The sequence below is a fragment of the Lactuca serriola genome, chromosome 5 (genome assembly GCF_051521515.1).
Source record: "Lactuca serriola cultivar US96UC23 chromosome 5, Lser_US96UC23_V15, whole genome shotgun sequence".
Lineage (NCBI taxonomy): Eukaryota > Viridiplantae > Streptophyta > Magnoliopsida > Asterales > Asteraceae > Lactuca > Lactuca serriola.
The window spans coordinates 179,699,193-179,771,281 of record NC_136412.1 but is presented as its reverse complement, the minus strand read 5'-3'; the positions used below and the strand labels follow the sequence as shown (position 1 = coordinate 179,771,281).

The window sequence follows — 72,089 nt, the reverse complement described above, 5'->3', positions numbered from 1 at the left end:
GTTGTGATGATGATACGCAATCCTACTACGGGTGTCATGTAGGTCTCTGGCCATGGCTTCCATGTTTTGTCTCTCCAAATAAGGCATCCCTATGACTGGGGGTCGAGGGTGACTGGGCTTGGGACGCTCGTTCCTTGGTTCAGGAGGGGCTGACACCGGTTCTGGACGCTCTAACTTCAACACTTCTCTCGGCATTGGTGCGCTCTTTCTTGCTGTCCTCCTGAGGTGTAGTCCATAAAGGGTCCTGTTGAAAAATGTTTTTGTATGTAACCTTGTATGTGACCATCACTGAAATAAGATGAACTATTTTTGTATTATCTAACAAATATTATCAGTTATTTCAGGCTGCATGAATGCGTGATCAAAACGGAAAATATGAAAACACGCGACTGACAGAAAACACATAGACGAGAAGAATTAGCCTTGTAACTAAACAGTTCAACAATATATATATATATATATATATATATATATATATATATATATACATGTATAATATATATATACATGTATAATATATATATATATATGTATGTATGTATATATGTATTATATATAGATATGTTGTGTTGAGTACTCAAAACAAAGGAAAAGTCAACAAATCATGGAAATCAGAAGCTAAATGAAGACCCACGTTTTTGCCTCCTACTCTACCACAACTTGCAGCCAACTCTTTTACTTAAACTCAAGTGCATGAAGATATTTCTTACTCATATATGTATACGTGAGTTTGTGTGTAAAAGTGTGTCTGTTCATTTTGTTAAATCTTGTAACACTTCTTACAAACACTCCCAAGAACATCACCAATCTTCATTATCTTCAAGAACAAAGACAAATCCCTGGAGAAAATGAAGAACACCAAGATCAAACAACAATGAAGTGAAGAACATCAAGATCATCAACAATGAAATGAAGAACACCATCAACCATCTTCATCTTCTTCATTGAAACTCAAGGTTCTTCATCTTCACCACCTTTGTTCATCACATCATACACCAGAAAACACTTTCCTTACATAAATACACCAAAACACAACCATAAAACAACCCAAAACCTTCTGCATCAAGATCAACCACAAAACCCATCACTATTCATCATCATCTTCATAAAAATTTCATCACCATCACCACCTTATATCAACCTCCTTCCAACCTCTAAACAACCTTGAAAACATCCTCAAAACACTATAACACCATTATCTTAGCCAAAACATCACAAACAAAACTTACCTTTAAATCACAAAATCCCGAAATTGACAGTTGCGTGAACACAGCTCATGTTCAGCATGCCTTATATCAGACACGGCCCATGTACTCTTATGTTTGCCTCTGTACTTCAATACGGCCCGTGTGCAAACAAATCCTAAATCCAACACGGCCCGTGTTCAGCATCAATATCAAGAAAACCCTCCAAAACCTTCCTACACGACCCGTGTCACTTGTGCCTTATTTTACACGACCCGTGTGCATGTTTTTACCCAAAAATACCTCAAATACAAATACATAAACTCATGTATTTTGTACTCTTTTGTAAACAACTTGTTTTACATAAAACCGAGCTTTAATTGAACTTTTTGTTACTTATCCAATGTCGGATTGATCTTTGAACAAATATCGACCAGTCGTTCCAAGAGTCCCAATATCGACCAGTCATTCAAAGAAAAAATATCAACCAGTCGTTCCAAGAGTCCCAATATCGACCAATCATTCCAAGAGAACAAATATCGACCAGTCGTTCCACGAGTCCAGTTCAGTCAATTTATAGACGAACCTACTTGATATATATATTTATATACTTATATATATTTTATTATAGTTTTATGTCATTTAAATACAGTCATTTATATTATTATAGTTTTCATTCATTTATATCTTTCATATTTATACTTATTCCACAATTATTATTCTTTATATATATATATATATATATATATATATATATATATATATATATATCTACATATTATATCTTAAACTTATATATCTGTCACACAGTAACTGGTAACCGAGCCTTTTGTTGTGGTGATCAGATTGTTATATTTCCAATAAATCGGTATCTGAGCTGATATATAAAAGGAATAATTTCTCAACAATTGGTATCAGAGCTTGTGTGATTTACCTTGAAATTTTTGTCGAAAAACTTTTGGTTAGAGCGTTTATAAACCTTCCATAAGCTTTCCTTGCAACTCAAATTTGGAGAATCAACAAGAACAAAAAGCAAATTGGAAAGAGACGTTGAAAGAAAATCAGAAGATTATAATCACGTCTTGAAACAATTAAATCAGACCCTAATTCAGAAAAGGGATTTGGAACTAAAAAATCAGTCAATCATTTCTTCTGAAACAAAAGATGTTTTAGAAATGGAAATCCTTCAGTTGAAACAAGACTTTCAAGAATCAACTGAAAAATACAATGTTTTAAATTAAAAATTGACTAATTCTTTAAAAAATATTCGATTCTCTTGAAACCGAGAATAAAAGACTGATACAGAATATGGCTTCTATCAAAGTTGCTAGAAAACTAAGTGATGATATTTTCACCAAGGCAAACACCTTAGGAACTGGCAAAATTGATATGAATTGCAGACCAGGAATTGGAAGAGAATCCTTTGAAATTGAACAAGCAAAATAGGAAAACATGACGAATTGTGAAAACTCTGAATCCACTCTACCATATATTTTCACATCTGTTAATGAGGAAGATTTAGATGACGAAACAGTTATCAACTGTAGCCCAGATGATACTACTTTCACTGTTTTCAAAAATTCTTTCAAAAGAGTGTTAAATTCTGAAACAGACTCTGCTAGCTCTTTAACTCACCGAATCAAACATACCGACGGAACCACTAAACTCAAAAACCTTTTGAATGGAGAGAATTACTCTTATGAGGATGGTAGTACTTCTGTACCAACTACTTTTCCTACAATGAGTTCATCAATTGTTGGAAAAACTAGTCTGGGACACAAATACTCCAAGAAACAACAAACAAGCAAAGAATCCATTCAAGTCACCAAAACCACATTTATCAAGCCAAATGTTTTTGACAACCAACCAAAGAAACCAGTTCAACCCTACGTCAAACCTTAAAAACAGGTTTCCAAAACAAAAACCTTTTGAAAACCGCTTTCAAGATATTACTTTTAATCATTCAAGGAACTTTCAGAAACCATCACATCAGAAAGCTTCAAACCATCATCATCAAAAAACTTTTCAAAACCGCCCATCACATCCCAGATATGAAGAAAACTTTTCAAATAAACCTTCACATCTAGGATATCATTCACCAAATCACGGATCTTATCAACCCACAGATTTTCAAAAACAAATCACATTTTGGGTAAACTTGATAAACCAAATCAAACCTCAACCATTCCATCCTCATAAACCAAACTCTTACAACAACGCAAGGTTAAATGCTAGAATTCATTAAGCAAAGAACCCAAAATAACAACTAACAAACTAGGACCCATTCAGATTTGGGTACCTAGACTTTCTATCTGATTGCAGATACTTAATGCAGGAGAACCCAATGATGATACATGGTATATTGATAGTGGCTGCTCCAAGCATATGAGAGGAAACCGGAACTACTTACGTTACTTCAAACCTACACAAACCAAAATGATGCAGATCAATTCGAGGTGGAACCACCAACACATACATCCTCTTTGGAACAAACACCAAATCCTCCTTTGAACACCCCATCCCTAAATAGCCAAAAAAAAATCTGATGCATCATTTATGGGGGAATCTTCAAAACTAAGGCTCTCGATAAGTTTCAATACTTCCTAGGTCATCTAGGAATGCTAAATCCATATAACATCCATCCTTAAACTTTTACTTTTTGTTTGTACAAAAGCGTGATTACTTTCATTCAAAAAGAAAATTCAAAAACAATTAAAAATTTCTTACCTTTTAAAAAATACCAAAAACATTCAAATAACCAAAAAAAACTTCCAAAAACATTAAGAAAAACAAATCTTCAAAAATATAATAAAATACTTACCATAATAAGCTTTTATAGAACCTTGTGATTAATCGTCTCTTGACTTAATTTTCAGATGCTTATGCTCGATGAAGATTTTAAGTCATATTGATTCTCAATTGGAGTGAAGGTTCAAATCTCATACTTTTCATAATGTATATAACTTTATTTCTGTTAGAACACTGAAAGTGACCATCTTGAACTTACCTGGAACGGCAGCCAATTCGCTACCGCAATGAAGCCTCTACCGCAGTCATCTGAAGTCTGAAGACAGCAAGTTTTTTGTACTTAGTCTATTTTGTATTTTCTTTATGCTTTCTATTTTCCAGTATGCCTTGCATGGCTACTTCTAGAAGTTATCCTTTGTAATGTTTGTGTCTCTATAAATAGAGCTCACTTATTCTGAATCAAATACGCATCTTCAAGTATCTTTACTACTTATCTCATAAATCTTCTCCTCTCTCATTTCTCACTATCATATCTGATCATAATCTCTCTTCGGAGCAAGTACTTGTGACTTCTTCACTAAGTTTGATCTCACTTACTAACATTGGTTTGAATGCATTCCAAGTTATGAATCAACTTACGTGTATTCTTGATATAACAATTGTTGCCATTTACATTACTTTACTTTCCGCATCTAACTCACTAACTTCTAACTATTAATATTATTGTTGAGCTAACAGATCCTTCGAGATTAACTATTCCGCTATATACTTGTTCTAATCATTTTTTGTTCAAGTGTGTCTCAAAGTTTTTCTCTCATTAATTGGTATCAGAGCTATAGTGGTTGCTTTTTGAAAATCAGAACTCTGGTTTTCAAAGAGCCCTCTATACCACTGAAGCTCATTTGTAAACAAAAATTTCTAATGACACAATCGTTATCACTGAATGTTTCCAACAGTGTTGGTGGTTCCAATCGAGCCCTAATAGTGGTTGCAAATGAGTATCACCACTGGTCTCAAAGGATGGAGAGATATCTCAGACGACTTGGTAGAGATGTCTGGAGATCTGTAGAAGAAGGACCCCATGTTCCAGTCCTTACCCCTGCTCAAACTTATGGAGCCACAGCAAGACTTGGAGGAGGTTAACCAGCCTTGAATCATCCCACAAAAGATGATCTAGACAAAATGGAAAGTGATGCTATTGCCTTTTATGAAATCTCTTGTGGAGTTGCTCCTGACAACTTTGACATCATCATAAATTGCAAATCAGCAAAGGAGATTTGGGATGTTTTCAAAAACTTGTATGACGGTTCAGAGCAGGCTCAAGACAAGAAGCTCACTACAGCACTCAACGAATTCAATAATTTCAAAGCCCACTCCGGTGAAAGTTTGGAAGATTCATTTAGAAGGTTCAACTTGATTGTCAAAAAATTGTCCAATGCGGGTACCATCCGCAGCAATCATGAAACAAATTTGCAGTTTCTTAATGGCTTAGGAAGACACTGGACAACAGCCAAAATGATTGTACAAGGTGACAGGAAGATTCACTCTTTATCTCTCTATAAGCTTTATGGAGAATTGCAAGCTCAAGAGTCCACTGTACTCAAGGACTGCTCAGACTTCGGAGGACCACTCGCATTAGTAGCCCAATCACCTCACACTCAAACCTATCCCACCTCATATGACTCTCCACCGCAGTCATATGAAGCTGACTCAGAATATGACAACGAAGAAGAGTTTCAGAATGCCATTGCTCTTATTAGTCAGAAATTCAATCGCTTACCACCTTCATTTCGCAAAAACCAACAATTCAATCGACCACCCTTCAACCGTAACTTTCATAACAATCACTTTCATTCCACTAAAAACCCTCTCCCTCCACCGTAGTCTCAACAGACTCAGTCAAAAGAAGTACCACCGCAGTCCCAATCAACTGACTCCGGTACCTCTATAGAAGACAAGAGTTATGTCATCATATGTCACAAATGCAACAAGGAAAACCATTTTGCCAAAGATTGCAAGGCAAATGTAGTAAAAGATAGAGCCTTCTATCTTCGAATGGCTCAAGAACTGGAAGATAAAGAAAAGGGAAAGGCCTACGTTGCTCAAGTGAAAATGAATCATCAATTGTGGTCATCAGGAGATGAAGATGAAGAAGTCCTTAGCAAAGGGAAAGGCAAGATCTGTATGGTAGCTACTGCTGATGAAGATGGCTCAACCAATCTAAAAAGGAACCATTGCTATATGGCTAAAAATGGAACTCTCAGCATTGTGGAACAGGTAAAACTCATGATTCGGACTTTAAATTACAACATGCATGATTGTCAACCTTTCATAGACACACTCAATGACACTTGTGCTTTCGTCCTTACATACTACAATAAAGCCCTAGATGAGAAGAACATCGCTTCGCAGGAGATGTTCCATGTTAGAGGACGTTTGGACAATAAGAGACTCAAAATGGAAATGTTAGAGAAGGATTTAATGTTAGAAAAGGATGCTAGAATGCTTAGTGAAACTCAATTAGAAATAACCTTAAATCAAAGAGATCTAGCACAAAATGAAATTGTACGTTTAAATCTTTTAATTAAAAAGCTGTTTAATGAAACTGAGGCCATTAAGAATCTTGTCAATAATGGGAATGTTGATAACACTTTTAACTGGGGTTGGTCCAATGGTTACCCAACCGCAATGGACTCATCACCTCGGTTCACACCGGAACGTCCCTATGTCCTACCAGACCGCAACTTCTTATTTCCAGTCAATAACAAAACATTTCCTGAGGATATCCAAGCCCACTTTGGAAAACTTCATGATTTGAGTAATAATTGTGTTATAGAAGAAATTCTCCCTGAATCTTCTACTCATGTCAACAACACAGATTCTCAGACATCATCCGTAGTTGATGAGGAAATTGTTATTGAAAGTCTTGAAGTCTCTTTAGACTTCCCATTCTTACAGTCCGACCGCAGTATCTCTGACTACAGTCACATACCGCAATCTGTCCCATTACCTAATATGAATTGTCCCAAAGAAATATTCACCAAGACTTACTCTGCCGTAGTCCAAATCACTACTCCACTGATCGAAGTCAAGAGTTCTGTGACCATTGAGCCAATTAATCATGAATTACCAATTGAAAATTTTGAATTTGGTCAATGTTCTCAAAGTCCTAATTTCTCAAGTTCGGATGAATCGAGTCACTATTTTTCAAAATCCTCAAAAGATTCTAGGAAACCGCAATTAAATATCACAGACTGCGGTTCTCCTAAGACCGAAGCAAAAAGAGTTTTTAAAGAAGAATTTTGTTCTCATGGCAAGCAACGAGAAATTTGCTCAAAAGTCAAGAAATCTGTGAAATGTCCTAAATCAAAAAGTCATGAGAAGTTTATTTTTTCAAATTATCATTTCAAGAAAACTAATTCCAATAAAACAAAAAAAGGAGTTCACTGTTTCTGACAATACTCAAAAAATATCTAATAATGAGGATAAGTCTTTTCGTTCAAATGGATTTCAAATCTATTCTATCAATGACCAAAAATGGAAAGCTATCTTACCTATTCTAACCATTTCAGTGTCAAAGTCCCAAAAATGGAAAGGAATTTTGCCAACTCTGGCACCCAAAAGGTCATTTCAAACGTTTAAGAAATCACATCACAAAAGGTCAACACGTGTCTTCACACCTGCCAGACCTGTACAAAACACCTTTTCAAAACACACAAACAAAAAGGTCAAATCTGACAATCCTCGGAATGGACAAAAACATACTTTTTCTTCAAAACCTCAAACCAGGTCAAATGCCAGAAAAAATGACAAAAAGTTCTCTTGTCAATGTCAATGTAAAAGATTCAAAGAATTTCCAACACCCAGGATTTCAGGGTCAATCCTAATAATTACTCACAATCTCACAAAACTCCAAAGATCTTCAAACACCCAGGACTAGGTTTGAAAGTTGACTTAAAACCTGTCCCTGCCACATCGCATCATGCATCGATTAACACATCGTATGTGACCTCGGGCTCCAAACTCACTTGGGTGCCCAAATTAACCACTTAACTTTTGTAGGCATTGTGCAAGGAGGATCAAGAAGAAGAATGGTTGATCGACAGTGCCTGCTCCTTGCACATGACCGGAAGGTTAGAATACCTTCGAGATTTCAGGCCTATATGCAATGGTGGAAATGTCACCTTTGGAAACAATGCAAATGGCATCATACGAGGCTACGGTGTTCTCACCACGAGGAACTTTACCATTCAGAAGGTTGCTTATGTAGAAAGTCTTAAACACAATCTCATCAGTGTTGGCCAACTATGTAAAGTAGGCCATCGAGTGGAATTTGATGATCAATTATGTTACATAATGACGGGTGACCGAAGCACTTGCTTAATTAAGTCTCGCTCCGAAGGCACAATGTATCCTCTGGATATTTCTATCATCATTGGTAAACCACAGCTGTGTTTTCTTTCTAAATCTGTATCCGAAGTCAACTGGCTATGGCACCGCAAGCTAGCTCATCTCAACTTCAGATACATCAACAATCTAGTCACTGGAGAACTAGTCCGCAGTCTCCCGATTCTCAAATTCAACAACGATACTCTTTGTCCAGCTTGTGAATGTGGAAAACAAGTCAAAGCAAGTCACCCTCTGATAATGGATTCGTCTATTTCAAAGCCTCTGGAACTATTACACATTGATCTCTGTGGTCCTTCAACAGTATCCAATCTCCACCACAAAAAATACATAGTGGTTATTGTTGATGATTTCACTCGCTTCACATGGGTCTTCTTCCTCAGACTCAAATCAGAGACACCGCAGATCTTTATCAACTTCATCAAAGAAATAGAACTTCAGATCAAGCTTCCAGTCAGACGCATCCGCGGTGATAATGGAACTGAGTTCACTAATCATCTTCTCAACAGTTTCTTGGTGTCCAAGGGTATTTCTCACATCTTCTCAGCACCCTACACTCCGGAACAAAATGGTGTCGTCGAACGAAGAAACTGCACATTAGTAGAAGCAGTCAGATCCATGTTTAACTTTGCCCATCTTCCTCTCTACTTCTGGGCTGAAGCTGTAGCAACTGCGTGCTTTGTCCAGAACCGAAGCATTGTGTGCAAACGTCTCAACAAAACACCATACGAAGGTCTTAACAACCGTAAGCCGAATGTTCGTTTCTTTCATATCTTTGGGTGTAGATGTTTCGTGATCAACAACAGAGATCAGCTTAATAAATTTGCGCCAAAGTATGATGAAGGCATCTTCCTTGGTTATTCCACTAACAAGGTTGCTTATCGAGTGCTTATCAGATGTACAAGGTTGATCATTGAAAGCTTCGATGTGAAATTCGATGATTCTCACATCCGCGATGCCCCTTCATCCACTGAAACCACCGTAATCATGGAATGTGACATTCCTACATCTTCTGGCCCCTTAAATTTAGTAGAAGTCAATTATGATAATCTCTTTGAACCTGTTGAAACGGAAAAACTATCAGAAGTTCTCGTGTCTCCCACAGCTCAACAACAACATGCTGACATCTCTGGACCATCTCCATCCGAAGCAGTATCTCTCAATACTTCCACCTCTCTAGTTGAGGGGGAAAGCTCTACTCCAGATCTAGCCGCAACCATCGAGGTTCCAGTACTTGATGTTGTCCAAGTTCCTGCCCGCAGAGAAACATTACCATCAAACGTATCTTTGGATTCGGATGATGAACTCATAAAGAATATTGATACTAGAACCGATCCAAGAATTCTCACTCTCCCATCCGCAGTCCAGGGGGAACCCTCTCAGGTTCTAGATAGACTCCCTTCAACAATCTAGGGGGAACCTATCAAAGAAAATGTCTCTCTCACTCCAACAAGTCAGGATGACTCAGCAGGCTGTTCTCAAATCCAGGGGGAACTTCCTTCCTCACTCGAAGCAACCTCTGATATTGAAAACATTCCTTCTACCGCAGCTGTTGATCATCTGATGCCTCGCCTACATGTATAGACGAAGGATCACCCACCAGGTCAAATTATTGGGAATCCATCCGCAGGTATACAAACTCGATCTGCCAAAGATTTATCTGATCATTGTCACTATGCAGCATTTATGTCCGCAGTCGAGCCTCGATCTATCAAAGAAGCCTTATTGGAACCATATTGGATTTCTGCAATGCAAGAAGAACTAGAAGAATTTGAAAGAAACAAAGTGTGACAACTTGTTCCCATCTCACAAGGTCATACTATTGTTGGTACAAGATGGGTTTTCAAGAACAAGCTAGATGAATCTGGTGCAATCATCAGGAATAAGGCAAGGCTAGTTGCTAAAGGTTATAGCCAACTGGAAGGTGTTGACTATGATGAGACATACGCTCTGGTAGCTAGAATGGAAGCAATCAGAATATTCTTAGCATATGCCTCTCACAAAAACATCAAAGTGCACCAAATGGACGTTAAGAGTGCTTTTCTCAATGGGGAATTAAAAGAAGAGGTTTATCTTCAACAACCTCCCGAATTTGAAAGTATCGAGTTCCCTGATCATTGTTACAAGCTTCAGAAAGTTGTCTACGATCTGAAACAAGCCCCTAGAGCTTGGTATGAAACTTTCTCTGAATTCTTAGTCTTTTCAGGATACAAAAGAGGAGTGATTGATCCCACAGCAAACGGGAATCACCTTATGCTTGTACAAATATATGTGGATGATATCATTTTCGGGTCATCTGATCAAGGAATGGTGGATGAATTTGCTAAGCTCATGACAAACAAATTTCAAATGAGCATGAATAGAGAGATTAACTTCTTTCTAGGTCTCCAAGTTAAACAAATTCAGCAAGGAATATTCATTCATTAAGAGAAATACACCACTAAACTTCTGAAGAAATACTCAATGGACAACTGTTCTTCTGCTAAGGTCCCTATGGCCTTCGGATATAAGATCTCTGTTGATCCCTCTGGTGAATCTGTGGATCACAAGACTTATAGAGGTATCATTGGTTCGCCGATGTACCTCACCGCAAGCAGACCTGACATTGTCTTCGCAACCGGTGCGTGTGCAAGGTACCAGGTTGATCCAAAAGTGTCACACATGACCGCAGCCAAACAAATTCTTCGGTATCTAAAAGGAGGCAAATCTATGGGTCTATGGTACCCCGCAGGCAATGACTTCAGTCTTTAAGCATTTACTGATGCAGATCATGCTGGATGCAAACTTGATCGAAAAAGTACATCTGGTGGTTGCCAATTTTTAGGAGGAAGACTTGTCAACTGGTCCTCGAGAAAACAAAGTTGTGTATCTTTATCTACCGCAGAAGCAGAATACGTGGCCGCAGCCAGCTGCTCTTCCCAAGTACTTTGGATGAAGACACAATTACTAGACTATGGGTACAAAATGCTGCGGATACCAATTTACTGTGACTCTGAAAGTGTCATAGTAATCTCTCATAATCCTATCCAGCACTCCAAGACAAAACATATTGAGTTACGGTATCATTTCATCAAAGATCATATTCTGAAAGGTAATATTGAACTCATCTTTGTTCCTACTCATGAAGAGATTGCTGATGTTTTTACAAAAGCACTTGACTCTACAAAACTCAATGTATTCCTACAAATGTTGGGAATGATGAATCCAGACCCACAATTCTTTTTGAATTGTTAGCTACCGCAGACCATCCTTGGTCTCCGTTGCGGTTCTAACTGAGAATTACATATGATAGATGGTTTTGGTACCGCAGTCTAGGTACCGCAACCATATGTCATACGTATCGCTCAGGGGTCCTAATGGCCTGTTGTTACTAATTTTTGTTCAAAGTGTTTTCATCTCAGTTCCTCACTACAGTCTTTCCTGTGTTCATCCGCAATGACATCTCCAACCACAATGAAGTTTTTCATCTGTGATCTTTATGATAATTTCTCAACTGTTGTTTTCAACTTAAAAAAAAACTTTGTGTGCTATTTAATGATCCTTCATTAAATAAAATAAAGCATTCTCATTGAAACTATCATCCTCTCTTTAAAAAAAACAAAAAAAAAAACTTTTATCAGACCTATTTTAGGGATGATGAAAAAAAGAGCATATTTCCATCCAACTCATTCTTAATTTGTCCTTTCCTCTCCCAAACACGTCCCATCTCCCAAACATGTCCCATCCGTTACCACTTCCTCTCCCATCACCCCCACGATTATCTGACGTATAAACATGCGTCTGTCTTTACATTAAATGCAAACCCTTTTTGGATATCTCCCAAAATCTTTTTCAACCCGTGTTTAATATCTGTGGCTGAGATTCAATCCATAATTCATAGATTCCCCCCAAAAAAAACCCAATCATCGTTTTATCCTCTTCTTACCTTTTACCTAGTGTAAAACCTTTTTCACCCCCCTTTATAAACCCATCTTCTTCTCCATCAATCCTTTACGCTTTCTGAACATCAATTGTCTCTCTCAACCTTCAAAAAACCTCCATAACTCTCAAGAACTCTATTTCTCTTTTCTCACAATGGTGAAATTCGGTGCATCCAAGAAGCAATCCAAGGCTTCAAGTTCAGACTCTCCATCAATCGCCTCCAGCAATTTCAGAGCTGTATTCGAAGATCATCCTTCATACAATGCTCCCATCAAGCTCATGATCAAGTTCCTCAAGAATCACCCTCTGTTTGGACCTTTTGATTCATTTACAGAAATCGTACCAATTTCCACCTTGTTCAAGTGTGCATTCTCTGCATATCGACCACTCCAAAACCCTCAAGAAGTGCATCTCCATCTTGTGAATGACGCATTGGTAATTCTGACCAAGGAGAAGTTTCTAAGGTCCATCAATCTACTGGTTCATCCGTCGATCAAGTTCTTCTCTTCATCAATGGCGGATATTACTGCTTCACTATACCAAATGGGATACAAGAAAACAATCAAGGGTTTCGGCGAATTCAAGAAAAATCAACTGCCCGCAGTGTGGCAATATGTGTGCCACTTCATCATCCGAAGTCTATCTGGCAGGACCGGAGGAACCGATAATATGGGGCTTAATCTCCTTGAGTTGGTCTGGAGCATATTCACAGGGCATGATGTGAATTATGGGCAAATCCTATGGGATGACTTCCTTCAATACATCCCTAAGGAACATCGCAAGGAAAACCCAACAGAACTCACCTTTGCTAGGTTCTAGTCACTTTGCATCCTGGATCTTCATGTCGATGTGGACATCCCCATGGGCAACGACATCAATCTTTTCACTACAAAAGATCTCAAAAGGTACAATCCTTCATCTGATCAAACTCTTTTTGGACCAATCCGCAGGCTTCCCACCCATATTCTCTCTACTCTTGGTCCTAAGACTGCTGATGTCTCAGACCATATTGAGGCTACGGAGGGTATTGCCCCATACCCTTCTACCCCGCCTCTTCCATCCGCAACCATTATCCCTAAGGGTACCGCAGTCCCCTCTGCCACTACTCTATCCAATCCTTCTCAAAGAAGAAATCAGTTGGCATCCAAAAAGAAACAAAAAACACCACAGAAGGATGCTCCCAAACCAACCGCACCCACCAAGAAACGCAAAACCAAACCCACCACTGTATCTGGCAGTGATTCTGAGGAAGATAGACAACCAATATCAATCCTCAAGAAAAGAAAAACCACCAATACCCCTAGCCAAATGCGTGACCGGACTGATACCTCAGCCTCTCCACAGGCTAAGGTAGTCCTTGGGATTTCCGCAGCTCCATTCAATACCACCATCGAATACCACTCAAGCTCATCATGTGAGCTTGTTTCATCATCATCATCATCTGAACGTGGAGACAGCCCCCCAGTTATATCTCAAGCAGATAAATCTGGACATCGCCCTAAGGTCTCCAGTGCTTCCCGGTTTCATGTCTTTTCTCCCGAGGAGTTAGACTCCATCCTCTTGAACACATCCCAAACACTTCAAACACCAATCCATCCACAGGGCATTTCTTTCGCTCTTGCCAAAACGGAGCCGAGGCCAAACGTGACCACAGGTCACGGAGACCAAGGAAGCTCTGGAAATCCTACTCTGCTTCCATCATTTATAGATGGTTTAGGCATGGTGAGCACACATGTGCAAGGATCCGTGAACCCAAGGGACACCTTGGTGCGCACTCAAAGAATTGACGGAGATGATTCAAGTGATTCTTGGAGTCGGTATCAACCAACTACTGATGCCGAAATCAAGAAATATGCTGCCTTTCGAAGGGCATTCCAAGCCCGAAAGGATCAACAAATCAAACAGCAACAGCAAAAGGAATGAGAACTTCAGATGGTTGCTAAGTATTGGGCTGATGCAATCAACAATGCCTATAATGTAGCAGGAATTCTTCATATTCAAGACTGGATGTCTTAGATGGCCGATTCACTCCTCAAAGCTCAAGCAGCATCCGCGGTCCAACATACACCCAAGTTCCTCCCATTACAGTTCTTGAAACGTCACAAGACGAAGGTCCTGAAATCGCAATCAGCTCAGCTCCTACCTTCGGTCTTGATGATGATGAGGTACAGGAAGTAAACAAACCCTCTCCTTCTGATGACGACCTCATGATGTTCGATGAAGGTGAAGAAGCAAGTGGTTCTCACCACTCCACCTCAAATCCCAAGAAGAAGAAGAAGAACGCAGTCACCAGAAAAGAGTTTCTATCTCTCCAGGAAAAAGTCGATCAAATTCTGGCTGCGATCAAGCCAACTCAACCGCAACAAAAGGCTGTTCCTGGACCTCAATCATTGATTGAAAGGATAGAAAGACTAGAAGCAAGAGAACGATTGGCTGCGGAGCGCATATCTTTAATAGTCGAAATGGGAATCCGATCCCTCGACAACAATCGCAAAGCAGACCACAAAGACTTCATGGAAGCCACTGAACGCCTTATCTCCGAAGTCACTGCAATCAAAAATGATCTTCAAACCGCTATCAAAGATCAAGCCTCTCAGTCTCAAAAGATAATAGATGAAACTCATACCGCTTATGAGTCTACCATCTCCATTCTTCACTCCACCATCAACCGCCTTCAACGATCCTTAACAACCAGCTTCCATGGCCCTGAAATCTTTCAACTCACTAAGGAGATTCATCGCCTGCTGTTCAAATCCTCCTCTCCAACCAATCAACAACTCACAGACGCTATCAAGGCTCAATTTCAGGAGGCTTTCTCCAAAATTGATGGCCTTCAGACATGGCTTGAGGAAGCTCCGGTTTGGACTTCCTCAAGAGGGGGAAGTGAAAAAGATCAAGCCCATCAATCTCATCAATCAGATCACGATCATCAATCTCAGCAATCAATTTCACCAAATCAAACTCCACCCATCATCACTGGAAAAGTTCCCTCACCGCAACCATCATCTCACTCTGCGCCTCACATTCCGAAGAAACCTGAAACTCCCCCACACTTCAAACATCTTGAGGAGCATATGTCATCTCCAAGCTCAACAGATTCTCCCACCACCGCCCAAAGGAAGAAAGACTGGAGGGCAGCCAAACTTGGTGAAGAGATCTGGAGGCTATGCGGATTTGACACAGTCATGGATGAAACTCTTATCAATTCTTGGGTTAATCCCCACCGAAGACTGTTGGATGAAGACTACGTTCCTCATCATACATATGTTAAGCCTCCTACTGATGGTTACTGGGATATCCCCATCTCACCCAATGCCAAATACTTCACTGTGTTTGATCCATTTGATCAAAGCCTTCTAGATGCCAAACGAATGCCTATGGAATTTGAGAGACTTTCTCAATTCTATGCAAAGCATGCTTCTCCCTTTGAGCACATTTGGTCAAATGATCGACCATCCGCAGTGGTGAACTATAGAGCCAGAAAATTTATGAAGGCAAAGTTTTTCCAGTACACTCTGACCCGAAGGGAACAAGATTATGTCCGGAACCAAGCTGATTTTCCTTGCATGAATCCGGAGGAAATTTTTCTCATTGCAAGAGTGTTCCAGGGCAAGGCAGAGAAATATCCGAAGATGCAAATTGCACTTGATAGAGTCAACAGCTTTCTGATGGATACTGTATGCAATTTTGCTAAAATCGATGCAGATATCTATCCTATCATTGTGAAGAAGCATGAGTTACCTCCACTTGATCCAGCACCGATGCCCTCCGAAGGCTTTGAAGAAAGACCCTTAGGTGCATCCAACTTTCCTGAACTCGGTGTCATCTTCAAAAGAAAAACGGTAATGTCAAATATTTCATCCCTACCTTTGCTATTCATCGTCTAACAAAGAAGCAGCTTGACATCTACCGGACCGCAGTTGAAAAGTCAAAATATACCACTCCGGAGGTGAAGTTTGAAATTCTAAGGAGGATTACTTGGTTAGAAAGTGTCAGGAAGTTTTGGTGGATTCTAATCAAGCATCTACGTCTTGATAAGTGATAAAAGTTAAAGAGGTCACTTAGGGGGAAATTGTTAGAACACTGAAAGTGACCCTCTTGAACTTACCTGGAACCGCAGCCAACTCGCTACCGCAATGAAGCCTTTACCGCAGTCATCTGAAGTCTGAAGACAGCAAGTTTTTTGTCCTTAGTCTATTTTGTCTTTTCTTTATGCTTTCTATTTTCCAGTATGCCTTGCATGGCTACTTCTAGAAGTTATCCTTTGTAATGTTTGTGTCTCTATAAATAGAGCTCACTTATTCAGAATCAAATACGCATCTTCAAGTATCTTTACTACTTATCTCAGAAATCTTCTCCTCTCTATAAATTGAGCTAACAGATCCTTCGAGATTAACTATTTCGCTATATACTTGTTCTAATCATTTTTTGTTCAAGTGTGTCTCAAAGTTTTTCTCTCAACAATTTCCTTCAATTTTATTTCATTATTGATGATTTTAAAAAGGGACATAAGGTTAGGAGGTTCAGATGAAAACAAAAACCCATGTGAGAATTTGTGCCTCGTCAATCTATATCACTTTGGAATTCATTTCTTGTGAGCTTACGTGTGTCACTATTGCTTATAAGGTATATCCGATTATACCTTGTCACGGTCTCATTTTTGCTTAGATATCAAAATGACCAGGGACGATACATTCATTTCTTACATACTAGACAAACTGTCTTTTATGCCACCAATCCCTACCTAGATATAAGCCAACCAAAAATGAACTCTTGAGATCCCGTGATCCATCAAAAAGAAAAGACGAAACGAAAAGGATTTCAACAATTACTTATCAAAGAAAAACAAAGATCTATCCACATCCAATCTTCAAAGACGAATCAACAAAAAAAAGGCCAAATCATTCACCGAAGAAATACCAAAGAAAACAAAAATATTCTACATTTGGTATTTTCAAACAAACATTTCAACCAAATGGTTATTTCAAAACAAACATCATCAGATCCTGTGATCTATTTTTAACCATTTTTCACAAAAGAAGATATCTTAATCCCGCAAGACAGATACTCTCAAAAACCCAATTTTCTCAAATGTAGCAAGTTCTCAATGCTAAAACAAAAAATCTTTTTACAAAAATCGATATTGATCAACAAATAGAATATCATCAAAGAAGAAGCTACAACAACATTGGATTTTCCGGGATACTGTAGCCTTCACCACTGAAGATTCTTAGTTGCAAACTACACTATAAAAATTGCTAAACCCCTCTACATGTATTTCCCGACGGAGAGAGAGTGAACGTTAATGGCATGAATGAAGAAACCCGCTGAGTAATGCTGAAACCAGTTTTATGTGATTGATTATCTAATAATGAGACTAAGTGGCCTTTCAAGAAAAGCATAGTTTAACACCTCCAATATGAGTGTGAGTCGTCAGAGAGAGATATCACTCATTTTTTGGTGATCATTAACTTGTTCTGATGCCAGAACAACCAAACACCCAAGTGAAGTGTGAGCTATACATATGTCAACCTGTTAGACCACTTGTCGTCATTAATAATGTTATAAAATCTTAGGAAATTTCTTTAGATACATATATGGATACCCTTTGATAACCGAACCCGAGACTTTGATTCGGAAACAAATTTCTGAAAATCTTTTACATAAGATATGTTAAACCAAGTCACAAACTTTCAAATCAATTACTATGGTTTTATATATATATTATCTATTGACAAATCTTTTATCTCGAATCTTCAAAAGTTCAAAACTGTCAATATGATTATATCATACATGTCCTTATTTCAGCAATGATCACATAGGGGGAAATTGTTGAAAAAAAATATTTGTATGTGACCATCACTGAAATAAGATGAACTGTTTTTGTATTATCGAACAAATATTATCAGTTATTTCAGGTTGCATGAATGTGTGATCAAAACGGAAAATACGAAAACACGCGAATGATAGAAAACGCATAGACGAGAAAAATTAGCCTTGTGACCGAACAGTTCAGCAATATATATATATATATATATATATATATATATATATATATATTTGTGTGTGTGTGTATTATATATATATATATATATATATATATATATATATATATATGTATTATATATAGATATGTTGTGTTGAATAGTAAAAACAAAGGAAAAGTCAACAAAGCATGGAAATGAGAAGCTAAATGAAGACCCACGTTTTTGCCTCCTACTCTACCACAACTTGCAGCCAACTCTTTCACTTAAACTCAAGTGCATGAAGATATTTCTTACTCATATACGTATACGTGAGTTTGTGTGTAAAAGTGTGTGTGTTCATTTTGTTAAATCTTGTAACACTTCTTACAAACACTCCCAAGAACATCACCAATCTTCATCATCTTCAAGAACAAAGACGAATCCCTGGAGAAAATGAAGAACACCAAGATCAAACAACAATGAAGTGAAGAACATCAAGATCTTCAACAATGAAATGAAGAACACCATCAACCATCTTCATCTTCTTCATTGAAACTCAAGGTTCTTCATCTTCACCACCTTTGTTCATCACATCATACACCAGAAAACACTTTCCTTACATAAATACACCAAAACACAACCATGAAACAACCCAAAACCTTCTGCATCAAGATCAACCACAAAACCCATCGCTATTCATCATCATCTTCATAGAAATTTCATCACCATCACCACCTTATATCAACCTCCTTCCAACCTCTAAACAACCTTGAAAACATCCTCAAAACACTATAACACCATTACCTTAGCCAAAACATCACAAACAAAACTTACCTTCAAATCACAAAAATCCTGAAATTGACAGTTGCGTGAACACGGCCCGTGTACTCTTCTGTTTGCCTCTGTACTTCAACACGACCCGTGTTCAAACCAAGCCTAAATCCAACACGGCCCGTGTTCAGCATCATTATCAAGAAAACCCTCCAAAACCCTCCTAAACCTTCCTACATGGCTCGTGTCACTTGTGCCTTATCTGAATTTATGGTACATGAATGATCTTGTGTCTGGCGAAATGGTTAGAGGACTACCACTCCTCAAGTTCGAAAATGATCATTTATGTGTTGCATGTGAGTGTAGAAGGCAATCGAAGAAGATTCATCCCCTCATCATCGAAAAATCAATCTCGGATCCATTGGAACTTCTTCATATTGATCTATGTGGGCCATCAACTGTAGAGAGTCTTCATCACAAGAAATACATTCTTGTGATTGTTGATGATTTTACAAGGTTTACTTGGGTCTTCTTCCTTAGGCTAAAGTCTGAAACAGCCTCCGAACTCATCAACTTCATCAAAGGAATTGAAGTTCTCATCAAACTACATGTTTGGCGTATCTGAAGTGATAATGGTTCGGAATTCACCAATGACACCATTGAAAAATTCCTCACCGAGAAAGGAATTGATCACAACTTCTCTGCTCCTTACACTCCACAATAGAACGCTGTAGTCGAAAGACGCAACAAAACACTAGTAGAAGCTGCTCGATCCATGCTTAACTTTGCAAATTTGCCACTCTACCTCTGGGCCGATGTCGTATCAACTGCTTGCTTTACTCAGAATCGGAGTATCATTAATCGACGCCTCAATATGACACCGTATGAAGCCATGAATGGTCAGAAACTAAGAATTTCTTTTCTTCACGCTTTTTGGATGTTGATGCTTCATCAAGAATATCAGCTTACCAAATTCCAAGATGAATTGGAAGAATTTGATAGAAATGAAATTTGGACTCTCGTTCCTCCTCCTCAGAATCACCCAATTGTAGGTACGAGATGAGTATTTCGGAACAAACTAGACGATGCAGGAGTTACTATTCAAAACAAAGCAAGACTGGTTGCCAAAGAATTCACACAGTTTGAAGGACTTGATTACGACGAGACCTTTGTCCCTGTTGCACGTCTTGAAGCTATCAGAATCTTCCTTACTTATGCTGATCACAAAGACTTCAAAGTTTACCAAATGGATGTTAAGAGTGTTTTTCTAAATGGTGAAGTGGATACTGAAGTATACCTTCAACAACCTCAAACCACTTCTACAAGCTCTGGAAAGTTGTTTATGGCCTCAAGCAAGCTCATCATGCCTAGTACAAGACGCTCACTGATTTTCTCAAGCGCTCCAGATTTCAAAGAGGTATTCTCGATCCTACCCTATCCCATTTACAGTTACCAAAATTGTCCCTATGTTTTAACCAACTAAAAACCATAGACAAAATATTATGTGCCAGTTTGAAGTGATTTGTAAGTACCTTGTTGAGCTAAGCATCATTTATGGCCTTCCAAGCTTGCCACAGGAAACCATAGTAGATTGCAATGAAAATTTTCCTCTTTTTGGGACAATTCCCCCAAGACGCCCCAAAGTTAACGAAATTAGAAATTGTATTGAACCGTTGGAAAAAGATACCGTACCAATTAAAAATCCACTCCAGAGCATTAGAAGTGAGAGGGAATCCTAGAAGAAAATAGTTTGCATCATCCACCCTATTAGAGCACATACAACATGAAGTAGAAGTCAGATTTATGCCTCTCGTAGATAGGGCCACCGCCGATGGGATGTGACCCAAACAAGCACACCACATAATACAAATGCATTTAAGAGGAACCAGGTGAATCCAAACCGTGGAGTTGTAGATTGGAGTGGTCACCTTACAGTAGATTATAGCCCTTCAATCCCGAATGTAAAAAATTTCATCTCCCGGTATCCTAGATCTCCAAGAATCACACCCACTACCTCTCACAAAGTGACTAATCATATCTTCAAGTGTATCCAGATCCAACAATTCAATAGGATTACTTGGCTACCTCCTCCAATCCCACAAAACTTGTCTCCAGCCTATCACTTTGAAACGGAACAAGTCTTCCGCGGTTCCGCCTATCTAAAGCAAAAGAGATAGAAATTTGGAGGCAAGATTTCCGTCCCCCAGCCAAACATCTAACCAGAACAAAGGTTGTGATCCATCTCCCACATGAAAATCGAAAACAGGAGAAAAGTTGATGTTTATATCGCCAAGTACATTTATAGTTTTCACAATATTATTCCACTTTCCTGGTAATGATTTTTTGCCCATGCGACAGCCAGCTTCCGGTAACAACTGTGAATACCTAAGATAACGCGCCTCCATAAGTTATATTTTTCCTTCTCGAATCTTCACATCCATTTAGAAAGGAGAGCTAGATTCAGAGATAAGAGAACCCACCCGAGACCTCCTTTTTCTTTTGGTCTAAGGACAACCTTCCATGCAACCTAACTTATATTGCACTTTTCATCATTTTCGCCCCATAAAAAGCGCCTCCTTAATTTTTCCAAATCCTCAATAATAGATATGGGGGCCTTGAAGAGGGAAAAATAAAAAAGAGGGAGGCTTCACTCGTACCGACGCGACGAATGAATGTAATATTCATATGTGAATATAAACCACCACCACTGCAACCAACATTGGACCTCATTTTTTTTTTGCTGCAAAACCCTCCAGCATATCGGTGCGACCGAGGAATGTTTTATTTATACATGAATATAAAGTTAAGTATATTCTCATGTTTACCACCCCCCCCCCCGCCACCACAACAACCACTGCCACAACCACCGTCACCACCTCCGTCACCAACAGCCATATTCATATATGAAAAATCACTTGAGAAAAGATAGATATTTGTTTATATATGAATATATTAATATACTTACTTATATATGAATATATCTATTAAATATTAATAATTATATGATTATTCACATATAAATATATGTCATCGTCACCAACACCTCCCCCACCGCCAATGTCACCACCGCCGCCGTTGCCACCACCACCTCCGCCACCAACCACCATATTCATATATGAATAATCATGTGTGAATAGACCCAAACATATATATATATATATATATATATATATATATATATATATATATATATATATATATAATTTGTTCCGTCCTCCCGGTACACTGTAGCGCTTAAACGTCAGATTTAAAACATGTGGTCTAGATCTGTTTTTGCGTACTCGATTTTATGATTGTTCTTATTTGAATATTCTCTCTCTCTCTTTATTTATATATATATATATATATATATATATATATATATATATATATATATATATATATATATATATATATATATATATATATATATATATATATAGTCTTGCGAAGCTTTTAAGTTGAAAAAGACATTTACAAAAAATAAATAAATAAATAAAAAGACAAGTTGCAAAATAGTTGTCGTTTTTGTTTACATATAAATATAAAATGAATGGTGTTTATAATAAGATATTAAAGGATATTCTTTTGTATGGCCTTTATATATATATATATATATATATATATATATATATATATATATATATATATATATATATATATATATATATATATATATATATATATATATATAGAGAGAGAGAGAGAGAGAGAGAGAGTTAGGTTATTTTATTTTCACTATCTATTGTGCATGTATGATTGATTCTGAACCAATCATTTTTGTTGTTTTAAGAAAGTAATTAATGCATATTATATGTGGAATATATAATGGGTATTAATTACATTTTCAGCATTTAATATTCATTAATTATTTTCTTAAAACAACTAAAATAATTGGTCCAGAATCAATGATACATGCACACAATAGATAGTGAAAACATTTGAACCTATATATATATATATATATATATATATATATATATATATATATATATATATATATATATATATATATATATATATATATAGAGAGAGAGAGAGAGAGAGGTTATACAAATAAATATCCTTAAAATAACATAGACAATATCATTACATTATATTCATTTGAAAATTTCATAACTTTTTAATATTTAAGCTAATGACAATTATTCAATAGCTTTTTTTAGCTTATATATTATAATTATTCAATAGCATTTTTTAGCTTATATATTATAATTATTAAGTATTCAAACTTCAACTTGTTTTTTAAATACTACAACTCTAATGACTATTTCACTTATGATGAAACTTGAAGCATTTGGAATACTAAGCCTATATAATGTAACTTTTTACTATTTTATTACCATTGCAACACAAACTTTATGATTTAACTTTTTAAACCATATTTATTTGAAATTTCCACAATCTTTCAACATTCAACCAGTTAATCACAATTATTTAATTTGTTTTTTTTTTAATTGATTTCTTATCCTTATTAAGTAATCAAAATTGAACGTATCTTTTAAATACTACAACTCCAAAGACTTTTTCACTTATGATGAAACTTGAAGTATTTTAAGTACACGAAAGCCTATATAACCTAATTTATTACCATTGCAGCACAAACATTTTTTTTTCTTACATTTAGGTGTTACTATGTTTTTATATTTAGTGGAATTAACAAGTTAACTATATAGGAAATATGAATTGTTGTTCAATCAAAACTCACATGCCGACTTTACGTAAATCATTGTTATTTTTATATTTTGTGAGTTAAAATCCATTATCGTTGATGTCAAATTGTCAAGGACCACTAAATTTCCCTCGTAATAAAGATTATGCACAAAAAACAAGCTCATTAGCGTGGACGTGGGGGTGTTGTTCATCACTCATTAAACTTTTTAATAGTTATTAAATTACAATATGTTTCTTTCATGATACTAGAAAGCCAAGAAACACGTTCTAAACAAGTTTGAAAAAATTTAAACAATAATATTATTTGCTTTTTTTTGCTCACCATAGATATGAAATGAAAATAGAAATACTTTTTATGTCTATATAAAAAAGTTGGTTTTTTAGCTTTTAAAGGATCACCTAAAACAAAAAATTTGCCTCGTTAAACAACAAAACCACAAAATAACTTGAAACATGGATCAATGGGGCAACATTCAAATATACCTAAATAAATTAAACTATTATATCACATAGCATATTAGCACAAGGTATATATAACTTTCAATTTACATTAAAAATTACAAATATCAAAAAACTTATAGGTGCATTTTGCATTGTAAAGTCCATGAATATATTACATAAGTCATAAGTGTGCAACATCTAACCTTCTATATCCTCCAACTGAAAGTAATGTGTTTGTAATTTTATTAAAAACACTAATTTTCTAAACTTTTTTTTGAAACGGCCAAGAATTTTATAAATATACTCACGCTAGCAAGAAACTAGACAAGGGTCAAGGAGTTACAGGAGTTACAGTCAAGTACATATCAAGAAATAAAAAAGGGGGATACATTCCAACTCTCCCAACTACAAATTCATTTTTTACCCCTACATTTGAGTCATAGATAAACTAATGACTTAATATTCTCGACCGCTTGAATAGGGAAACATACAGACCTTTGAAATAGTTTGTTGTTCCTTAATTTCCAGAGAACCCATAACATTCCATAACAAATTGCAGTGAGCCTTTTTCTACGCTTTACACAGTTTCCACATTTAGAAGTAAAGTCAATGAACTCACTTACTGTGTTAACTGCCATATCATCAATCCCGCACCAGCTGAGAATTTTTCTCCGAACCATACTCGCAAATGGACAGTTGATGAGTATATGATCCACATCTTCCTACTGATTTACACATAGACCACAGAATATGAAATCAATAGGAATGTTTCTTCTGATAAGTGCCATAGCACAAGGTATACAACCCTGCACTGCTCTCCAAACAAAGCCCAACACCTTTATGGGAATTAACTTACACCAGCTGATCAAATTATGAGAAAAATTATTGGCATGTTTGAGTTCAATTAAATGCCTGAGGATAGGAACACTAAAAATTCCATCAGGGGCAATAGAGCAATATGTATAATCTGATCCAGGATGTAGCTGAACCGATCCAACATCCTGAACAAGGCTCGATAGACAGTTGTGTAACCCACAATTTGATGGGTTAGACTTCCAACACCAACTAGTACCACCAGTTACATTTATTCTTTCCTTCACCACACATCTCTTTTGAGCCTCTAGATCATAAAGAGCATGATATACCTTTTTTAATTCTAATGATCTAATCCAAATATCGTTTCAAAACTGGGTGTTGTCCCCAGATTTGACACATTGTCTAAATATGTCATTGATACTTATGCCCATAAATTCCAAGTCATTTTTTACATCTACTATGTTGTTCCACACACCACTGAGAGATTTCTTGGAGAGATAATCTTTCGGTTTGTTGAACATGTTATGAACTCCACATATAATCTTACTCCACAGAGCTGATGTATTATTCCTTAGTCTCCACCACCATTTAACCAGTAAAGCAATGTTCATAGCCCTAATGGAACCAACACCTAAACCACCCAGTTGTTTAGGGCTAGTGACTTTGTTCCACGAAACCCAGTGTATTTTATTTTTCTCATCACTCCCCCCCCCCCCCCCATAGGAAAGATCTTCTTATCTTTTCAAGCCTCTCAATTACACTTATGGGAGCTTTAAAAAGCGAGAGATAGTACGTGTGAAGATTTCCCAATACAGAAGTGATAAGAGTTAGTCTCCCCCCAAAAGATAATGTTTTTGCCTTCCATCTCGTGAGCTTAGATTGAAACTTGTTAATGACTAGCTGCCAATTCCTCACCAAGTTCATGTTAGCCCCAACGGGTACTCCAAGGTAGGTAAAAGGTAGACAACTAGCCTCACAGCCAAGTATCCTAGCAGCAGATGTAGTTTCACAACTCGATGCCCCAACGCCATATACCTTGGATTTTCTGAAATTTACCTTGATACTGGAGGCCATATGGAAGCAATGTAAGATACGGGCTAAGTTTTTCATATTCGATTTGCACCAATCACCCACAAATAAAGCGTCATCTGCGTAAAACAAATGCGATATTTTTTCTTCGATTCCTAAAATTCTTATCCCTTTGAATGTGTTTTTCTCACCAGCAGTCTTCATAGATACATTTAGTCCCTCTATTGTTATAATGAATAGAAACGGAGATAGAGGGTCTCCTTGCCTCACCCCTTTTGAGAGCTTGAATTCTTTAGTTGGGCTACCGTTGATAATAACTGAGGCACGGGCAGATGACAGGCATCCTCGAATCCACTTTCTCTACCTATTCCCAAATCCCATTTAATTGAGAATTGAGTCAATATACTCCCAGTTGATAGAATCAAACGCTTTGTCGAAATCCACTTTGAAGAGTAACACTTTCCTTTTTGTTTTTTGACCCAAGAACATATTTCATTGACAATAAGGGGTCCATCAAGTATCCTCCTGCCCTCCACGTAGGCTGACTGAACTTCATCTATTACACTACCAATTACTGTCTTTAATCTAGTTGCCAACACTTTGGAAATTATCTTGTATATGCATCCAATCAAGCTAATAGGCATGAAATCAACCAAGGTAGTCGGGTCCTTAGATTTAGGGGCTAACATGATGAATGATGTAACACTATGAATTTCAAAATAATTTTTCGCAAAATATAAAAGCATTTTTCATTTAATTTTCATGAAACATCAAGTTTAAATCCCAATTCACATCATACAAAATCCCAAGATCACGTATCATAAAAATCCCATGCGTGTGTACAGATCAAGCCGGCGCCTTCCCACGGTCATCACTAGTACCTGAAACAAACAACACTAACACTGTAAGCACAAAGCTTAGTGAGTTCCCCAAAATACCACATATAACACATATTAGCCACTTGAGGCTATAACTCTGTGGGTCCGTGCACCCAAACTCTGTGAACCCTCAGGTTCTAACTCTGGGAACCTTCCGGTTCCAACTCTATAAGCATGCACAGCATAAATCACATAGACATCATGCAGTACAGCACATAGCATACACATAACATACACATACTCTGTCACGTAACTCTGATTACCTACTCAAGGTAAAGTATAGTGAGAAGACTCACCTCGTATATCTCGATAACTCGCGAGTCCTGGAATCACTCGTGCTCGATCCTCCGAGCTATAATCCTCCTATAACATCATACATATCTAATTAACACTTTTACCACTAAGGTTGACTACCCCTATCAAGTCAACTCTGGTCAACGGTCAATTTTGACCGGACTCGGCGAGTGCACTAGAGCGACTCTGCGAGTCTATACGTGTTCACTAACTCTCTAGGATTCTCTTTTGACACGTCGAGTACTCCCCTGACTCGACGAGTTCCACCTGGCATGAATCGCGGGGCCACCACAACTCAACTCGCCGAGTCTCAAGAACAACTCGGCGAGTTCCAGCTCGACTCAGTCCACCTGTCAACCCTCTCTAACTCTCTCTGACTCACTGAGTCGACCCTTAACTCGGCAACACCACTCGTTAAGTGGTTAAGGACAAACTTCATGCTACTCGCCGAGTCTGTTCTTCGGACTCGGCGAGTCCATGCCATGCACCAACTCAATCTCACTTCTAAGGTCAGATCCGCTCCAACAACTCATAGATCTGGCCCTCCCAAGCACATTCATCACGTAAAGTTCATGTCTTGGTGCTCATAACACACCCCATGACTCATAAATGGTGTTTTGACCTCAAGCACAAAGACCCCAATCCAAAACCCCCATGGATTCATAAAAAGCTTGGACGAAGGGACACTCTGGACCTCCAAGGGTCCAGATCCAGAACCTAACTCGCTTAAGGGACCAAGGAAGCACTAGATCTAGCCACAAAAGGGCTCAATAAGCCCTAAATCAACATGAACATCAACATAACAGAGAATGGATCGAAGATAATACCTCAAACGTGATGTTCTGGACCTCAAACCTTCAGGAAGTGGCTCCTCCTGTTTCCCCTTGGCTATTGCTTCCTTTCCCTTGCTAGATAACACCTCCAAGGTCAATAATGGCTCCTTGACTTACTCCAAACGCTCAAGCTCACTAGGGTTTCACTCAGGGGACTGGTGAGCACAAATGACAGCCATAAGGCCCTTGAAATAGGTCCCAAACCCAAGAAATTAGGGTTTCATTAAACAGCGCGGACTCACCGAGTCCAGGCGCGAACCCGCGTCCAGAACCGCGATCCTACTTGGCGAGTTTGAGCTCCAACTCGCCGAGTCCCCTCACAAAACACCAAAAATATATTCATAAAAGATACCTGGAAATCCGGGCTGTTACAATGAGGAGTTACAACCTTTGGATAGAGTTCCAGAATTTTCAAATTTTCAAATAGCCCTCATCAAATCATCTCTTATGACATCCCAGTGTCGTTTAATAAACTTGAATGTTAGTCCATCAGGACTCAGTACCTTATCACCACCACAAGCCCATGTGGCCTTTTTGATTTCGTCTATAGTAAAGGGGGCCTCAATACGAATCGCCTCCATTATCGAGATTGTTTTGAAACGAGAATTCACAAGTTTAGGTCTGGAGGTCCATCTTTCCATTAACTTGTTTTGAAAGAAGTTAAACACCTCTTCTTTAATCTCCTCAACTTCAGTACTCCATCTACATCAATCTGAATCTTCCTGTTATAATTGTTAACAAATCCATGGTAGAATGATGTGTTTTCATCCCCATCCGTAGTCCACTTAATACGCGCCTTTTGCTTTAAATCCTCAACAGCAAGCCTTTCAAGTTCAAGGATTCTCTTTAGACAATTGCTCCTATTTTTAAGTTCTTCTTCAGTTAACAACCGATTTTCTGCCTCTTTCTCAAGTTTCACCACAGATGCTTTCAATGTTTCTTTTTCCTTATCTTCCTTATTGTGTTCTAATTTATGCCATTGACGAATAGCTTCTTTTACGTGCTTGAGTTTGGCAGCCATATATGCATCAGTTGGCCCATAACCTCTGAATTCAGGCCATGCATTCACCACCACTTGATCAATGCCATCCACCAATAACCAGGAATTGAAGAATCTAAATGGTTTAGGACCAAAGTCTTTTCTACCCGAAGTGAGTGTAATAGGACAATGGTCAGATAGATGTCTAGGATGAGCAGTTGTTGTAAGTGCACGACAAGAAGACAGGAAATTAGGACATACAAGGAACCTGTCAATTTTGCTTAATTTCGCATCAACCCAACTCATGTAAGTGAATCGTTCTCCACCCATGTTGAAATCTTGCACACCTGCTTCATGAATGAACCGGTTAAAGTCACGAGCGCTAACCTCACAAAATTGGGAATTGAATCTTTCCTCTTTGCACCTCACTACATTAAATTCCCCAAATATGAGCCACTTTCCAGACCAGTTATACATTATTTGCATCAGATCCCTCCATAGTGCTTTCTTCTCCAGTGGTGCTTGAGGACCGTAGATATTTGCTATGATAGTGTGCCCCAGAATGCCAACCCATGAGCCTATAACTATTAAGTAATGTCGGCTCTTGATAACATTTGACGTTCTAAAAAGTCTTGAATTCCATATTGAAACTAAACCACCAGATCGACCAGTGGAGTCCACCCCTTCGAAGCCCATCTCAGAGTCGTCCCAACATCCTTTCACATCAATATTGGAATAATTGGAGATTTGTGTTTCATGTAATCCCATGAAGTTAATAGCGTGTTGCATCTTCAATTTCTTTACCCATTTTACCTTGGCATCGACCCCGATGCCACGAACATTGAGTGACATAAAATTCATTGGTCTTTCTTGTGAACACCAGCTTCGCCAATGACCGCATTGAGGATACTGCAATCACCCTCAAATTGGTATCCGAGTTCTTCCCCAATTTTTATAGTTTAAGCTACTTCATCTTCACACGAGCTCTCTCTTATTTCAACAACAGAAGTTTGTTCGGGATTAGGGCTTTGATTAAGGTTTATGTTGGGCGCATGGATTTCATATGAAGGATTGAAGTGCATCGTAGAATTCAGTGGAATTTGAGACATGGATTGAATCATAGAAGTTTCACCGGTTACATCATGATACCTCTTTCTGTTTTTTGCTAAATTGTCTGAGTGAGGCTCCGTTGACTGCTCATCATGAGAAAAAATATTGGGCTGAGATTTCGGAAAAGGCCCAAAGCAACCCAATGATACCAGTTTACTAACTGGGCCAAGCTCACTAGGCTCCGAGACAGGCAATTTATCTTTTTTAGCATCAAATTTAAAAATTGGGAGAGGAATTAATTGTTCGTTATACTCCATTTCCCCATATTTGTTCTCTGGAATTTCAACCGCCTTTGGGGAACCCTCCACGTTAATTCCAGCATCATTTCCTACAAACTTCGATGACGTCTTTACGTTTCCAGGCGACCGTTGACTTACCAACCGGCGAGACATTCCCGCCTAAATCATTACCGGAACTATCCATTTCCGGCGTTATCTCCCCTTCTTCCATATCCAAATTTTGATTCGGACCGTCCATCCATGTATCGGAGATTCCATCGTCTTCATCATCTTCGTCTTCCACCACTGTTTCATCACCCTCCTCGTCATCTTTGTCTGAATCATCTTCGACTTTATCATAAGGGACAGGGTAAAACAGGGACCAATCGTCGTTATACTCAACAACACCAATACTGAATATTTCAGCGTTAGCACATACAGTAGCTTGATCATTAATCCATTTCTTTTCTGAAGTTAACACTCCAAGCTTACCCATGGAGTAATCTCTTCTGTTTCTAATGTCACTAAAGGGGGATATTACTCTTCCATATTTACTAGCAATCTTTGAAAAGTTATCTTCTCCCCATAACTTATGTGGGAGACCAATAATCTTTAACCAAGCTACTCTTCCATACTAAAATTTGTACTTATCTATTGTGGTTAACCACTTAAACCAATCGCTCCATCTGGTCTGGTCTTCAAGAAACTCTTTCGCCATCTTTGAACTATCAAATTCAAAGGTTAATCTTAACCCCCCCCCCCCCCCCCGGTACTTTGTTTTCTCATATAACACCATTGATGATGGCAAGTTTGCCATATGATCAATGCTATGTGCATCCCCGATTAATAATCTATTGTTTAACCAATTTCCCAATTCAGTCTGAGGATTTAACATGATCATCGGGGGTGAGGGTGGGGGAGGCGGAGCATGAGTAGGGGTAGGATTTGTCCCATGTTTCCCTGAGATTACTTGTGCAAACGATCTACCATCTCTAACCTCGTATGGTTTTTTGGAGGCATGACTCTGCATTGTATCCCTCCTTATTGTTTTGTACTGGGTTCTCTATGGTTTCCTTGGATGTTTTGAGATGTTGATCAGAAGACTTTTCCCATTACATTTGGTCCCTTGTATAAGTTTCTTTTCCAGTACCTGTTCATCTTCCACTACTTTGAATCTGACGAAGGCAAAGTTCATCCTTCGAGAGTCTTTCTTCCCCCCCCCCCCCATATATACATATGTCACCGTGCCATGCCTAGCAACTAGTCTCCACAGTTCCGATTTCGTTGTATCTCCTTGAAATCCATCCACATAGACCGTTGTAATACAGTTTACTTCAATGTGGTTGGTTCTTGTTTGACGTTTTCCGGCACCCTTCCGTCCAGTCTCCTCCTTCGTCCATGATCCGATAGTGAGCCTCGCTCTCGCTCTTACTAATTTTCTAAACATGTGTAACTTTTGAATGAATAAAAAAATAATTGGTTCCTATCCCATGAAGTACCTTCCGAGAGCATATCGGCACAATAAATAACGTTTCATAATTGATATAAAGATTTAAAAATTTTAAAGTTGTAAATAAATTTAAAATAAAATAAGTTAATGATATTATGAAACTATAAATTATGCATAATATTGTTAATGTCATTTGGGTATTTGAGATGTCAAACAAACTAGAAAAATATCTAAAAATTAGTTTTTTAAGTATTTAAAATAATCGAAATAAAAACTTTTCGAATTAATTAACAACTAATGTAGTATCACATGCACTGCATGGGTTAGATGGGTGTTTGTTACCTATCGGTTTTTGTCACAAGGGATTTTGTAGCCAAAGAAACATAAAAGTGGCTTCCATAAAATGTAGCCATGTTATGAATATAATTTCAAAACTGCCCACTACACACACATCAGACATAGTGTTTGAACTTTATTGCCTCTAAAACCTATTGAATCCCAATAATGTCTTTTGTTCATATGGTGTTGCTATACAAAGACATGCCCTTCACTCCTAATATGGTGTCCAAGGAGAACTATTTACGTATATGTGAATTCCATGGAGTCTAAATAAAGCATATAACGACAACTTTATGCATCTTTATTTTCTTCCGTGTTTGGGGCAGATAGTTGTTTCGTCCAAAAGTACATATGGTTCAATTAGTTTAGCCTTGAATCTTTTTCTCTCTATCCTTGGAAAAACAAATGATAATAAGCTCTAAAAGACTAAAACTTAAAACATAAAAGTTCAAAAAATGTCAATTAAACTGTAATTCAAAGCACTTCCATTGTTGAAGAGAAACAAATCTTGTGATTAGTTACTCTTCCATTGATTAGACAACGCTTTCTCTGCTTATTTCACCTCAATAAAACATGTGATTTGGAAAAAATGTGCCACGAGAACACACACACAAAAACAAATTTAAATACCGATCAATAAATAAAACCAAAATGAAATACAGTAAATGTACACCAGCTTTGAAAAAATCAACCGCAAAGCTATTGAAACAACCGACAACAGTCTGTTGAATGTCAAAACCGAGATTATCATGAGTTTTTGTCACAGAAAGTGGTGAAAGACTTTTATATTTAATAACTATAGGAAAAATGAAACATCAAGATTTAATTTACCAGAATTGTAATTACAGGACATCAAGCAATTAATTTCATGACTTGTAGCCAATTCTAAGGAGTTTATCGTTGGGACATGTCCATTTCCATCTATTTTTTGACTTGTACGTTCTGTGTTTTGATAAAAATTTCATAAATGTATTTGTATATAATAAATATGTATATTTTAATTTAATAATTAAATCATACCAGAGATGCAATTATAGGAAGAAGAGCAGTTTGGTGGAATGATAATTTGATGGTTTAGTTGGTTTGCATAGCATGTATATGTCCACTTGTTTATGTCTGGGATCTCTACAACTTAATATGTTCAAATTAAAGCAATAATTTGAGCTAATTTCATTATTGATGAAATGATGATCAAAAGATAATAATTACAATAATATGGAATAACAATTAGTACTAACAGACCACAAAGCTCCATGGATTCGGCCCTTTTCAAAATCTGATTCATGTACTCGTCCTAGTAATCACAAATTCACAACTAAACCCAATCATCATTAAACCTCTTCTTTTATGTGTTGTTAAGCATCCATCAATATCCTACTTCAACAAAAGTGTTGCTTTTAGTCAAATGCTAAAATACCCTTCAACAAAATGAAAGTAAAAATCTTTTGTAGTTAATAAGAATAGTTATTATTGAGTAACATAAGGTTCACATATTAAATTATGCACTTGGCAATGACATGAGGTGTTAATGATCCTAATAATAAATAAAATACTAATACTATAAACTTATCAAAAGGGAAAGTAATATATATATATAGACAAGATTGATAGCCAAATATGCTTAAAAATAAAAAGTCATTGAAATGATAAGAAATCAATTCTTATTTTTGTGTTAAAAGTTCAATTTTATTACATTACAACTATTCTTTTTTCCCCAAAAACAAAAGTACAGGACAACTTAATGGTAATGAACTTGAACTTGGGTAGTACGAAACTTTTTTTTTATATATTTTAGCTTATTAGTAAGTTTTAATAATTATTTTTAATAATCAAATTTGATTGTGTCTTAAAGTCTTTGTCTTTTAGGGCAAACAGGAAATAAATGATAGGTTGGGAGGTGAGGTAAAAAACTTTTATAATTTGCAAATTTTGGCTTTTCAGATTGCTTGTCATATTAAGCTCTTTAAAACACCCTCTGCAGCATAAAAATTGCAACTTGAATGGTTCAATCTATTCTAGAGGGAAAAGAAAATCCATGCTTCATTTTTCTCTTTTGATGCAGGTGAGTTTGTATTTGTTGCATGTGAGTTTGTTTATATTTCTTGGTCAAACCATCGACCTAGATGTTTATATTTTTTTGATGAATATGTATTTGTTGCAAGAAATTTTCTTTTGTATAGTTCTTAGGTAGATTATAAAATAGACAAACAATTGATGTTTCTAATTACAATATATAAAATAAACACTATTCGCTATGAAGCATAAACACAAACAGTTGGCATGCAAGTAATAACTATTCTTTTTAAAGCACAAAGACAAACATTTAGCATGTAGTTTTTAAACAAATAACATTTCCTAAACAAAAGGGCAACATTTTCATGGAAAAAAAAAGGAGAGCATTTAAACATATAAACTTCAAGTTCATTGATCATGAAAACTGGTATATTAAGAAAGAAATTCTTATCTAGGATATGAAATCTGAATTATTGTAGGTTATTGAAGTCATATGAAGAAATTGGTACCTAACAAATGTAATCCTCCACCTTTTAACATGGAATTGAATACAATCCCTCGATACACAAACATTTCTTAACTTTATGTCTAAAGAAGTAGTAAAGCCAATGATGTGTACTACAAATAAACATTACCCAAAATGGAGAGGATTTTACTGAAATAAGACATGAGTATAGCTCTAGACTTCTGAAGAATTTTTTCCCCCAATTTTCATGTCATTGGTAGAAATCTGTACATAGAGGAAAGTGATTTGTCACAAAAAAAAAAAAAAAAAAAAAAAGCACGAAAGGAAATTTATGCAAAAATAGTCTGGTTACAATACCTCACTATCATTTTTAATGCTAACAATGGTGGTATATCTCTATAAAAAAAACACAAGAAATACAAGTTTCTCTTAAGCATTTCATCGGGCAGGTGGTAGACAAACCTTGAAGTAGAAATTATGATAAAAAAATCACCTATAATGTAATTTGTGTATAAGAGCATCACACAAAGATATCACTGAAGCAAAGAACTTTAAAAAGAAATGAGTATTTTGTTTTCAATTAGGAAAAGTCGATTTGAAACGGCATGTGTACCATGGTCATGAAGAGTACAACAGTTATTTCCTAATAGGAAATTGTCGGCTAGTAACTTTGGTACCTGAATTGCGTGTCTTGTTTGATTGCAATTAATTCTTTGATAAAAATGCGACATACCAAAAAAGGGTTTCTTGAGAGAAGCTAGGGTTTTGAGAGGAGCATCATTGTTGAGGTAATTTTTGGTGACATGGGAAGTAGAACAACTGAATATGTGTGGGTATCGGATTCTTAGTGTCGGTCTTCATCAAGGCATTGCGTGCTGCCGCCCTTCTCCTCCAATAATATCCTCGACTGAAGAACAAAATTGAAACGACCTTTAAACAACAGCAAACATTAATAAATGAATCGATTAATCCCAAAATTGAAATCAACAAAGCACAGTGAAGGAGGTAATATTATGTTGAACCGATTGCAGAGGTAGGGTTCATCGTCATCGTTGGAACTTACCGTGTTCCTCTTCAGTAGGCGCAGTAGACGCAAGAACAACGATTGTAGGTTTTCTGGGTTATTCTGGAATGGGTTTTTGAAGAATCAAGCCAAGCATACCCACTGACCCACCGACATCGTCGACATTAATGGACACCTGATTAAGTCCAATACCTAAATCGAACCCTAGCACCCATCGACCAAGGCTTTTGAATCATAAAGACGGTGGGCATATGAAACACAAAGAGGAGATGAGCGGTGGTGAACTAATCTGCAATTCCACCGCAAAAAAATGGGAGCGATGGAAGGACGGTGTTTCTCAAAAGGCTTTTTTGAAAAGAAAAAAATAAAATTTGGCAAGACTAATTTCGAAAGCTAAGTTTTTATACAAAGAATTAACTTTTTGGAAAAATCAGTAAATTTGACTTTTTATAACTTTTTCAAAAAGGATTTTTGGGCAAAAGGATTTTTGGGCTGTAAAAGGCTAAGCCAAACACCCGTAGAATACCGACTAAGGACAAAGCACTACCGTAACAAGTTAAAAGAAAAAAGAAATGAATTTTTTTTATAGATGACATTGTTCATAAAGATACTCCTTTAGTTATATGTTTAATAGTTAAAGAAAATTGGAAAATAAATTAAAATAATTTTATATGGAATTACAAATTATGTTTACCTAAATAAATTGTATTTGTAAAAACCATCGTGATCGAAATTTTAAAATGACCAAATGAGTTATTTTAAAATTGACTTTGTATAAAATTATACATAATTTTGTTTATGTGTAACCCTCGGATATAAACAATTATAATCATACGCTTCAAGATAAATATTTATTTTATACCACGTTGATTTTGAATTTTATTTTGTGATATTATATTCAACAATTATAACAACCACAACGTATTGTTTTCATTATGTCTTATATTAGGACTCAAGATAATAATCATTATGTTTTATGTCAAAATTTTAATTTGACAAAATTGCAAAAATGTTCCTGTGGTTTGCAAATTTATGTGTTTTTGGTTCAAAACGAAACATTGATGCACCACTGGTCCAAAATTGGATCTTTCTATCGTTTTTGGTCCCTATCTACTTGAACAGACCATTATGCCCTTATAGTTTGTTTTTCCATTTATTTATTTATATTAGTGTTTTTAACTAATTGAAAATACAAACACACATACTCTCTCTCTCTCTCTCTCTCTCTCTCTCTCTCTCTCTCTCTCTCTCCCCCCGTCTTTGACTTGTGAAAGTCAAATGGACTTATGAGGAAACATGCTAAAGCACTTTTCTTCCCTGATCAAATTGAAGCCATATACAAGTGAATGAAAGAAAATTAATCAGTTCTTCTTTTCCTCCTCGTAAGCATTCACCACCTCCATCTTCTTGAAATGGTGTTAAATATAGGGCATAACCCTCTAAAGCCTCACGAATCTACAACCCAAATTCATCAGTTCTGAAACACCATCATTTCACCACCCCCTTACCCCACCATAGGACCACCTTGCACCACCCTCTATTGACCCTAATCACCACTAAATACTACCCAACCTTCACGTTTTCTGTTTACCTTTCTTCCTTCACTGTCGAGAACAAGCACCACCAAGTAGTGGTGGTGTTGTTGTTGTTGTAACCATCGAACACCACTAAAAACCACCACCGGTGGTTTTTGACCACTGTGAACCACACCAATAATCCACCACAAACTCCACCTTATATCCCCTATAGTTAGATTAATCAAACACCACCAAAGCACCCTCAAACACCATCAGTCGCCATCCACAGTTCCTCCAACTACCTCCTCTCACCAAGGTTGCCGGAAAAGCGAGAAAGAAGGAAACTCGGAAACCCACTGCCACCATCCTTCATAACTGCTATTGTCAAAATCCTTTCCCTTTCATCTCCAACTCGTCACTTTCGTCGAGCAGAAGCAGGAACGAAGCAGCAAGAGACCGTCGGAGCAGCCTCTTGTTGCACGTCGCCACCAGTTGCCGCTGCAAATTTCTGAATCAAAATCCAAATCCGGATAAATCATATCTAGCTGAGAGGATACGAAGTCGATTTCAAGGATCTGCGATTGACATTCCCCCACCTAATTTGAGCGGTCGATGACGGCGGCTTTAGGGTTCTTCAGTTGACGCTAACGAACCCTCATTCAACCTTCCTTCTTCAAAAAACAATCGTTTATTCTCTCTTCAAAATTTTCAAACAATCTTTGCACAATGTCCCCTTAATCCTAACCCGAGAGAGAGAGAGAGAGAGAGAGAGAGAGAGAGAGAGATGGGTGGGGTAGGGGTGGGGGTGGGTGTGGGGGTAGTAATTTCTTTTTCTTAGTTAAAATAATAATAAGTTAAAATGAAATATTTAAGGGCATATTGGTCATTTTAGGTGAGGTATGGACCAAAACCACATCAAAATACCAACCATAGGGACCAAAAGCACACAAAATATTTGAAATTGGACCACTGATGCACCAACGTTTTGTTTTGGACCAAAAACACATAAATTTGCCAACCATAAGGAGCATTTTTGCAATTTTGTCTTTTAATTTATATAAAAAAATTGATTTTTTAGACATTGATAATAAATTAGTTATTTATAATAACATATATTTATATATACTTTAACAACATAGTTCTATTTTTACACAATGTTAACACATACTAGAACAAAATGAACCTAAGACGATTCTGGTAAAATACTACATTTAACTCTAAAAAGGTAGTGTTATGCCTAAAACAACCCTTTACCAATGGTTGCATCTGGTGAAGTGCATTAGACCTAAGGCAACTCTTTTATTAGAAAATGCAACCGTTTATGAAAAATTTGCATGTGTTATACAAATGCAACCATTTATAATACAACCTTGTTTATATACTAACACAACTTTTGTATACTCTAATGCAACATTTTCTATACTTAAATGCAACCTTTACTAATGACATTGTGGTACAGATAAAATGCCTGTAACATCCCGAAAATTCATAAGTATTGTTCAAGGGCTAAAGTGTAAATTAAGGAGGGGACTCGACGAGTAGGTCTTCCGACTCGCCGACTCGGAGCGGGATTGGTCGCGGGATTAAGTGGCCAACTCGTCGAGTCGGTAGCTAGGACTCGACGAGTTGGTGCTGAAGAGAGAAAACCCTAATCCCGGGGGTTGTGCCCTATATAAAGAACATAACACCTCTTCCCCAACCTCTTTACATTCCCTTTGAGTTCCAGAAACCCTAGATTTGTGTGAGCTTTCCTTTGTGAGAGATTAGAGCCTTGGAGGAGGGAATCTTGGAGGGAAATTGAAGAGCAAGAAGATTGGAGTAAGGGGCTTTGTAGAGATTTAGCTTACTCTTCAGTTGGAGCTTTCTTTGAGGTAATGATCTGTTGTTTGAGCTTTTGTGCACCTAGATCTATCATTTGTGGGATTTTTGGGAGTATATCTAGTGCTATCTTGAGTTTGGAGGTTGGATATGAGGTTGCTACCTCAGATCTAGTGTAGTGATGATCCAAAAGAGCATAAAGTCCCTGTTCAAGAGTTGTTGATGAAGCCTTTTAGTCCCAAACCCTAGCCCTAGAGTGTATTATGCTTAGATCTCCTTGGATTCACGTAAAGTTTGCCACTTTACATGATGGATGGCTTGTAGAATAGTAGATCTATGGATTGGAGACCCTGCATGGCTTGGAAAGCCTCTGTATGGGTTAAGAGCTAGTGGTACTCGGCGAGTTGCATGAAGATAGGCAGCAACTCGATGAGTTAGAAGAACAATTCAGCGATTTGGTTGAAGATAAACAGGAACTCGACGAGTTGGAAGAACAACTCGGCGAGTATGTTGAATGTTGCCTTAGACTCGACGAGTCTGTTCTTGGACTCGACGAGTCTGGTCTTGGAGTCCTAACCTTTTTGGTTGAGCTGTGAATCGGTGAGTCAAGGGATGACTCAGTGAGTTGAGTGCAATTAGACTCAGAGTTGTGAGACTCAGCGAGTCTTGGGGCGACTCGACGAGTTGAGTCGTGCTATGGGAGTTTCAGAGCATAGGGACTCGACGAGTCAACTGGGTGACTCGGCGAGTAGAGATAGTCTTGGGTTGACCAGTTGTCTTCCAGGGGTATTTTGGTATTTATTGAGTTCAGTTTTTTGGTTATTGATCAGTGGTGAAGTTCGTGTCAGAGGTTGGAGCAGCGTGAGCTTATCTTTTCAGTCAGCAGTTGCGAGGTGAGTTATCCTCACTATATCAACAGTGTCTAAGGCACCAAGGTCGGCCCTTTATCGGATTGTAATCCGGGTACCGTTGTTATGTTATTGCTTTGCTATGTTTGCATCCTGGTAGTTAGGATGGTATATGTTAAACACCTGGTTAAGGTCGGTATCCTGGTATATAGAATGATGCTATGCTAGTGACCGGTTAGGTCGGTATCCTGGTTAGGATGATGTTATGTTATGTGATCTGCTAGATCGGCTTGATTGAATGTGAATTGTTATCTGATTGAATGTTTATGTGCACATGGTTGTTGGACTGGGGTTGGGTTGAGGCGGGTCCTGCTTTGTGCTGTAGGCCAACATACCTAGGGCGGACCGATTGTCCCAAAGGCCCAGTGAGCGGTCCGGATAGGCTGTAGGCCCCAAGAGGGCGGACCAGACGTGTCGAGGCTCGGTGAGTGGACCAGGCCGACTGAAGGCCCAGTGCAGGCGGACCAGTCATATTGTAGACTCAGAGAGTGGACCAGGTGGGTTGAAGGCCCGGTGCGAGCGGACCAACCACACTACAAACTCGATGGATATGGCTACACTCGGAGGGTGAACTAGGTGTACTGAAGGCCCGGTGCGGCGGACCAGTCACACAGTAGACCCGAAGTGCATGGTTGTTCTGTTCGGTTATGATATGTTATGCGTGGTATATGTGGTTGGTGTTTTGGAGGTATCTCACTAAGCTTTCGGGCTTACAGTTGTGGTTTAATGTTTTTCAGGTACTTCAGGAGACCGTGGCAAGGCGAAGGCGTAATCGTACCACTCCTCATGTTCTTGTTTTATGATATGGTTCTGAGAATACTTTGATAATAAATGTATTGAAAACCTTTTTGTAATAACTTAATGAAACTGGGTGTTTTTGAAAAGTTTAAATTGGCTTGGATTTTTAGAGTGTTACAATGCCACTAAAACCAAAAAAGTGTCACTAAAGGCTATCTCGGTAATCAACAGCACAAAAAAAAAGTGTCACTAGAAACAGTGCCACTATTTAGAGACACTTTTTATTTGTGTCGCTGCAACGATTTAGGTTTTAATGACACTTGTTTTATGCAACTAAAATAATTTTTCATTATAATGATACTTTTTTATGTCACTATAAAGTAAAAGTCATTACCTTGCTTTTAACAATAATTTTTTTTACCACAAAAAATTCCATATTTAAAAATTAGATCCATTATTTTATTGCAATATAAACTAAGGAAAATACAATTAAGATAATAAATGAAAAACAAAATATTATTATTTAAAATAAAAGTTAAAAATATAACTAGAATATAAATTCGATCCATATATGATCTATTACACCATTGTAATCTATTCCCACACATCTAAATGTATTACAATACCCCCAACCCCCAAGTACTGTATTCTAATACTGCCTTTAGACAAACAATCTTCCACTCTTCCACAAACATCACAAAGAAGTATAAAAAAAAACACCCACAAATTGTTATATGAATAAGAGACCAGAGTTAAATGTTAGATTTTATCAAATCATTAGTTTAAATTAAGGTTAAAATATCCAATTTAAAAGATTATGTAGAGAATCAACTATAAATTAAAATAAGCATACACATGGGGATACAACATAAGGTACGTACCTGTTTTCAACAAAGAAATTGTAACATCCTTATTTCACGGCAAAAAAATTTCATTTTTATTTAAATTCAAACTCCTCGACTATAAAAACCATTTATTCTCAATTACAATTAATGAAATCAGAGTATTACAATGAACGACAAATTTTCATTGATGTTAATGAGTGTGTACAATCCCGCATTCACCTTCCCATAATCACCGATGATACCTGAAACCATAAAAAACTGGGTAAGAAATCAGTTTAGTGAGTTTCCCCCAAAATACCTCATACGATAAACATATAAACATGCATAATGGCCCATAACCTCCCGGTTGGAATGCCCAGGCCCAATCAGTCCTCGGACTGGAAGGCCAAGATGCAACGGGTCCAATCATTCATCGGGCTAGAATACCCAAGGTTTGTGGACCTGCCCCCTCAACCCAACCGCTCTTCTAGAGGCTCCGTGCCTACGGCTTACAACTGGCCCACACCGGGTATCTTGGCCTACAACACAAAGTGGGACCACCTCAACCTACCACTACCATATGCCGACATATAAACAAACAAGGATCAAGTAGGCACATAATATAAGCAAACATCAAACATACAACTCACTACTGCCTAAAAGTCATCTCACAGCATACAGTCTTGCTACCAGCCATCCTTCATGAAATGCATAACCATAAGTAACCAGAGGTGAGATAGCCTCAACCAAACAAGGAATAGGAAAGAAAGCCTAGATTAAGAGTTCTCAGACTATCCTACGTGACCACAGACAGTCCCTAGGTCACTCCACCAGAGGATAACCAGCAAGTACAGATAACATACGGTTCTACACATCACTATGGAAATGCAATATATTCGATACCAGGATACAGATATAACGGGTCACTACATCATAATAGCATACTCGATACCAGGATATAGATCTAACATATCACTACAGCATAACAGTATACTCGATACCATGATATAGATCTAACAGATCACTACAACATAACAACATACTAAGTATCAAAATCCAAGGAATGCATGATTGTATATATTTAGAGGTGAGATAGCCACCAGACAGGTGGTTCTACTCTAGAACCACAATCAAACAAGGAACATGTAAGAGAGCCTAGACCAAGAGTCCTCGGTCTATCCTACATGACTATATACAGTCCCTAAGGCATCCTTCTACTAACAGATAACCAAAACTAATGGGTCAGAATTAGTGCCTTCGACCCACGGTATAATTAGGCAAAACTCACCTGAAATGAAGAAACCCGAGAACACCGTGATACGCTCTCTGCTACACTACTTTCTCCCGCGGATCCACTAACATTAGAACCCATAAAATCTTAATCACCAATCGAAATCCTCAAGTTTGTGGTCAAAAAGTCAATGGTCAACGGAGTTAACAAAAGTCAACATCTCTCCACACTGCGGGGTACGCCCAACGTACCATAGGAGTACGCCATCATACTCTGATAGTCTGATGTTTGACCAAGGAACGAGGCGTTGACCGTGTACGTGCAACGACCTCCAGGTACGACCAGCGTATGTTGCCCAGTCCCAAAATGTCATTAAGAGCTTATTCTATTATGCTCTTCCTTCCAAAACTCATATCTAAGCCCAAAATGATATCCTAAGTCCTAAATTTTCCAACTCAGCTACCCAAGGTGTAACATCCGGTCTCAGGTATGCAATTAAATTCAAGCCAAATTTCATATTTTACCCTTGGACTCGGCGAGTTGGAGGTCCAACTCGTCGAGTAGGATCGACTCCGCGTCGGGGGGGACTAAGTGACCTACTCGACGAGTCGGAAGACCGAATCGACGAGTAGGAGCTATCTGGGTGAAACCCTAATATTTAGGGTTTGCACCCTATTTAAGCAACATTATGAGCCTCCATTCCAGCCTGCATCACCTCCAGAGCATTAATCCTGAAACCTTAATCCTCCATAAGTGAATTTGAGCTTTCTTGGTTATTTTGAGTGTTATTTGGTGTATCTTGAAGCTAGTGAAAGAAGTGGAAGATAGAAGACTCAAGGAAGAAGGAGTAGATCCAGGAACTACACCCCATTCGCCATCTTTTCTGGTAATCAAGCTTCCAACTTGATCTTCTTTCTCTTTGATCTATTTGCCCCCATATTAAGAAGGTTTTGGCTCAAAAACCTTGGTCCTTGTTGTTGGAACGTCCCAAGTGGTTCATATCTCAGATCTAGGTCCTAGGAAGGGTTACATGGCATAAAGGTGCAACATTATGACCATGAGAACCCCCATGAATCTTGTAGACCTCATTTTTGGGTCTTTTGAGCTTAAGGACCCATTCATGGACGTAAAGTTCTTAACTTTACGTGTTATATCAACCCTAAAAGGCTAGATCTACCCCTTGGATGAGATGAGCTCAACAGAAATCGAGTTTATGGTCATGGACTTTAGGGGACTCGGCGAGTCGTTCTTGGGACTCGACGAGTCGGGGATTGGTTCCCCAATCCTTGTTGTTTCGGAGGAATCTGGTTGAGTCTAGAAGGGGGACTCAACAAATGGACGTGATTAAGGACCTGGAAATCATCGGACTCAGCGAGTGTATAAGCAACTCGGCGAGTCCAAGGCAATCTCCCAACCCATGAAGACGGACTCGGCGAGTTGTTCTTATAACTTGGGGAGTCATAGACTGGACACATTCATATGATGAAGATGAACTCGGCGAGTCAGTTGAAGATAGTCCCGATGTTATGATTGAAGGAGAACTCATCGAGTTCTTGCAAGTCTCGATGAGTAGAGTCGAGGATGGAGTCATTTCGAAAGGATGGGGACTCGATGAGTGGACCAACTCGGCGAGTCAAGTCAACTGGACTTTGACTTTGACCAGGATGTTGACTTTGGCCAGGGGTAAAATGGTCATTTTACCCTAGGAGTAGTTATCAGTTTTTGACTAAGTATCCTTATGGAATTTATAGCCGGGGAGTCACCGGACAACAGACAGGGATTTCTCGTTCGGATTTCTGCAGACAATCAACTTTATGAGGTGAGTTTACTTCCAGTAGGAACGGGTCTAAGGCACCAATGTCGGCCCGTTTAAGTAGTTATAGTATGTCGGGTTAATCCCAATGTCGGGGTTAGCCCGATGCAGTTCATATGTTTCTGGACTTCGGTCCGATGCCGGGGCGGTCCCGAGAAGTAGTTACGTATGTGTGATGTCTTTGTGATTCATGCATGTTGTATGTTGTATGTTATATGTTATGTGGTATGTGTACCGGGCTTCAGTCCGATGTATGTTAGTTTATATGATATGAGTTATGTGTTCCAGGGCAAGCCCGACGTATGCTAGTTTGAATGCTATATGTTATATGTTTCCGGGCTTCAGTATAATGTCGGGGCAACCCGATGCAGATTATGTGATTTTATTATTTGTTTATGATATATGTCATGTTGTGTATTTGTTAGGGTAAGCCCGATGCTGGGGTGAGCCTGATGCCTGATGCGGTCGGATGTCGGGGTGAGCCCGATGTCGTGCAGGAGTCCGATGTCGGGTAAGCCGATGTCGGGATTCGTCCCGATGCAGTTGGGAGTAGTCCCAGAGTATTGTTATTGTGATATGTTAATTGTATAGTATGTGGTAGTTTCGGGGAGCTCACTAAGCTTCGTGCTTATAGTTTTAGTTTTGGTTTCAGGTGCTTCTGGTAGCAAAGGGAAGAGCTCGAGATGATCGCATGGCACACACCACAGTCTTCAGCCTAAGAGTTTTACTCTGATATTTTGATATGATATTTGACATGAGATTTGATATGTGATAGATATTATGGGATTTTGAAACACATGGTTTATGATTTTTATACTTTGGCAATGATATTATGGTTTTAATAATACTTTACAAACGAATTTTTTGGGTTGTATTTTTGCGATGTTTCAAGTTGGTATCAGAGCCTTGGTTTGAGGGATTTGGGCACACTTTCGGACGTATCTGAAATCAAACTAAGGAAATGGTATAAGTTTTTAAAAGAAAAGACATGTTTATAAAAGGATTTTGAAAATAGAAAGGAACTTTGAAAAGAGAAAAGGGTGTGGTGCATGCAATCAACCAAGCTCAAGTAAGTACTCCTAAATTACACATACAAGTTTATACCATGTTATGATTATTAGCTTTATGCTAGAGTAGGACTAAGGATCTAGGAATGATGCCTTATGTGCCTGTTATATGTGTTTCAGCTTTATGAGAACTGCATGCTAGTACAGATTTGTTGGTATGATAGCCAGAGTAGTAAGTGCTTGATTATGTGAACTCGATGCTCGAATGCTGCTTGCTTTGTGCTTTTAGGAGTCTTAGATTATCTATTACTAACTAGTAATTGAATATGTTACGTTACATATTGCGAGGATTAAATAATTTTAGAAGGTTAGGTCTAGCTCTATTGCGCAGATCTTGTCTGAGTCTAACCGTTGTAGGGTAGGATCTCTCATTCGAAGAATTATCTAGTCTTAGTGATATGTTATAGTATTCACGAGCCAGTTAGGGGTAGGTACAGGGACTTCTTATGCAGTTGATAGCGGAAAGTGGGTTGGTAATTACTCTAGGGCAAGCCTAGGAAGAGTTTAGTATGAGCTCAGCAGTAGTAGTAGAATGGGACTTGGTGGAGTCGAGGCAGTTCTTTAGGAAAGTACGGATAGATGTGTAAGGTAGTATGGGCTCGTACTACTGAAAGCAAAGGATCCGTACTCGAATCAAGGAAGGCTAAGATAAGACCAGGAAACTTGTAGTGTATGTGATCCCTCGAGTTATATTAGTACTAACGTTTGTCATTATGTGTTTTCAGAAAGGTGGTTTTTACGCCCTAGAAGAGCAACTGGCAGTTCAGGTGCCGGAGAGGGATCGGGTTCAGGCTCTGGAGCCGAGCACCTAGATGAGCAGACCAGTGAGTTTATCTCCTCAGAGATCACTCGTGTTATACTTGAGCAGACCCCCGTGATCTTCGGATCGATCAAGGAGGGTATTTTGGAGCTTATGGATGAGAGATTGAGTACGTTCCACACTAAGGTGGTGGCCATGATGGGGTCGCGCACGCTCACCTTCATGGAGTTCAGGGCATGTGGAGCTCCCGATTACCATGGGGCTCGAGACCCCATTGCTAGTACCAGATGTTTGGCAGATGTCGCCAAAGCATTCCGCACTAGCAGGTGTCCCGAGGGGGACAAGGCTAGGCTTGCGTCCTGTCTTTTGAAGGACATGGCACGTGACTGGTGGGAGGAGGTCGGGAGAGCCATTAAAGATGACACAGTTCTAGATACGATGACCTGGGGTGATTTCATGACCAGGTTCAGGGCTGAGTTCGCACCTGTCATTGAGGTGCAGCAACTTGCTAGGGAGTTTCAGGACCTCCAGCAGACGACAGAGATTGTGGCGGAGATTACCGCCAAGTTTAGGGAGAGGGCCCTTCTCGTTCTGCATTATGTGGCAGACGAGGACATGAAAAAGGTCTGATACCATGAGATGCTGAGGAGTGACATTAGACAGTTTGTGAGCCGCTCCAACTGCAAGACGTTGGAGGACATGATTGATCGGGATCGGGAGAGGGAGTTGGATTTGGAGATGGAGAAGAAGAGGAAACCAGAGGGGGTTCAGTCAGGAGGCTCGGGCAAGAAGCCCAAGGTATCAGATCACAGATCTCGGAGTCAGCAGAGCCACGGTCGTTGTGGCAAATGCGGCAGGATGCACGATGGGACGTGCAAGGCAGGGAGTTCGGGCAACTACAAGTGCGGCCGAACTGGTCACATGAGCCGAGATTGCATAGCTACTACCACAACACCAGCATCAGACCTGATTTGCTTTCAGTGCAATCAGAGGGGACACAAGTGGTCCCAGTGCCCGAGTTTAGCAGCAATAGGGAAGGTGGTAGCACCTTCTCCTGACACTTTAAGGATTACAGATGGCCGTCAGGGCCGGGCGGAGGCGCCTACGCCGCAGAGCAAGGCTTTTCAGCTTATTACAGAGGAGGCACAAGCAGCTCCTGACGGGGTGACGGGTATGTATCTTTCTCTTATCTCTGTATTTGATATTGTTCTATTCCTCATGTTTATGTGTTGTTAATAGGGTCGTTCTTAGTGAACGGCATTTCAGCTATGGTATTGTTTGATTCGGGGGCTACCCAATCATTTGTGTCAATTGCACTTAGCAAACGATTCAGTAGAGCTCTGGGGGAGTTGGATTGCCCACTCGACATTGAGATAGCCGATGACAGGACCGTCAGGGTCGTGAGGGTTTATAGAGGATGTACACTGCGGTTGTTTGATGAGCAGTTCTCAGTGGATCTGGTTCCTATTCCCCTGCGAGGGAATAAGGTTATAGTGGGTATGGATTGGTTGAGTCCCAATGGGGAAGTGATTGATTATGAGCTGCAGTTAGTGAGGTTTCGCACTCCTAGTGGAGGAGAGTTAGTGATTCAGGGCGAGAGGCCACAGCGCGGACCGATTCTTTGTTCAGCGGCGAGAGCGAGGCACTACTTTTAGCAGGGATGCGCAGGATTCGTTGCCTATGTCATGGATGCTCGGGATAAGGGTAAAGCGTCAGTTGATGATGTACCAATAGTGCGAGAGTACCTAGACGTATTCCCGAAGGATTTGCCTAGGATACCTCCGGAGAGACAGGTTGAGTTCCGGATTGACCCGGTTCCTGGTGCGGCCCCGATAGCCAAGGCACCATATCGGTTGGCTCCTACCAATATGTAGGAGTTGTCTACATAGTTGCAGGAGCTGCTAGACAAGGGTTTTATCAGGCCGAGCAGTTCGCCTTAGGGAGCCCCGATACTGTTTGTGAAGAAGAAGGACGGGTCGCACCATATGTGCATAGATTACCAGGAGCAGAATAAGGTAACGGTGAAGAACCGCTACCCACTCTCGAGGATAGATGATTTGTTTGACCAGATTCAGGGAGCATCTTGGTTTTCCAAGATTGATCTACGGTCTGGATATCACCAGATGCGGTTCAGAGATGACGATGTGCAGAAGACCGCTTTTAGGACCCGCTATGGTCATTATGAGATTGTGGTGATGTCGTTTGGGCTCACCAATGCTCCAACCACATTCATGGACCTCACGAATCGCGTGTGCAGACCGATGTTGGGTCGATCTGTAATAGTATTTATTGACGACATCTTGGTTTATTCCAAGACTAAGGAGCAGCATGAGGATCACCTGAGGGAGGTGCTAGAGACCTTGAGGAGGGAGAGACTTTTCGCAAAGTTCTCCAAGTGTGAGTTTTGGTTACGCGAGGTGCAGTTTCTGGGGCGCCTCGTTAACCAGAAGGGTATATTAGTTGATCCGGCCAAGAGGAGGCCGTTATGGAGTGGGAAGTCCCGAGGTCTCCATCCGAGATACGAAGCTTCCTGGGTTTGGCAGGGTATTACAAGTGATTTATCCAGGACTTCTCCAAGATAGTAGTTCCGCTTACCCGACTGACCAAGAAGTCGGTGGTGTTTCGCTGGGGTCCTGAGCAGCAGACAACCTTTGAGACGCTCAGGCAGCGACTGTGCGAGGCACCGATTCTTACCTTGCCAGAGGGAGTGGATGACTTTGTAGTCTACTATGACGCTTCAATCACAGGTATGAGAGCAGTGTTGACGTAGCGGGGGCATGTGGTAGCTTATGTCTCGAGACAGTTGAAGCCTCACGAGGCTAACTACCCGACGCATGATTTGGAGCTGGAGGCGGTGGTGTTCGCCCTTAAGATTTGGCAGCATTACCTCTACGGGGTCCGATGTACTATCTACACGGACCACAAGAGTTTGAGGTACCTCATGGATCAGCCGAATCTGAACATGAGGCAGCGTCGGTGGTTAGATGTAGTAAAGGATTACGATCGTGATATCCTTTACCACCCGAGTAAGGCCAACGTAGTGGCCGACGCCCTAAGCCGCAAGGCGGTAGCGGCTCCGATCCGAGATATCTGTTTGAGGATGACAGTGATCACTTCACTGCTAGAGCAGATTAGGGAGGCGCAGGTTGAGGGCCTGAAGGAGGAATGCCAGAAGTGCGAGAGGATAATGGGTCGAGTAGCTTCATTTGATTACGATAGCCGATGATTGTTGACCCTACATGGGAGGATCTGGGTACCGTACTGGGGCGGTGTACGACAGGTGTTGATGGATAAGGCCCACAAGTCTCGGTTCTCCATCCATCCAGAGGCGACAAAGATGTACAGAGATCTTCGAACCGATTACTGGTGGCCTGCATGAAGCGGGATGTAGCATGGTATGTGGAGAGATGCCTGACCTTCAGGAAGGTCAAGGCAGAGCACTAGAGGCCCCACGGAAAGATGCGGTCGTTAGACATTCCCGTGTGGAAATGGGAGGATATCACTATGGATTTCATTACTAAGCTTCCAAGGACCGCACGTGGGGTTGATTCGATATGGGTCATCGTGGATCGGTTGACCAAGAGCGCCCATTTTATACCGATCCAGGAGAGCATCTCGGACGAGAAGTTGGCCGAGATATATGTGCGAGAGGTAGTGGCACGTCATGGAGTGCCTGTCTCGGTGGTGTCAGACCGAGATGTCCGATCTACTTCCAGGTTTTGGAAGCGTTTTCACGACGAGATGGGTACCCGTCTCCTTTTCAGCACCGCTTTCCACCCTCAGACGGACGGGCAGAGCGAGAGGACGATTCAGACTCTCGAGGACATGCTTCGGGCGTGTGTGCTAGATTTCGGTGGCAGTTGGGATACGTATCTTCCGTTAGCGGAATTTTCGTATAACAACAGCTATCACTCCAGCATAGACCGACCTCCTTTCGAGATGCTCTACGGGAGGAAGTGTAGGACCTCAATCTGTTGGGTGAGGTCGGTCAAATAGTCATGGGAGTATGGAGGTAGTACTCAAGACCACAGAGCGGATTAAGCAAGTCTGGAGCAGGCTCCAGGCTGCTCAGAGTCGGCGGAAGAGTTACGCCGACAAGCGGCGTTCGGACTAGGAGTTTCATATGGGTGATATGGTCCTCCTGAAAGTGTCACCCTGGAAGGGTGTTATCAGGTTTTGGAAGTGAGGCAAGCTAGGCCCCAGGTTCATTGGTCCATTTAGGGTTTTGGACCGGGTGGGTCGGGTTGCTTATCGATTAGATCTTCCAGCAGAACTCAGCCAGATCCACGGCACGTTCCATGTTTCTCAGTTGCGGAAGTGCTTAGTGGATGATTCAGCAGTGATACCCTTTGAGGATATTCAGGTTGATGACAGCCTGAATTACATCCGGAGACCCGTGTCGATTTTAGATCGCAAGTCAAAGGAGCTGAGGAACAAAAGGGTAGAGTTAGTGAAGGTGCAGTGGCAGGACCGCAAGGGTTCAGAGTTGACGTGGGAGCCCGAGGAGGAAATGAGGGAGCACTACCCATATTTGTTTTTAGAGACAACAGACTTCGAAGACGAAGTCTAAGACAAGTGGGGGAGAATTATAACATCCGGTCTCAGGTACACAATTAAATTCAAGCCAAATTTCATATTTTACCCTTGGACTCGGCGAGTTGGAGGCCCAACTCGTCGAGTAGGATCAACTCCGCGTCGGGGGACTAAGTGTCGGGGTAAGCCCGATGTCGGGGTTATCCCGATGCAGTTCATATGTTTCCGGACTTCGGTCCGATGCCGGGGCGGTCCCGAGAAGTAGTTACGTATGCGTGATGTCTTTGTGATTCATGCGTGTTGTATGTTGTATGTTATATGTTATGTGTTATGTGTACCGGGCATCAGCCCGATGTCGGGGCAATCCCGATGTATGTTAGTTTATATGCTATGAGTTATGTGTTCCAGGGCAAGCCCGACGTATGCTAGTTTGAATGCTATATGTTATATGTTTCCGGGCTTCAGTCCGATGTCGGGGCAAGCCCGATGCAGATTATGTGATTTTATTATTTGTTTATGATATATGTCATGTTATGTATGTGCCGGGGTAAGCCCGATGCCGGGGCGAGCCCGATGCCCGATGAGGTCGGATGTCGGGGTGAGCCTGATGCCCGACAGGAGCTCAATGTCGGGTAAGCCGATGTCGGGATTCATCCCGATGCAGTTGGGAGTAGTCCCAGAGTATTGTTATTGTGATATGTTGATTGTATTGTGTGTGGTAGTTTCGGGGAGCTCACTAAGCTTCGTGCTTACAGTTTCAGTTTTGGTTTCAGGTGCTTCTGGTAGTAAAGGGAAGAGCTCGGGATGATCGCATGACAAACACCACAATCTTCAGCCAGGGAGTTTTACTCTGATATTTTGATATGATCTTTGACATGAGATTTGTTATGTGATAGATATTATGGGATTTTGAAACACATGGTTTATGATTTTTATACTTTGGCAATGATGTTATGGTTTTAATAATGCTTTAAAAACGAAATTTTTGGGTTGTATTTTTGGGTGTTTCACAAGGCCAACGCTAATATTTACTAGCCTAGGGGAATTTTAAATACAAAGCGGAAGAATCGGTCGGTAGCCCTAGTAAAAAACCGTCTGCGTAGCCGACCCCGACCATCCCTGTCGAACACGTGCCTTGATCTAAGCTAGAACAACTCAGCTACCCAAGGCCAACGCTGACATTTACTAGCCTATGGGACTTGTTAACGTATCCCTCTAGGAATACATCAAAGACAATGAGACAATTATTTAAAGGACGGCCTAGCTAACAGTCGTTACCCGACATAAGTGTTAGGCTCGGGCCCTCGCCTTTGCAGCCTAGCACTTAGGTCACGGCGTTCTAGTGTCGAGGTCCATAACATGCCAAAATAGTACCAACCGCTCCTTGAAATGAGAAGTGTAGCGCTCAGAATACTGCTTCCCAGTGACTCTACACCAATAGCAGATAACCACTAGTGGAGTACGACCCACCAATAGGACGCCTCCACGTCCTAACAGTCCAAACGAGACAAAAGGTGATGTCGTGGACATGCTCCCCAGGCAACATGTATAAAAGGACCCTCCTTCTCTAAAAAAAGGGACTGCATCTCTCTCTTTCTCAAATTAAACCCTAATTCCCTCATACAACTACTGACTAGACCATCGAAGTCTCGTTCTGGGACCCCCCCCCCCCTTCCCCTCGGACGACGACTAACGTCGGATCTTTCTTTGTTGTGATTCTTAGGCTTAATTCAGGCAAAACCACTACTGACGGTGTTAAGCTCAAAAACATATCACAAAAAAGATAGTGTGACTTTATGGACACTTATTTTTGCGCCTATTAGGGGTGTGTAAAAAAACCGCAAAACCGAAAAACCGAGCCGAACTGGTCAATCCGAAACCGAAAAAAACCGAAACCGAAAAAACCGGATATCAACGGGTTGGTTTTTGGTTTTCATATTTAGGTATCCGCGGATACCCGAACCGAACCGTTTGATTATATATATATATATATATATATATATATATATATATATATATATATATATATATATATATATATAATATTATTTCATTAGTATTGTTTTGATCGATCTACAAGTCCAATAACCTAAACAAAAATCCATATCGACAACTCCAATTTTGTAATTATAAATTCATTTGCTTTTCTTGTTATTTTTATTATTGTATTTATTATACAACTTATAATATATGATATTTGAACTTCATTACGTTTTTTAAACTAAATTATGGTTTTTTTTTTAACTCTTTGACTTACTAATTTTAAGAAAGAGATAACTAAAATGGAGTTTGTAGTTTCAATTGAATTTAATTTTTGATATTTTACTGAGTACCCGTGAACCGAACCGTGGTTACCCGCTTTCATACGGTTCGGTTCGGTTCGGTTTTTTATCAATACGGTTCAGTTTCGGTTAGTGCGCATGAGGTACCCGCCCCGTAGTCACGGTTCACAATTTTATTACTATCCGAACCGAACCGCCCCGTGAACACCCCTAGCGCCTATGAGCCGATTTATTCATATATGAAAGAGTATACTCAACCATATTTATTTATAAAATGAAATACTACATTGATACTCTATTACATTTATTTCTCTATGCTAATTTCTAATGATGGTCGGTGACGAAGTTTTCCCATTTGTCACAGCAGGAGTCCAAGCCATGATGTAGGCTATGTTAGGTCAACAAAAGGAGGAAACAAGACGACTTCTATAGGAAGATAAAATAGAACTCACTACTCTGATTGATGAACCAGTTATGAATGATGGTCAATCGGAAAAAAGAAAACTATAACAGGACCGTCGATCGAGAAGAACCACAAGTGGTCATGAGGAACAACCCATATAGGGATTGTTAGAGATGGATTCCTAGACACGGACTTCAAGGCCTCCAAGCCACCAAGTGTTTCTGGGAATCCAAAACGAGTAGATGTGATCGATCGGATCTCTAAGACGCAAAAGGTGTTTGAGAGTTGTGACTGTAGTGATAAATGGAAGACCGTCTTCGTGGTTAGACAACTAAAGACTGGATTGTTAAGTTGGTGGAAGTTGTCGGCTGACACTATGCCAAAAAGTGAATCAATCAAGATGCCATGGGAAAAATTCCTAGAACAGTTGCAGAAGGAGTATTACTTGGAAAGAAACCTCCTGGAAATCAATAACAAATTCCATAATCTGAAAAAGGGGAAGATGAGCGTCAGCGAGTATGCTGCAACTTTTCCTGAGAAGATGAAATTAGTTCCTTACTTGGTCCCTACTGACTTATCAAATATTGAGAAGTTTGATAACAAATTACCAGCATATTATGGTCCGGCCGTGAAGCTAGCAACTACCTTGAAAGCAACCATTTGGGCGGCTAAGAATGTGGAAATCCAAATAAGAGATAAGAGTATGGAAAAATTTGAAATTGGGGAAAAGATGAAGTTTGAAGGATCTTCAAGATCCAATAAGAAAAGTAGATTTTCAAAGCCCAACCTCACCAACAATAAGCCTAGGGGTAGTAGTGAAGCGAAGTGGTGTGACAAGTGCCCACAACCGAACAAGTAAACATCTCTAACCCTCCTAGTTTCTCTCTCTAGGATTTCTCTTACACAAGTGCCCATACTTGCATATTCTCACATTCTTCCTAGGTCACTAGGAATTCCTACTTTACACTGCTCTCAACCGCAAAGGAAACATCTACCAATGTCAACTAACTACCTTACGAATACAATCACGTGCAATAAAAATCAAATAATCTTTCGACTGAATGATCCTGCACTACAACGATTGGACTCAGACAGAGTTGTGTAATAGAGCCAAATCAAACACTTTAAAACTATTTAATCTTTGTGGCATGCAACCTAACATATCGGCTTAATAGTTAGTTAACATCAATATAAGCCTCACATAGCACAAAGCAAGCAGCATTCAAGCAGCAACTCCAGCACACAACATAGCATCACAAAGATCAGGCAATTCTAAAACGTAATTCCTGAAGATACTTAGCCTACACACTATCATGCACCTCTAATAGTTCACATTTCAGTCACAAAAAGAATCTTGCCTAAGCATGCATTCTAGCATGCAACCTTGAGCAGATCCTTATTCTAACTTCTAGCATGCATATCATATTATGACACATATATCATATCAAAATGTATGGGAATTTCGGGAATCACTTATTTGAGCTCTGACTGATTGCACGCATCATATCCTGTTTTTTTCGTAAAAACTTTTAAGAAAATGTTTTTGTAAAAAGAAATTCTTTAGTCCTCGGTTTGAGTTCAAACATACTATAGAGTGCGCCCGAATCCCTCAAACTAAGGTTCTAATATCAACTTGTAACGTTGCAAATTTCAAACCAATTTTTTTTTCATTTAAAATTAAAATCATTTATTCTAATTACAACTTCAAAGATCTAAATAAAACATTTTGGTTCAAAACATTTATCAGAGTATAGACAAAAATTATTTAGTGCGGAAATCTCCGATGGATGCAATCCAATCATGTTGTGCCCTTTCTTAAATACGAGGAAATTTGAAACAATTTAAACTTAAAATTGTAAGCACAAATCTTAGTGAGTTCCCCAAGATACCACATACCATACATATCGGTAAAGAATGTGTGAATGATATGGTCCTCCCACAATTTCACAATCACTCGCTGATGCAGTTACAAGTGTCATTGTTCTCCCATGGTATTTCATACAAGTGACATGGTGCTCCTATGGTCTTCCATGCAAGAGTCACAAAGACAGCTACCATCTTACATATTATAGTGAGAAGACTCACCTGACACAATTCACGCAGAATAAAACCACTGGAGTGGTCAAATGGTTGTCCAACTCCCTGAGCTCCTACATCCATATTCATAATCTCTACTTAGCTCGCACCACGTGTATCACTTAATAATTCTTCATAATATTCTTCTTATTCATTGTTTTTATTTTTATAATAATCGAATCATACCTCCTTGTGTTTCAATCATTAGGTTAAGCCTATCTTACTCTTAACCATCCAAATAATCTAACTTTCAGATACGGTAGATTACTTACAATTAACCAACTTGCTGAATAATAAAATTTATGATACATTATTTAGTATTACCCAATAGCTACCAGATATTTATAATTTTAATCCATACCCCGTAAGTAGTTCGTAAAATCATCTTATAAAATAAGTAACCCAAAACATATTTTCATAAATATTTTCCAGCTTATTTAAATCATACTAACCATATATTAAAATTTAATTAGCCCATTACTTACTTAACTAATATATAGAATAAGCCTACTATTTGTTAGAATTTGTTAGAAGTCCAATTGTTTTAAAACAAAAGTTCATTAGCCCATTTACATATCCATTTATATAAGAGCAAAGCCCGATTTTTAAGTCCAAAATCCAAACCTAAAAGTCAAATTCGGTTAAAGAATGTACCTCTTCGGCTTTAATCGGGAAATGACCACCAAACACGATTAATCCACCGGAAATGATTTAGGTCGCCGGAGACCCCTTCTTCTCCGACCACCACTATCTCGGTCTCATTCACTTCATTTTTAGTCGCGGGAGACCGGAACCTCGCTTTCTTCCCCACTAATGTTGACAAAGGTTCAAAACAGTAGCTGGAAAACATGTCGCCAAGAAAAACGGGGTCAAAACCCATCAAATGATCTCTCTCTGACTTCGACGTCGCCAGAGAGTAACTACGTCAGATTTGGAGATGCGAGATATGGGAGAACTTCACTGAGAGCTCACTGAATCTCCCTTTCCTCTCAAGCTCTCTCTCCAAATGGCACATAGCTTTCCCCAAACCCTAAAGTCTCAATTAGAATGTATAAATATGTGAAATTTAGGCTAATAATCGATCGCTTTTGGGAAGAATCGGAAGTTGCAGGCTCCAAAACGAGGACCTCTCGCTGCAGTGTTTCTAGAGGAAGGAGACAAGGTGATTTCTAAAAATGGCAAAATTGGTCCTTAGAGTTCGTCTTTTGTCGCTTTCTACCCAAATTCGAGATTTACATGACAAAAAGAGTTTTAGGAATTACAATCTAACCCCTCGACTTAAATATCCTACACATACTAAATAAAATTGATTTATTATAATTAATGTTGTTATCATTAATATTATTATTATCACTACCTTTTTACTTTTATTACTAGATTATGACCCCACGTAAAACGCGGGGAAACATATAAAAATATACATGTAAATGTATAAAAAAGTTGGCACTATAAAAAAATAAAGTAACATAAACAGACTTAGCATTACTGCTAACATTTAAATGTTTGAAAAAAAACAAAGAAACTCTTGAATATCTATAATAGTTGAAGGACCTCTTTGTAAACATAACTTTTTGTTTTATTAGTTCGACAATCTTCCTCGTAATATATGAGTACCTTCAATCCCTTTTCACTTGTGACGCGAGAAACAAAAAATATATAACTAAAAATGAGTGAAGACAAGCTTATGCAAGTATAATCCAATATTTGATAATTATTGTCATTGACTTTTGTTAGTGGTCATAACAAAATAAACTACTATAGGGAATTGCCTCCGCTGAAAACATAATGAGATTCTTTCATTAGACGGAGTTAAATTCATGCAAGGTATATAAGTAGTCTCCATAAAGAATCTATCATATATGATTCAGGCTTCAATGACGTTTCTTCCAAGCCTAATAATCTATAATCTAGTACAATTGCATAGTCCTTTGGTTTGGTCGATATTACAAAGTAATATGACAGGAACACCTATTTTTAGTGTAAGTTTATGGTTGGAAATTCTAGATGCCTTAAAATTATTCAACACAATTGAAGAGTAAATTGATTCCTCAAAAAAACCCGGTAACTCTGTATCACGTAAAAAATTTGAACTCATATGTTTTCCCTTCATCTTTCATCAATCCTAAAATGTAGTCATTAGTAGCATCAAATTCTTCATTTGTAGGGACCAAAATAGCTTTATCTTGAAGATATGATTGATCATCAAGATGATTTACAAAGGATAGATAAACGATGGATACAATTGAATGAATATGGTCACCTATAGAGCGAACAACAACGTCTTCTGAAAATTCAATTTCAGCTTCACCATCATTAGGGCCGCCAATATTACCATCACCAATTTTAACAATCCATTCATCAAATGCTTTTGTCTCATCCAAATCTTAGTTATACAACCAAAATAAATCTCATGTTTACGTTTAAACGTAAAACTGTACATCACGCCGTAATTTGGACGAATATGATGCATGCACAGTATCCGAACAATTGCCACTTTGTATTGTTGGAAGAATTTGTCTAAAGCCATCTCCATATAAAATGGTCTTGCCTCCAAACGATTCTTAAAGATAAATACCTACAGAGCAATGATATCCTCTTTGTTGACCATATTTGATGTATAAACTTCATTGTCGTTGAATTGTTCGTCAGAGTTCACTAATACTTTTGTATTGGCACGCGATATCCCTTTAGACAATGCCACATAAAGTTGGCCATGCGTGAAACCGATTCTGGGAGATAAATACCTACGTTTGGAATTGTTTCTCCGTAAGCTTTATTGATTGCCATCGCGAAAAATAATTTGATTAGAAATTGTTTTCTTATCAGCTTGAATGGTAACATGTCATCTTCATGCAGACATATAGGAAACCTTGGACCAAATCTCTAAATAGTTTATTTTGACTATTAGTGATGTAACGATACCAAATAGTTTCTTTTGATGATAAGTTTCAGACGACCATTTAGGGGCTTAAGGTTTACAGGGAGGGTGTGTTGCAATAAATATTAGCAAATTGGTTAAAAAATGAGATTTATTTATGAGTGCAAATTTTCATATGTTCTTAGCAGGAACATGATATACTTTAAAGAACACGTAATATATTGTTCTTGTATCATCTCTTATTCACATATAAGTATACATTAATCCTAAAAAAAAATAGTTATTTTGTCAAAATATCTGTTTAAAAACTAAAATAATATGTGAAATTTATTTTAAAACGGGTAGATGCTAACACTCTTTTTCGTAATATGATTTTCATATATGAAAAACATAAACCATGATTACTTTTATAATTTGAAAAATTAAAACATGATTACTTTTATATATCTGACAAAATTTTCGTATAACAAAACTTTAGAACATAATTAATCGTTTAAAGATAATAATGAAATATTGAAATAAAGAATCAATTAATTGGTTGCTATCTTATTTTTATTTTTATAAGGTGATAATCTCGTTATGTCTTATTTAAAAACTTATATTATAATATAACTTATATATATATACAAAATAAATTAATATATTGTTATCATTGTACTTTTTTTTTTTTTGCAAATTTCAATACTAAAAACAAATTTTCCCTAGAAAATTGTCATATTAATGACCTACTTATTAACAATTAAATTTATATATTACATAAATGGTTCATGTGAACAAAAGTACACAAATGGTCCATATTTGAAATGTTTTTCTTACATAAATGGTCTATTACGCGAAAGAAAATGAAAATGTACTTTCCATTAATAAAATGTTTTCAAAAAAATCCTATTAATTATCTCTAATGTAGAAAAAAAATTCTAGATTAGCCAAAAAGAATACGAAAAAGTCATTTTTTGAAACTACGATGCTACTAATGAACTTCTTTGCAAAGTTTAATGCTATTACTGATTTTTTTTCCAGAAAACAATCGTTTAAATGAACTTCAATATACAAAAAATATAACTTTCCATATCAACTAAAAATAATCCAAAAAAGTCATTTTTTAAGAGTATGATGCTATATATGAACTTTTTTCTTCAAAGTTTAATATTAAAAGCAATTTTTTTTTCCAAAAAAAGTCCTAATATAAGGTTAAAAGAACATATTGTAAAATATTTATTGATCTACATGAGCAAGAATTAAACGTTTCCATCAATACCCAATAAAGTATATAAATCATGCTTTCTTCTGTAATGAATTCCAACGCCCCACAATGTGGAATCCCCTCAGTCACAGCATTCCATAACTCAAACTACATCCAATAATCAATATGAAGAGAAGCTGCAATAAAAAAATAATAATTGTCACCATCTTATACAAATATTAGAGATTATTGGGGTATTAGATAGTATAATAACTTGCAATTAAATATAATTTTCAAAAAAAAACTTAGTATGAGAAACTAACCAATGTGACCAAGGGTCAAAAAAGGCATTATAATTAAAACGTAAACAAAGAACTATTAGGGATGAAACATGAAACTTTAAGGAGAAACATACAAATTTAAACCGTGAAGGATAACAAAAATCGACAAGTATATTTTTTAAGTAATCTAAACCAATATATTTTTAAAGTAAATTAAACCGAGCCGCAAGTTTATCCCAATATTGTTCCCTTAAGCATTTCATCGAACAGGTAGTAGACAGGTAGATCAAACAAAATTTCCAAGTATCCAAATCAAGGTCTCAAATCCTAACACATCAAAAAAAAAAAAACGAAAAAAAAATTGTGATTTTAACAACCAAAAGCAAAGGATATGACACACACTGTGTATGAGTCTATCGTTTAAAATTTGATTGCTCGACTTATTGAGCAATTTGTCAAAAGTATGAAAAAAATGGGGAATCCCATAGAAATATCCGATTCAAATTTCTAAATAACACAACTGTGACAATTAATTTTCAAACCATAAAATTTGACACCCTCATAACATAAAAATCAAAATATATTTTACTTACGTTCACAAGAACCCAGATGAATTTGACCATTTATGTTGTTTGTCAACTCCAATTTCGACCTACAAGAAATCTAAAAAAAATCAAGCAACTTGAGTAACAATCATTTTAATGTTGTCACAAATTTAGCATAAATATCGATAAATAGTACAAATATTAGTTATCAAGAAATAAGCATATATGAGATGACTAAAAAGTTGTCAAGTAAAATTTGAGTTACTTGTTTTCTTACCTTTATGTGATGTATTTATAATTTCAGTCGTTCGACTACAAATCTAAATCGTTAAGTAAAAATCAAAACAACATGTTTTCCTCCATTTTCTTCTCCACTACAAAACTTAGGTTAGATATATTATGTAAAGAATTGAGGGAGACGGGGTATTTTTGTATTTTATTTTTTGTAAGATTTAATTGTCATTAATAGAATTCCTAATTTAATTTATTTTATTTTTGATGATATTTAATTGTCATTAATAGAATTCCTAATTTAATTCATTTTATTTTTGGTGAGATTTAAGTGTCATTAATGGAATTCTAATTTAAAACATAATATATGTTTTATAAAATCTATTGACAAAAATAAATGGGTTGACAAAGATGATGTCATCAAATAATCCAAAGGTGGAAAATATATGATTGAAATGCAATCAATGGTCCTGATTTCTTCAGTTTAGAATTAAAGGTTCTCTTTTAATAATATTTAGAGATTAATTTAACCTTTTACATCGATATAATGTCTTTTATTTAATTAATTAATTTGCCAAACTTATAAAACTTAGTCTCTAATTACATAATTTCTTGCTATAACTTATCAATCCTAATTCGAAATCATTAAATGGAAATGGCATCATCGATGATATTCTAATATACTTAGAGAGTAAGCAAGAGCATAGCAAGCATTTGCGCTAGATATTAGAAGTTTTAAGAGTAAATTACACGAATGGTCCCTATGGTTTAGAGTAATTTGTGTGTTTGGTCTCTAACTTATTTATTTAACTCGTAAGGTCCCTGGTGTTTGTTTTTGTTACGCGTTTGGTCCCTGCTGTTTGTTTTTGTTGCACGCTTGGTCCTTGTTTTACCTAAAAAAATTATGATTTAAATAGGGAAAAATGGTGGGATAGGTAAGGTAAGGTGAGGGTGGGTGGGTGGGGTTCGGGTGTGTTTATTTAAATAAATTAAAAAATCAAAGGGAAAATAGTCTTTTTAGATAAGACAGGGACCAAACGGGTAACAAAAACAAACAACAAGGACCTTCCGAGTTAAAAAAAATAAGTTAGGGACCAAACGCGCAAATTACTCCAAACCATAGGGACCATTCGTGTAATTTACTCAAGTTTTAAAGAAACAGAAGTTGTATGCAAAATTCTTCAAATGTTATTTTTGGATCCGAGAGGTTCAATTATTGGATCATGTAGTTAACCAATAAGGCATGACGGTTAACCAAACGAATATTGAAGTTGTGATGAAGTGGGAAAGAAAAAAAGTCTCAGTAAGATTCATAATTTTTTGGGATTAGCTAGATATTACTGAAGGTTTATCTAAGGATTTTCTTCAATAACTGTTCCATTAACAGCCTTGACCAAAAAGCGGCTACTTATACATGATTGAGAAGCTTTTGAGAAGCTAAATAAGCAATTACGTGAAGCGTCGATTCTTGATTTACCAAATGGAGTTGAAGGCTTTACCATCTAAGGTCTAAGTCCTGTATGGTTCTCCCGTAAAAAGAAAGTCAAATACAAGAAAAGAGTCCCAATGGAGGTTTGGAAATTAAAAAATGTTGACACCGGACAAGTTTTCAAGGTTAATGGACATCGTTTGAAGTCATTCTACGAAGGTTTTGATTCAAATGTCCAAGATGTCGTCCATTTGGACGCCCCAAAGTGTTAAAGTGAAGTTTGGAGGCGTGTCGCCAAAGACGTTAAAGAAGGGCATTTTTGGGAAGCATTGTGCTTTCGTCTTTTATAAACCGAATAAAATGATTTTGAAAAAAATTTTTGTTTTGAAAATGTTCATTTTTGAAAAATTTCAAGCTTTATTCTCACCTTTGGTCCAAACTTTTTGTTGTGTTTTTGAAACCGGGACTTTACAAGAATCGTTTTGGCCAAAAATTAAGTTTTTAGAAAATTTTCAAATTTTGAGGTGCAGGAAGTTATGCGGCCCACGTGAAAGTCCACGCGGCCCGTGTAAGGTTATGTGCGGTTTATGTGCGGCCCATTCCTTTCCCGCGTAAAAGAATCACCTCCAGCCCTGTTTAGCACACGCGGCCCGCGGGGCTGGTTTCAACACTTAATATTTTTTGAGCTTCAGTTCACGCGGCCTTTACGCGGCCCGCGTGCTTCGACCCAAAATTCTTATGAACCTTTTATGAACTCAAGAGGAAACCAATAATGTTACACGCGGCCTCTACGCGGCCCGCGCCCCGCCCGCGCTCCACACAACAACTCGATTTCCCCTAGATCTACCGGTCGGAATCCCGCGAGACCACCACCATTATTCACCATTTTTCCTCCTCTACAAACCCCTATGCTCTACCCCAACCCTCCGATTTAGGTCATTTCCGCCATTTTCTTAAGCATTAAGGACAATGCTTGTTCTTAAGCTTGGGGTGGGGCATTTCCCTTTCTTTTAATTTTTCATGCATTTTTTTCGTTAGGTTGTATATCATATTAGTTTAAGTTAATTTGCATTCATTTTTTTATTTTATAAAATTTCAAAAAAATTTTATTTTCTTTTTTTCCACTTTTTATTTTTGCATAACATTTAGATTAAGGCATTAGCATTCATGCATTTTTGTTGTTTGTTTATTCTCACCTCCTTGGATACCATGGAACAGGTTCATAGTTATTGTATCATTATTGGTCCAGGATCTTGTTGCTATCTCACCCATTGAACCGGGACCATTGGCTGCAGTTTGGGATTTCATACTTGGGATCAGATGCTAAAAGCTTAAAGGGGCAAGTGATCATGACCGGGTAGTTTCATGAAGAATTATGCATACAATACCAACAACTGTAGGATATACTATAGCAATGGATGTTCTTAGCCTTGCGGTCACTACCGCCGCTAGGATCACGCTTGATCATGTTTGAACCGTTAGGATGAAGCACTGGTGCTTGTCCCCGAGTAGAATCCATATCCGGTCTCTTTACATCACCATATTTTTTTGCGATTTTCTTAGAACTTTAGAGAGTCTTTTAGTCCACATTTGGACATTTTCATCATCTTTGAAAAATCACAAGTTTGAAAAGGAGCTTACATTACATCTTTATGCTCCACACATGGTCATTTTCACACTTAGACCATTCGGATTATATCACTACCCTTTCGGTTCCACTTTCACACTTTTGGGAACCAAATTACGAGTAAAAAGGTTCTTGTTAAAAATTTTGATTGTTGATACATTATGGAACATCCTGTTTAAAATATAGGGATTTAAATAATAAACTCGGGTACCCCAAGAAATAATAATTAGCTGAGAGTTGGTTTCGGGAAGCCAAACGACAAAATTTGAATCTCTAGGGGTTAAAGTGTGATTGTGGGACTTAATTTGTAAAGATTTTCATAAGTCAAGGGCTGATTGGTAACATTTTAGACTTGGATCGTAAGGATCTTCAGAAGGAGGGGTTAAATGGTAATTTACGGATCTTAATTGAGAATATTTTTTAGAGGGAGGGGTTGTCTTGTAAATGTTGGACTTGTAATGAAAAGGATTATTGGAAACAAGGGTTTAAAGGGTAAATTAGGGTTTTGTTTTGAAAGAAAAAGGAAGAGAGGGACTAAATGTGTTATTAAGGAAATTTGTTCAATGGATCGGGTATTTAATCTCTTTACCCGTCACCACCTAAAACCCTAACCCTACCTTAATACTTCAGCCGCCAAATTCACCATCCTTACACCCCCCCCCCTCTCTAGTCGCCGTTAATGGTGAATCACCGCAAGCTCGGATCCATTGCTGCATCACTGGCGTCGAAGTCAGAACCATCGTAGCCACCGCCATGTCAACAACCACTGCCGTCATCTTTTAGTGGAGGCTGAAGACGGAAACCGATGGGGTGCGCCATTTCAGTCGCGGGCAGGGAGGATTACGTCTCTGCCGACTGGGTTCGAGCATCGCCATCACCACCTCGTTGTCGGAGGTCGAGGGTAAACAGAAGGCCGTCGTGAAAAACGACGGGAGTCGGGTTTCGCCATCGAGAGGGGTTGCTTCTTTATTTTCCCCGATTTTCAGGAACCACCGCAGAGGTGGTTGTGTTTGGACTCAAGTCTGACGTGTAATCGTGTGAGTGGATGTGCTGCTGGGTTGGGATCAGGTGGAAACGACGCCACCACAGCGAGGTGGTGGCTATCATCGTCGCCGCCGCTGCTACTGTCGTTTTGGTGTTGTTGTCGCCGCCGTGAGCCGCCGGGGGGATGGTGGATGGACCTTTTGAGCAAATAAAGAGCATGTAGGTGTATGGTTTTGTTGTGTAAGGATTTTTGGCTGGAAAAAACCAAGAACAACCACCACCACCTTCGTGAGGTGGTGGCTGCCGCCATGCACCACCATGGGTGTGTGTTTCTTAGTGGTTGTGTGTGTGTTTATTTGAAATTCAGTCTTTGTAAAGTGTAACTAGAATTTGTGTTAATGAAAAGAAACCCTAACCACCACCGTGAGGTGGTGGCTGCCGCCTCCTGCCGCCGTGTCGGGTGGCGGTGTGCTTGCTTTGTTGTGATTGACTTGTTTGTGGAATGCTTGGCCAAAGTGGGCCCAATGAAGCCCTAATGGGCCCAATAAAACCATAATTGATCTACTAAAACCCTAATGGGCCCAATAAGGCCCAATGTAACCTAAAGGCCCAACCAATGGACTAATGAACTAGTATTGGGTTGGAAAACCCTAATAGCATAAAACCCTAAATTGTGGAAATCGATCGGCACACACACACGTAGGAATTATTTAATAACTTGAGATATTAAATAATAATCATTGGAAAATTAATCTATGGCAATAATGGACTTAATGGATTAAGTCCTTGTCGGATTGAGTCATTATTGGATTAAGTCCTTAATGGGTTAAGTAAGAAACACTTAACACTAATCATCATTTCTTGTGAAAACCCTAATTTTGGGATTATGGGATTGGACTTATCGGGACCCACATTTGGGAGATTGGAAAGGAATGGTGTATTAAGACCAAACACACCATATGACTTATTTATTAAAGTGAGGGACTTAATGGATTAAGTCCTTAATGGGTTAAGTGAGAAACACTTAGCCCTAGTTGTCATTTTATGTGAAACTCTAATTTCACTTGGGCCTTCCTATAGGGTTTTGATGGTTAGACTATTGATGGACCATCCAAGAACAAGTTAATGGACCAAAGTAATTAGATGGGCTTTAGGATAAGGCCCATGTGAGGACTTGGGCCCAATTTGGAAGATTGGGCCATATGTTGGGCCTTGGCCCATTACTTGACCTTTGGGCTTTTGTAGTGTGAGTTGGACTTTGAGCTTGGAACCCAATTATTAATTGGGTATTGTTTGATGTTGACGGTTCGGGAATCTGTCAATCAGCAGCTGGAGTGTACCTGCGGGACTTCAGCAGTGCCAGGTGAGTTCTCCTCACTATATCAACAGGGTCTAAGGCACCAAGGCTGGCCCTTTATGGATTGTATTCGGATTATTGCATGTTATGCTTACTGATTTATATCCTGGTAGTTAGGATGGTGATATGCTATGCTTTAGTGACCCGGTTGGGTCGGTATCCTGGTATATAGGACGACGCTATGTTAGTGACCTGTAAGGTCGATATCCTGGTTATAGGATTGTTGCTATGCTTTGTGATCTGTTATATCGGTTTGACTGTTATATATGCATGCTAGTGTTATATGATGTCTATGTGCACATGATTGTCCTGGTTATAGGATGATGCTATTTTAGTGACCGGTTAGGTCTGTATCCCGGTTATTGGGATGTTGCTATGATTGGTGATCTATTAGATCGCTTTGTCTATTATATGAAATGAGCTAGCATATGATATTTATGTGCACATGTTTGTTTGATTGGGGGTTGGGTTGAGGCGGTCCTACTTTGTGTTGTAGGCCAACATACCCGACGAGCGGTCCAGATAGGCTGTAGGCCCTGCGTGGCGGTACAGACGTGCCGAAGGCTCGAAGAGCAATCCAGATAGACTGAAGGCCTGTGAGGCGGTCCAGTCAGGCCGATAACTCATTATGCATGTTGTTATGTATTGGTTATATGACATGGTTATGTTTGTATGGCATTGGTATTTTTGGGAAACTCACTAAGGTTCGGGCTTATAGTTGTTGATTTCATTTCAGGTATTTCTGATTATCGCGGGAAGGTGAAGGCGTGATCGTGCACCTCCTCATATTTTCATGATTGATTATGGGGATACTCTGATTTCTGAACCATTTTGAAAACAAACTGTAATAACTTAATGGTTTTAAAATGTATTAAAAAGTTTAAATTTGGCTTGAATTTTATGGGCGTTACAAGTTGGTATCATAGCCTTGGTTTGAGTGAATTAGAGGAACACTCGTGTGAATCCAGTCTCAAATCAAGGAAAGGATTTTAAAATGAAATTTTAAATGTTTTCAAAATAAGTAGAGGAGGATGCAGGGTGTACGATCAGCCAGAGCCAGTAAGTAGACCCCAAAATACCATACGGTTATTTAATTATGTGATATGTTAGAACAGCATGCTAGTACTAGGCTAGGGATCTTCAGGAATTGCATGATAGAATTGCCTGATTACATGATGCATGCGAGCCTAGGGTTTCCTTATATGAGATTGACATCATTACTGTAGTTACTTGTGTATGCATCACGATTGTATATAATTAAGATCTTATAGCCTGAGAATGTTTGATTTGGCCTTATGTTCTATTATTTTGATTAGGGCTTAGGGTAGGATCGAATATTCAAAAGTCTATGGGGTCCAGCGTTATGTATGGCTAGCATACACTAGTGCTGCTGGGTTTATGGAAGTTTCATGGATGGGTGGGTTGTGTGAGGCCGGGAGGCCAGTTATGAGATATTTAGCATTCCTCTAGGAGTGAGGATTAAGTGCTCGCTATGTTTATGTATATTGTTAGGGAGTTGTGATGATACTTGAGACAAATATGGGTAGGTGTGGAAGGTAGTATGGGCCCGTACTACTGAAAGCACAGGATCCATACGCGTAGCATGGAAGTTACAACCCCTAGGGTTTGGTTAGGAATTGGCTCTTTGTCATTATATGGGTTATCAGAGACCTTTCCGGTGTGTTACCAGAATGGTGGTTACGAGACGTCTTGAGAGCGGATTCGAGTTAGGATCAGGAGCTGGCAGCCAGGATAGGCCAGCATTGTCAGTGGATCATGTCGGTGAGATCATCCGGGAGGAGGTGATCGAGATTTGTGCGGGGTCAGATTCTGGAGATGTTGGGTCTATCAAGACCGCCATGGTTGAATACCTTGATGAGTGTTATGTAGCCATTGTTGAGACGGCTGCTGCAACAGCTTCAACAGTTGTAACGACGACAGGGGGAGGAGCTGGTCGAGCTTTCCAGTATCGAGACTTGTTATTGGCACATATTCTGATGAGCAGAGGACTGCAATTATCTAGGATCAGGGAGATGTTCTGTACTTGTTACATTCTGCGGGTTAAGCGGGAGAGTCTGGCACATGCATTCTAGATTGAGGCTTCAGGGGTTTTACTCGAGGCCGGAATGTGAGTCACGGGGACTCCGGAAAGGAGTAATGATTATGTTCGGCTGGAGTTATGCATCTGGAATTAGAATGGTTAATTGATAGGGTTGGAATGTTGTTTTCTAGGGCAAGGAATGTGCCCTTTAAGTTTACGAGCTCGAAGGATTGAGCAGGCTTGTGATCCCAGGATCAAGTTGTATTCCAGCTCTGGGTTAATTGGTCGTCGGGATTGGCGACAGTAGTTTAGCGTTGGTAAGCGCGGGTGGGTCGATGTGGCATAAGTATTTTGGAGGTCCATTTCGCCTTGGATATCTTCGAACGGTAAGGATTGATTGTCCGATCTATTGCACTTTCGGGATTAGAGACTATGTCTTGGGTGTAGTTGTGGCCCGGTTTAGGGAAAAGGTTGTTTCATTAACTGCAGTTCAGAGGTAGATGATCGAGCTGGTGAGTGAGTCAGGGTGTGAGACCCTGAATGATATGATTTCTAGAGCCGAGAGCGGGAGATTTGTTGGAGCACCTTGGGAAGAAGGGTATTATATGGGAGGTCTGCGGACAGGGTCCCACATGATGATTATTCAGGATTGTCAGGATTCAGTGGTTTTAGTAAGCGTTATTGATTGGCGTAGGAAACCACAAAGGGAAGTAGCTCATTGTTGAGACATTAGTTGGAGTATCTATCTTTGGACTTTAAGATTTGGAAGTGGGATCATTCGAGCATTGGGGACTGTTGGTGTCCCTGGGATTCAGAAAGTGTGTAGCTAGTTACTAGAAGTGTGTGATCATTGGGGATTGGCTAGTAATGGAGCACTAATTGGTAAGATGGTAGTTGTATTTGGATCGATCGTTGGTATTGAGAAAGATTGGAAATTTTCCAATTTTCAGGTATTGTGAAGACTTGGTCAAATCTAAGTGGGGGAGTATTGTCCCCTGATATAGAGGCAGGATTGGTTTTGGAAATAGGATAAGTTTCGCATCGTTGTCATGAAGGAGGACAACCTAAGTGGCTGTTTGGTTTGTGGGTTGTGTGAATTGGGAGTTCGGTAAAACTCTGTCACGTTTTCCTGGTGCTTGATAGCAGAAGTCAGGAAACCAGGTTGGAGTTCTAGTCATGAATCGTGTTCAGTTCGATGTATTCGGTCGAGGGTGTGCTCGAATCTGAAGGTTTTTGATTGATAGATTGAGGGTTTTGTTAGCGGCCAGGGCTTGGCAGTACATTCAGCACGGGTGTGCGGGTTATTAGCGTACATGGTAGACACGCGGGTCAGGGAACAAACCACGGATTTCCGAGAGGATGGATGATCGACATGAGGCCAAGGGTTAGGCCGGGGTTAGAGTCCACGAAATGGGTCAGGAGTTCGGAACCCTAAGTGGGTGAGAACAGTTTGCATGGGAAAGATCACCAGGGGGTGGTCCCAAGGAGATGCTAAACAGTTTAGAGTGGTCCAGATGACTGAAGGCCTAGTGAGGCGGTCCAGTCATGCTGAAGACTCTGTATGTGTTTCTAGATTTATATACGAGTATTGAGTATGCTACTATGTTGTATCAACCAGTGGGTCTGTTCCCAAGTATTGAACATGTTGCTGGAGTAGACTGAAGACTCCGGTGTATTTTTGGTTTGATCGGAAGTTATCATTAGAAATCGGATGGGGGTACAGAGGATCTTGGTGATCTCATCAGTTCAAAGTGTTTCATAGGATTAATCTGCTTAGATCGGGTAATACTCCACTTGGGGACCGAGAGTAAATATGAATGGGTATCCTTCAATTTCAGGAAGGCTTGGGTTTAGAATGTTCTGTCGTTCAGGTTCAGGGAACCGGGTTAAACCTGGTTAAGCTAGTGATAATACTGTAGGAATGCCACTACAGTCATGAGACCAAGGAAGCAATGGATTGATTAAGTTTGTGTGTGATGTAAGGCTATCATTGGTCATGTAGCAATCACTTTTAGCCATGGGTTGGTAGCAACGGGATTTGACGCATGGATCCGATCGGTTGGATCAGGAGGTTGTTAGAGTCGCAGTGACATGATAACTAGTGGTGACTAGCTCCAGGGAAGGATTTCGTTCGGAGGTCGTGTGAGGCAACTATGTGGGAGTACTTTAGCTCGGCGACTGGGTCCGGGCACGATATTTCAGATGATTGGCGAACGAGATGAGGCCAAGCAGGTCTCAGTAGATTTTGGAAATCAGTCATGTGGCAGCATATTACTTCAGGCAGATCAGTGTGCAGGCAGTTTCCGCTTTTGGGCAGTATTGGTATTTGTGGTGGGTTGTTAATACAGACGAAATAATAGATTGCTTGGGTGATGCTAAGTGACCTGCAGGGATAATTGGGTCTGTGATTTTAGTTTTCACACCGGGGACACAAAGCGGACAATATTGTGATACGTGCCATAGGGGGATGTTACAGATGACTCAGTATGAGCAGTCTGCCAGGGAGCTACACCATCCCCAGACTTCAGATTTTGGATTGGGCAGATGTGATCATTTACAAGGAATTCGTTTATCTTCAGGTTTCGAAACTCTTCGAGGGTTGGATTCGGTTGCCATGGGAAGGCTAGGGTATTCTTGTAGTGGTGGCCATGTAAGTCAAGTTGTCTGGTGGGTAGTAAATGATAAAAGACGATTTCGAGGACGAAATCAAATTTAAGTGGGGGAGAGTTGTAACATCTCGTTTAAAATATATGGATTTAAATAATAAACTCGGGAACCCCGAGAAATAATAATTAGCTGAGAGTTGGTTTCGGGAATCCAAACGACAAGATTTGAATCTCTAGGGGTTAAAGTGTGATTGTGGGACTTAATTTGTAAAGATTTTCATTAAGTCAAGGGCTGATTGGTAACATTTTAGACTTGGATTGTAAGGATCTTCAAAAGGAGGGGTTAAATGGTAATTTAGTGAGAAAGCTCACCCCTGCCTTTAGATGATAAAGCCTTCTTTTACATCCCATCCCCTAGACAAATCAATAGGAAATGCTACAAGCCATTGTTGTTCTTTTGACGATGAACCACTCCGGTAGTGCCAGGTACAAGAAAGAGTGGAGTTGATTTACAGATACTAGTACCTGAATGACAAGTGACGAAAGCAAGAAAGAGTTACTAAAACCATTACGAATGACAAGTACACACAAGAATGACTCGATCGAGTCCCGAGAGACAGATAGAGCTTAACTAAAACATCCACCCGGTCATCCTTCCGCATCATCATCCGGCGATGAGAGGGATGATACGAGGATACCCTGATCGATTGAGGGAGACTGGTATAGGCAACAATTCGCATTACTCTTCATTCTTCCGTGCTCTAGCAATTGCGCTCCCTAGACCACTACCATGTAGTTAGGTAGGGACAATCAATCTGGGAATCTAGGAATGAATGGGGATCCCTATCAATATCCAAATGAAGAAAATAGAATGAAATAGATTACCTTTCTCTCACTCAATAGATGTATCTGGTCTGATACGGTACAGTACAATACGAGACAATGGAATGCAATGGGATAGATGGTAGAGGGCTGCCTGCGCCCAAAAGCGATGATTCACTTGTCCCCTTGTCCATAGGGACCTCGTGGCATACAACCGAAACGACTCCCGCTAGATAGCCACCCCTTTCTCTCTTTTTACAGCCTCGTGGACGGACGAAAGAAGGTAAGTTACAGAACGGGGCAGTGAAGGCTCGCGAAGTAGACAGCAAGCAAGAGCTTCTCAGCCCCTTATTCTGGGCACCAATCGATTCAATAGAAGGCATTAAGTAGACAGAGCGAGAAGAGAGGATATCCTTTATCCTGTTGCAGCTTTCATGAAGGCTTTCATTGAAGAATCGAAAGAATCTACCCAATCTAGGGCTGATATTCAAGGCTAATTGAGTTCTTGCAGCTAGGGCAGCATCCAATGTCTGGCTCGGTCTTCATCCAATGTCAGACTAGTTTAAAGCTGTTCAATGATGGCTGAATCAATGCC

At 38.9% G+C, this 72,089-nt stretch overlaps 1 protein-coding gene and 2 long non-coding RNA genes across 7 annotated transcripts; all 3 read right to left on the bottom strand.

Moving 5' to 3' along the window:
- Positions 1-28,581: 28,581 nt before the first annotated feature.
- On the bottom strand, positions 28,582-29,781 carry LOC145049993 (uncharacterized). The gene has a single exon (XM_078998319.1). It carries the CDS (start codon positions 29,779-29,781, stop codon positions 28,582-28,584), a length of 1,200 nt encoding a protein of 399 aa, XP_078854445.1.
- A 3,287-nt stretch (positions 29,782-33,068) lies between these two features.
- Positions 33,069-35,923, bottom strand: LOC145053346 (uncharacterized). Of its 5 annotated transcripts, none has more exons than XR_013684441.1 (4): positions 35,580-35,923; positions 34,874-35,446; positions 34,686-34,780; positions 33,069-33,455 (listed from the first exon to the last, which is right to left on the bottom strand). It is a non-coding gene; the product is annotated as an uncharacterized LOC145053346 (long non-coding RNA). The 5 variants fall into 5 exon arrangements; XR_013684440.1 differs by having other exon boundaries at positions 33,069-33,414; XR_013684439.1 differs by having other exon boundaries at positions 33,069-33,411.
- Positions 35,924-41,445: 5,522 nt separating this feature from the next.
- On the bottom strand, positions 41,446-56,625 carry LOC145051350 (uncharacterized). Its single transcript, XR_013683556.1, has 3 exons — positions 56,165-56,625; positions 55,520-55,584; positions 41,446-41,608 (listed from the first exon to the last, which is right to left on the bottom strand). It is a non-coding gene; the product is annotated as an uncharacterized LOC145051350 (long non-coding RNA).
- Between the last annotated feature and the right edge of the window lie 15,464 nt (positions 56,626-72,089).

Bases quoted from the DNA above. Each gene is read 5' to 3' on its own strand.
- LOC145049993 (XM_078998319.1), bottom strand. From the start codon at position 29,781: ATGAATTTTATGTCACTCAATGTTCGTGGCATCGGGGTCGATGCCAAG.